This window comes from Colius striatus, chromosome 1, assembly GCF_028858725.1.
Source record: "Colius striatus isolate bColStr4 chromosome 1, bColStr4.1.hap1, whole genome shotgun sequence".
NCBI lineage: Eukaryota > Metazoa > Chordata > Aves > Coliiformes > Coliidae > Colius > Colius striatus.
This window is the reverse complement of record NC_084759.1, coordinates 25,760,455-25,832,543: the sequence shown is the minus strand read 5'-3', so window position 1 is coordinate 25,832,543 and position 72,089 is coordinate 25,760,455. Positions and strand designations below refer to the sequence as shown.

General features: G+C 37.8%; 1 protein-coding gene across 1 annotated transcript; it reads right to left on the bottom strand.

Annotated features, from left to right (window-relative positions):
• Positions 1 to 15,342: 15,342 nt before the first annotated feature.
• On the bottom strand, positions 15,343 to 27,356 carry UFM1 (ubiquitin fold modifier 1). The gene is made up of 6 exons (XM_062020451.1): positions 27,266 to 27,356; positions 27,134 to 27,190; positions 26,672 to 26,729; positions 21,368 to 21,407; positions 20,930 to 20,962; positions 15,343 to 16,694 (listed from the first exon to the last, which is right to left on the bottom strand). Coding segments are annotated over exons 1-6 (282 nt in total). The 5' UTR covers positions 27,268 to 27,356; the 3' UTR covers positions 15,343 to 16,602.
• Between the last annotated feature and the right edge of the window lie 44,733 nt (positions 27,357 to 72,089).

The window sequence follows — 72,089 nt, the reverse complement described above, 5'->3', positions numbered from 1 at the left end:
TTGGAAGGGACCTTTAGAGATCATCTAGTCCACCCCCCCCCTGCAGAAACAGGTCCACCTAGATCAGGTCGCACAGGAATGTGTCTTGGCAGGTCTTGAAGACCTCCAAGGAAGGAGATTCTACAATCTCCCTGGGCATCCTGTGCCAGGGCTCTGTGACTCTCACAGTGCAATAGTTTTTTCTCATGTTTAAATGCAACTTTTTGTGTTCCAGTTTCATCCCATTACATAAATTAAAAAAATCACCCCCAAAATATAACTAGAACCCCTCAACATAGCAGAATCCAAGAAAATCATGATACTTAAGATAGGTTTTAAAGTCTGTAAACCAGCACTTCCCTCAGAAGTGTCTTCAAACAGCTGGTTTGTGATTTCCAAATGCTTTACCAAAAATGTGAGCTGGTAAGAGAGAGAAGGTTTCAGCAGCTTGCAGTGCTTATGTTATCTGTACAGTATCTTGAAACATATTCAGACCTTTCCAACTGTTCTTGTGACAAGACACATCAAGCCAAGGCATAGACAATACTTAGCAGAATCCCATGGACCTAAAATGTATATACAAGTACTTATAAATCTTAGCACAGGACACTGGATCAAAAAAACCTTTTCTGTATCAGCCCCTCAGATTATGGAGGGGAAGACATCTACCTAGTGATGCTAGGAGTGGAGACCAGTGCCTGTTTACACCTCAGTTTCTGTTCTCCCCAGCTGCAGACATCTTCCTCTCCTGCATTGCCATTTAAAATATGAAAGCACCCATTCTTCATGGTGCCGAAGACCATGAGAGTTCTTTCTTAGCTAATAGTTGAAATGGTGTATATTTTTAGCTAAAATGATCAATGTCTTGAAGAGAGGTGCATGGGCATACTGGGAAGGTTTAGCCAGCAGGAGGCTGCAGAGAATCCTTTGTAGGAGGTGGCCACAAGCAGCCCTTAGTTGATCAGTCACCTCTAGCCAGCTCTGACACTGCTGTGAGGAACCCTTCATGACCTAGAACTGCAGCTGTTGAAGGACCACAAGGTGTCTCTGAGCAAACATGGTAAGCAAAGAAAGGGCATCAGCTGCTGGGAGAAGCAGAAATAGAGGGGACATATGAGAAGCATGGAGGAGATGTGGAAAGACATTCTTGGGAATATGACTGAAAGCATGCTCTTGGAAAGAGACACTCTATGCCAGAGGAAGTATGGGAGTCCCTCCACTCTGAGGGGATGGTAGTTGTGGCAAAACATGTCAAGGCAAGAACACACCTGAGAGGATGCAGCTCTTGGGAAACCCACACAAAGGTGGCACCGCCCCAAAGAGTGCAGTATATGGAAGGACCCATGCCAGAGCAGAAGAAAACAAGTGAGGTACAGCAGCAGGATACTGCCCTGCATGTGATCCCAGCCTTCTGTGCTGCCTGGCGTGACAAAGAAGGAAGGGATTGAGAGTGTCCGGGTGAAATGTGCAGCAAAAATAAGGACAACTGAGGCTAGAATAAGGAGGCAGAAGAAGAGTTGCAAGCAATTCTGGCCAGCAGCAAGTAGAGAAAACCTAAGGACAGTAAAGGAAGAAAAGTAATAGGTTGTGGGTGTGTTGTTGTTTGTTTGCCTGTTTTATAAATCCATACTCTTTGTTGAATGCATGATAAACTTGTAAATACATTTTTGTTTGAACGAAATGGGTGTAGTAACCAAAAAAAAAAAAAAAAAAATTAATTTAGTCAAAAAGGATGGGATTCACATTGCCCAAAGTGCAGACACTTGTACCTGAGCTAGTCATTCAGGCCTGCTTTTGGAGAAGAATCACTCCTGTTCCTCAGGAGTAGGAACCTGAGGAAAAGGTTCCTAAACCTCTGCCATCCTGAATGAAATTCTATCACAGAACACTTGCTTTTTCCTTTCTTGCTCAATTTTTTTCTAGATTCCACTATATATCTGAGTCAGACTGATCTGTTTAGGGCAATTCCTCATAGGGGAATGATAGTGGGAAGTCTCATGGCCTACATGAATGTGTCAAGTAACCTAGTAAATGTGACAGAAATAGTTTGCCATCTATCTCACGGGCTATCATATAGCAGAGCTGAGACCTGATGCTAACCTCTTACCTATAGCAATGATGCTAACCTCTTACCTATAGATGCTGAACAGATCTCACTTCATAGTTTTAAGAAAATGTTTTTTCATGTTTCATGCTTCTGCCAGCAAGGATCCACAGCGAGCCCTCTGCTTTTACCAACTTCAGGAATTAATTCCTGTAAACAGAACTAAATTATTTTTGATTTCTAGATAGAAATCAAATTTCCCAGGCAGCTATAACTAATAATACTGTATTAGAAAGTTTTGCCTGGTCCATACAAATGCACATTTTGCACTTCTTGCTAAGTCTGTCTTGCTTTGAACTGTTATTTTACATAGTGCCAAATTGTAAAATTTATGTTTTTAAGAGACAAATGAAGCAGCAGAGGTATACTGAGTTTGTAGCCATTTAAGGCATTTTCCTTCACAGAGGGCTACAGAATGAAGCATTCGTTTAAACTCTCACCTGCCCTCTGCTACATCCAGAGCCATACTCAGAAACCAGGCTTAATAAATCAATGAAGTTTGATTAATTAGATTCTTCTGTCTTGCTTTTCCTTAGGAATGTAGTGAATGCTCTTTTATTCCCTTCTGAAGTCATAGATCTGTATAAATAAATCCTAACAATCCTAGAAGAATTAAATAAATTATTTTACAACTACTTTCCATCTTACAATAACATGCCATACTTTCTACTGGTGAAGATACACCAGTTTTTGACATTCTGTGGGTTAATTCCCACAGAATTAAGATTTTAAGAAAAAAGTATTTCCTTTTGACCAACTTAAGTGTTTTTTTCTGATGGAAAAACCTCCATGATTAAATTGGAGTCTGCTCCCATATCGTACCTTAAAAATGTCAGAGCTGACAGGCAGTGATTGCTGAGGAATTAAAAACTGAACATTTCTGTAGCCTTGTTTACTGATGTATATATTGCACCAGAAAGGCAACTTATATTGGCTTCATACATACACTGTTCTGTTTGGTTTCTCACCGTATATAAATTAGTAATATGTTGCATCATATAAATTACATATAAATTACATCCATGCTTCCATTATTGCAATCTCTTCTGCTTAGTATTATTACCTACTGTCTACAATTATGTCTCCTGATATAAGCCCCGAGGGCTTTCACTACTGGCAACAGACACTTCACCAAAATAATCTAGCTGTCATTTCTAGAACAAAAGTATATAGCTGTAGCTTAGTTCAGTCCTTGAAGGAAAACATGCCAAGAAAGAACAGAGGAAATCTTCCAGTGCTATATCATCTTTGGAGTTAGAGACCCTTTATATCACATTTATGTCATTTTCTGGAGAAGCACATCTTCTCTTGGGGTTGGGGAAAGTTTTACAGTTTACAGTCCTTCCTCTGTGATGTGCAGGAGGGACCTACATTGAGAATATTAGAAATGAATGAATAGTTGGAAGAGAACTAGCTCCAATGTCTGCCTTCTCTCTCTTGCCTTATCCCACCTTGTGCACATTGGTTTATACATGAGATAAGTGCAGGTATTCTAAGTGTGGCAAATGGAAAGGAACCATAATTAAAGAGAAGTCTGCTGTATTAATTCACTTCCCTGTAAGTTGGATCAAAATATTAAGTTATCATTTCTTAGTGGCAGACAGTTTAATTGCTAGGGAGTTTTCTGCAACAAATCAGTCACTCTCGGTTTCAGCTAGTCGGCCACAAACTAAAAGTTAAAACTGTCACAGGTTGCTTTCCACAATCCACTAAGAACTGGAATGCTGCTATTCAACAAACTACACAGCTTTGCAAAGTGTTTTGTTTAACAGTAATGGGAGCATGCTGAAAAGTGGATCAAACAGTAAGAATCCAGCAATTTGCATGGGGTGTACGTACTCTCCAACAATACAACCACTGTATTAGCTTCCACAGCTTTGAAGGGAAGGCAGAATTGCACTATATTTTAGAGGGGATGGCGCCAGTCTACCAGATTCTGCTCCCCTTACCCAAGATGAGTGGAATTTTACTCAGCAATTAGTTGATGGAGATGCTAATTAACAGGAGGAAAGGCAGTGCATGGGGCTGGGGGCACAGTAGCAAGAATGTCAGGAGTTCATGCACACACGTTCAGAGATAACAGTATCCTATTTCAAGACATGCAGACACTTGGAAGATGAGCCTCCTTGTATTTTCACCTCTTCATTTTTCCTAGATCAGGTCATTTTAGCTAGCTCATGTCTCATTTACAATCAGTCAAAACCATTCATGTGAGCCTCTCTCATCCTTGGAAGAGGGCAGTGCTGTGTATCTCGCAAGAGAAACCCCTTAGTGCTTGAGAAGAGCTTTTTTCACAGCCTACATTGACGAAAAAATCTTCCAACCAATAGAATTATTATATTGTCTTGCTGCACTTAGACTTATTTTTAAAATACCTGAAATGATTTCTCATGGTCTGTTTTGTCTTCCTCATCATTCTACATGAGAGTTGGCTGTATAGACTATCAGCCATTGTAGTTAGCAATGAAGTAATAGCGTACGCTGGATTTGTAGGATCATGGGTTTACAGTGTGTCTTAGGAACATCCCGGGGGGGAAAAAAGAGGAAAAAAGACCCCAGATAATCAGACAAAAATATTAAAACAAAGAACAAAAAGAAAACTTCCAAGGAAAAATATGGCACAAAAGCAGTTTATGGCTTGCTCAAAGTAGTTAAAAAGTCGGTTCAAGAATTAGATTCTTGAATCACTTGGAAAAAAAAAAAAAAAAAAAAAGAGTACTTTTGCTTCCTGTCCCTGTCAGCTGTGTGCAGCACTCCCAGTCTATACTATATAAATGGAGTCTGATCCAAAGCTCACCCAGCTCAACAAAAGAGTCTGTCTTTGGAGTTTTATAAGCAATAAAAAGATGTGGCTGAATCTGTATCTGTTTTTCAGAGAAATAAAATATGCTTCATTGTAGATCTGAAAAGAACCATTGTTTAGAAGAATTTGCATTTTCTTAACCTCTGGTGTAAATCAAGCAGTGGCTAATTGATGAACCTGAAACAATAGGATTCACAAAAATGCAAGCCGTAAACCATCCTGCAATGAGATGGAAAGCTCACTTTGGGTTTATCTGTTTGTCAGATGCTCAAAGGGAAGCTCTTCTACTTCAAACTACTTTCCTACCTCACACAACTGTCTTTCAGTTCTGAATCTTCTGAGTAACACAAACTTAGTTCTACTGGAGTGATGGGGAGAGTATGAGGAAGCAGCAAGGATTAAAGGAAAAACATAAAGCTAATTTCATGATTGAGTTATCCAGACTGATATATTCTGTCTCAAGAATATTGGAGCCTGTGTTCAGTGTGCCAGATTTTCTTTTCTTGTTTTTGAATCTGTATTTGGTGTAGAGTTTTCCAGGTATATAAACCAACAATCCTACACCTCCTTACACACCCCATTACCCTGGGGCCAGAAAGAGGAAAAAAATACAGTCAAGGCATCAGCTAGACTGGAGATTAAGAAAGCAAAACAGTCAGGAGGGTTGATCAGCAATTCAAAACAAGACAGCAATAGAACATTTTAGTTGTGCTACATTAAACAGAAATGAAGGCTGTGGAAAAGTCTCAGGAAAAGATGGAACAAGGCTGAAGCTAATGACAGACAATCTGAATTGGATGAAAAGGAAGAAAGAAGGAAATTCTAAGAAAAGTAGAGAGGCGGACAATTCTGGGGAAAAAATGAAAAAAAGACTGAATTGCGAAAATGTCAGCATTAACTAAAGTGAGAACAGCACACCATTGGAGAAAGATTTACATCTTTCAATGTATGATGCAAGAAATTAATCAAATTGACAAAACTATTTGTGAGATTAAAAATTCATTTATTGCCTGAATACCTCTGACAGGAATTTAATTAAAGCAGGCTCTACAGAGGTTTTTCAGCTTACTTTTAAACAGCTTTTTAAGCTGCCTAAGTCTGTGACTAATAATATTGTGGGCAGTTAGGAAGCTAATAAAACTGATGATCTGCAGAAAACAGGAAGCATCATGTCCCACACCTGCACTGTTCATTAAATGCTTTAAAGACATTCTTGTTTTCTGTAAAAGCCTCCCTGACTGGAATCCACCTTACCTGTGCTGCCAGTCCACTTAGTCTAAATTTATTGACTAGGCTTCTCCCATACTCTGTAGAAATAGGTGTCTGCAGTCATTGGTCCCATCAGCTGTTCTAAATATACACTGGGTAAAAGAGGAAGAAGAAGTAGGCTTATTTTTCACAAATTAAAATGGAATTTGGGAAAAAAAAGCTTTCTAAATATAAGTATAGCAGAGCATCGGACCAGAAAAACTCCAGAAATCGCAGCACCCTTTTTACCAGTACTTTAAAACAAGAACATGTTCACAGAAATACTTACTAGTATTCTTGCCTTACTCTTGAACTACTGCAAAGCAGTAGTTAAATCAGATCAATCTTATTCAGCCTTTTTTAACTTCAGACCCTAACAGTTTTCCAGAACAGCTGTATATCCCTTCGGAAATTCCACCTATGTTGAATGTATATAATTCATGCAAGTGTGTTGACACAGTTGGAAGAATTACTGTTTTTAAAAAGCTACAATACCTTACACTTACAGTCTTCAGCATTAAATCAGTGGTGACGACACTGGTTTTGGCAAACTGATGTGAAGCAGAGTCAGTGCATGTCAGTTGTATATCTTCCCCATGCATCTTTCAACAGTATTTAATTTTTAAATATTACAAGTTCACATTAACCTGAGTAGATGATCACACACATTATTGATGCCTTAAACTACTTATTTGTCATCTCATAGAAACATAGAATGGTAGGAGTTGGAAGGGATCTTTAGAGATTATCTAGTCAAACTGGGGTTTTTTTGACAGAATTGATGTTTCAGTTCGCCATCACTGTAATGGAAGCAATCATTTATCTTAACTTAGTTTTTACACTGGAACATGAATTGCAGTACAATGCAGAAGACTTAGTATGCAGTGATACACCTCACCCCTATCAGGCAAGTATTACTAAATCTAATACTTGAGCAGTAATAAGCAGAAAGTTATTTTGCATTTATCATCATAAAATGTCAACTCATCTTCAGACAAAAGCTGTCAAGGGTTTCATTAAAATTTTTTCTACTGACTAGACAAGTCCTGAACAAAAATATCTTAAAAAATATCTTAGAATCATAAATCATAGAATGGTAGGGGTTGGAAGGGAACTTTAGAGATCATCTAGTCCAACCCCCCTGCAGAAGCAGGTTCACCTAGATAAGGTTGCATAGGAACATGTCCAGGTGGGTCTTCAAGACCTCCAAGGAAGGAGACTCCACAACCCCTCTGGGCAGCCTGTGCCAGGGCTCCATCATCCTCAAAGTAAAATGTTTTTTTCTTATATTTGAATGGAACTTTTTGTGTTCCAGCTTCATTCCATTACCCCTTGTCCTGTTGCTAGATACCATAGATAAGAGATATCCCAACCTCCTGACACCCATCATTTATATACTTATAAATATTAATGAGATTCTTCCTCAGTCTCCTCTTCTCTAGACTAAACAGCCCCAGTTTCCACAGCTTTTCCTTGTAAGGAAGATAACTTGATTTTGTGTTCACCACAAATGCTGTTACAGCATATCTTTGCCATTCTAACTTTAGGTCATCAAGCAATGCAAGCATATCACAACAGTAACATAATAAAGCTTTGTTTTCCAGGTGATCTCACTGTCCAAAATAAAAATAAAATTTACAGGTAAGGTACAATATGAAAAGAATAAATGCATGCTTTTATTTGATAGCTGTCACTTTCAGAATAAAGTGGAAAAATTACAGATTTTCTTCTTATTTTGTTTCAGATAGATAAAAATAACTGATAAAGTTATATACTATTTTTAGAGTAGGGCCTAAGACACTTCACGTATTTGCTATGTTTCCATAGCTGTGAGGGCTTACCAGTGTAAATTGCATTACTGTAACAATTTAGAAAGAAAATTGCCTACGGTACTTTGATGACAAAAGACATGATGTCTCCTGCGGAAGCATCACTGGTATCAGACAGATGACTGCGCAGAATGGTCGGAACTTAAAGAAAGTAAGAGTGTTAAAGAGATGCCTGGACAGCAATCCCATCTTCTATTCATATTTGAAAGTGTTTAGAATCAGGGCAATGGAATAACCACAGGGTAGTGGTCACCAATGAAAGTTCAGAGAGAAATGCAACAAAGAAATGGGATGTGAAGTCTCATCAGTCCCTGCAACACTGAAGTGTTTTCATTTTTAAATTATTGAGAATTTTTTTAATCTTTCATAAACTTTTTCTGTGTCTGCAAATTTTTCTGGCATTCCAAGTTCCTCTGGTATTCCAGTAGAATTTTCAGAGAAGAAATGAAAAAATTTCATAGGCTAATTCACAACAACACATGGTTAAGATTGCTTTCCTCTGCCATTTGCAGATGTTCAGATATGGTGCTAAACATTGAAGATCAATGGAAAATCTCCATCCTGTTTCTATGGCCAAAAGATTACAAGTGAAAATGAAATGGGTGAACTTCAAATCAGCTTTTAAGCAACAGATTCTTGGGCCTGAGGCACTGACTGTCCTGCAATCCCTCTCTGGAACATATCTGTCTTGGAGAGAGCTGGAGTTGTCCAAAACAGAGCCATGAAATAAGAATAATCAGTACCTGGGCTCACTCTGGGCACCCTTAGTTTGTGCTACAGATGTATTCATTGGGAGCAGTATTTAGTCAAGAAGTGAGAATTAAATGCATCTGACATAAATAATTAGACCATTTTGACTTCATTGTCGCCCATAGTGGGTAACACTGACTACTGTATAGTTGGCAAGACATGCTGTGCCCTTGTTCATATACTAAAAATCAGTTCTGCACGGGTGGTCCTTATTGAGTGCTTGTATGATTTTTCACTATTCATGCCAGGGGTAAAGACGCCTAGCTGCTGTTCTTGTTAGCCAGTATTATTTGTATCCTGCTCAAGAGCCCATAGCAATAGAACAGAACCCTGTCACAAGTTAATGGGTCTCTACTGCTAAAGCACTATTGCTAACTAGAAATGTCAATGTAAAAATGAATTGAAAGATGTTAATTTTTCAAGCAACATGGACTTTCTGACAGCATTTTATTACAGTAATGCAACTTACATTCCCTCCCCCACTCATGGGAGGAAAATGTGGTTTAAAAACTATTGCAATAAACATTAGCTGATTAGCTACATGCAACACTGTATTTTTGTTTTCAGTTTAAACAGTAAAAGTTAATTTACAAAATGGCTGAAATTAGTGTCATAATGAATACATTTATATTTAAACTATCAGACTCCATACTTCTCATGCCACTGTCACAGCATCACAGCTTCTACACAACAGTAGAGGATACTAAGATTTTGACCTTTCTCTCTGGACAATCTTGTATTGCCAGTCCAGCAGTAGGTCAGACTGAAAGCCTTTATAGGTATTCTGAGAAAGTACAAGTGTGTGAAGGGCAAAAAGTAGGAAAAACAGTGGCTCTGCTATGTCTCCACTATCTGGGAAGATATCCAAGGCAAAAGAAAATGAAGCTCTTTGGGAGACAGTGATTAAGGAGAGAAATTCGCCAGCAACTAGCTGTGGTTGGAAAGGACCTCTGGGGCTTACCTGGTTCAAGTCCCGCTCAGACCTGGGCCTGCATCAGTTACATCACTTCTCAGGGCCTTGTTTAATCATCTGTTGAGGATCACCAAAGATGGAGACTCCACAGCCTGGCAGCCAGTTTCATTTCAGCAGCATTTTTCCTGCTATGGTTCTATGCCATGCCTATTAGACCAGCAGGCCACATTTCCCAGATTTTATCAACTAAAGTGTTGATAACTTAGTAGCAGGCAACATCTAAATCAGTCTCAGCAGGCTCCACAGAGAAGAACTTTACTTTTCTTGAAATCATTAGCCTGAGCAGGTTGGTCAGTTCAGTGCTGACTGCTTCTGCTGAAATTGTAGTAGCTGTAAGAAATGTATGTTTAGAAGAAGCGTAAATATGCTTAGAATAACCATGTGGCAGTAACAGTAACCTCAGCAGTTAGGTAAAAGCAATGGATTAGGGGCAAGAAATTACCACATATGTGACAGAGCTTTGGAATAGCTCTTCTGCCTAGCTCTATACACACAAGAAAAACAGAAATAGAAAACTAAATTAGCAGTGGACACACTTGGCTGGCTACAAGAACCATTTCAGCTACTCTTGCACAGCAACCCGCTGAGGGTTATTTCATTAGTCTTTGCAGTTTTCTAAGTTTGAAGCATTCTCCCTATTCATTCCTCAAGACAGGCTGCTTTTTATTCATTGGCTTGTACTAATTGGCTAATAAACAATAATATTTTGAAGCAGCCTTTTAAACTATTTTTTTTTTTGCCAGGGCATAAATCAAGTCTACAGTACCAGAAGGTATGACAACTGCTTAATGACTATGCCTTTGATCTCCTTTTGGTAAAGTGAGCAGGAAATAGGTACTGCAATTCCATTTACCATACCACAGTTTCTTTTCCAGAAAAATAGAGGCAAATTACTGGGGAAAACTATGAACAACTCTGTATGCAATAATTTGAATTCAAAATAACTAACATTTCCTCCTTTCTTGACTCCCATAAATAGATCTCAAGTCATAAAAGTACCCAGGAAACCTAAATGTTTAAAGCAGCACTCCTAAAGAACTGATACAATGGCTGAAACCAGTAGGTAATTCTAACAGCTATTTCAAGAAAGTAAGCTGGTCAGCATGGTGCCTGTGAGTATCCTAAGAGCCTGATCATACCACTTTTACCTGTGTGAGAAGTCCCTCCATACAAATAGTATTTCTAAAACAACTTGTACAGGAGCAAGATGCACGGCAGGGCACTTCTGATCAGACTTGAATTGGCTCTGCCTTGAACAAAAAGCAGGCGAACAACTTTGTTGCCCAGAGAGGATCATAAACTCCATATATAGAATCATAGAATCATAGAATGGTAGGGGCTGGAAGGGACCTTTAGAGATCATCTAGTCCAACCCCTCTGCAGAAGCAGGGTCACCTAGATCAGGTCGCATAGGAACATGTTCAGGTGGGTCTTGAAGACCTCCAAGGAAGGAGAGTCCACAACCCCTCTGGGCAGCCTGTGCCAGGGCTCCCTCACCCTCACAGTAAAATATGTATAGAATTATTCCTTCTTTGTAGTTTTCTCATATTTAAAGGAGGTTGCCATTATTAATGGCATTCATCAGCTACAGCTTAGCACTCCATACATCACTGCACCTCATTTACTCTGGTCAGCTGGTAAAGCTTCACCAAAGTCCTGCTTCCTCAGGGAAGGAATTAGAGAGCTGCAGAAGTCAATTACTTACATACACACACATATTTAAGGTCTGCATATAAACCCAGCTTGGTGCAGAAGGATTTCTAGTTCTGTACTCTACGAAGGTCACAGCAGTTAAGGTGGGTCCATAGTAAAAACTAACAGCACTTTGGCAAAGCTAATCTGCAACCTAAAGCATTATGAACTACTTCAGAAAAAAAACACATGAAAAGCAAACTGATGTTTTGTAAAGCATCGATATCATGAATCAGTATTAATGTTAAGCGAACAAGAATCATAGAATCATAGAATGGTAGGAGTTGGAAGGGACCTTCAGAGATCATCTAGTCCAATCCCCTGCAGAAGCAGGTTCACCTAGATCAGGTCACACAGAATGTCTATTAGATGTGGACGATATGTTTCTGATAGATATTTCCCTCACATTTAACATCTTAGAAACAGCCCACAGCTTGTTAGTTGAATTTCTAAAATGTTTGTGATAGCAAACACAATAGTCCACATCTACTAAAATCTTGTGGGTTTTGCTATGAGAAGACAGTGTGAGTCAAACTGCAAAATGACCACAGAGATAACAGAAATCATTTTGGTTGGAAAAGACCTTTAAGATACAGTCCAACCACTAATCTCACAAGTCCACCACTAAATTTTTTCACCCAGGGCTTTCATCTACATGTCTTTTAAATCCCTCCAGGGATGGTGACTCCACCTGTTCCCTGAGTAGCCTGTTCCAATGCTTGAAAATCCTTTCCATGAAGTTTTTCCTAATATCTAATCCAATTCTAACCTGGCACAAAATGAGGCCGTTTCCTCTTGACCTATTACTTGGGAGAAGAGACCAACTCCCATCTCACTACAACCTCCTTTCAGGTAAGGTCTCCCCCCAGCCTCCTCCAGACTAAACAACCCCAGCTCCCTCAGCTGCTCCTCATACAACTTGTGCTCCAGACCTTTCACCAGCTTCGTTGCCAGTCTCTGGACACGCTCCAGCACTTCAATGTCTTTCTTGTACTGAGGGGCCCAGAACTGATTGCAGTACTCAAGGTGCGGCCTTGCCAGCACAAAGGACAAAGACAATAACTTCCCTCATCCTGCTGTCCACACAATTTCTGATACAAGTCAGGATGCCCTTGGCCTTCTTGGCTACCTGTGCATATACACACATACCCCTCTCCTTTTCTCTTACCTTTTTTTAGCTTTTTTTTAAGCCTTTCATCAGACACTAATGAATCTTCATGACAACCAAGTCTTCAGAAGAGAAGGATGTCGTACTTTTCAGCTGGCAGTGAGACAGAATTCCATAGCAACAAATTCTGAACTCTGTTCAATTCCCAGACTGTCCCAGACTTATTTCTTCTTGAATCTCATGAGCAGTAAAAAGGACAGTGGATAACGATATTCTCACTCCCACTACATGAAGATTACTTTCAAGATCTATAAATAGAACTTGATTGTAGGACAAACTTTATCTATTGTTCAAAATCAAAGAGCAATTTTCTCCATTAGAATGATTAAAAGCCTCTAAAGTTGGTATAGTCCTTACATGTGACATCTGGTAATTCTCATCAGTGAAAGACACCAACAGTTCCCACTCATAGCCTCAGGATTTTCATAATGGTTATCAACAGGAACACCTGTACCTGGTCCTGCTGTTAGTATGCAATCCAAATACTTAAAAATTTGCTTTCCAGGAACACTTAAGCTCTTCAGGGAAATAAAGGAGACCAATTCTATATTCTTGAAAAAAAAGGTAGTAGTAGAATCTTTTGTTTTCTTCTTCAGTACACAAATTTTCACTGGTTGTAGACAGGACTAATTTTTACCTGAGAAAAATTAAACTCATTATACTACATAAAAAATGAGATTTGTTTTCATGCAAACAAATTCTTATAAACTTGTTTTTGAATGAGTACCTTGGAGCTTCGTATCATGTGCTACACACCAAGATGAAACAATGGCAAGTGGTACAGAGCTACAACCTATCCAGAAAGTATTCAACAAAGGTTAATGTTAGCTCCTGCAGGCTAACGCCTCAATGGCTTTCTCTAGTCCATGGAGAATGGCTCCTCCAGAAGGTGACTGAGAACTGAAGATTCATTTAGCTACTCTGCATCTCTCTCTGGAGGACTCTCCCTTCCATTAATTTCAGAAACAGCCTGCAGAGATTAGCCTCAAAAAGATCATGCTAGATTTTGTGAATATTGCCTGGGATTTACCTTCCACAGTGGGAACTGTGGATGACACTCACTACTGAGATATACAGTTGGTATACTATATTTATAGTGTATTTAAATCTGAACACTATGTATTGCACACAGACTGAATTTTACCCAGTTGGCACTTCCACACTCCTGCTGAGAGCAGTGAAACAGCACAAGGCTACTCACATGACTGCAGGTCCCAGTTTTCCCCACTGCCCCATTCAAGTACTCTGACAGCAAATCACATGCTGCCACACAAAGCATTGCACCTTCAGAATCCATCAACATTCTGCAGTCATGCTGGCACCAGCTTCTCTCGCTCCAACTGCTCACTGTATCACTGGAGCAGCAGTGAGAAATGGGTTTTCACCATCAGCCCAAGTACAAAGAAGAAAAAAAACTTCTGAGACTCACTGTCAACAATGTTTACAGTTATTATTTAGTAGCAACAAGAGGAATCTGGTCCTTTAATCTCAAACACAGAATAAAACTGGATTTTTGTTTGGGACTTCTGTTTGTTTTGTGACCTGGGAACACAAGGAAGAAAGCTGTACCACTGACAGAACTATTACCAGGGCTATTTCCTAATTCTTCCAAGTTCTTCTGTTCTTCATCAGATCGCTGTGCTTCTGTCCCTGAAACATTTCTGTACCTTCAAATTCTACCAAATAATGCATATGAGAAAAACAAAGACTTCTATAACATATTATGAAACAAAAGAATTATGATAGCTCTTAAAAAAAAGTTTTGGTGTGACTTTTCACATTTATGATTCTGCCAACATTTCTCTTAACAGTGTATTTTTGTAACATAAACCAGCCATCCTTTTAAAAATTTAAAATACAAAGACTCTTTAAATTGACTTCAGGAAAGTTCACCACAAACAAGGGGAGTCTTTCATTTAACACCAGTCAAGTTATAACCAGAGTCAAAGACTATACAAACTCCAGATAAAGCTGATTTTCAAAGTATAACTTAAAGTACACTTCGACAAACCAGTAAAGCACTCTGAGTACAGCACTTTCCAGTCTTAGGACTATTTTAAAGCCCTAGGAAATTTGGTTCTAAACTTGTATTTTTCCTTTGCATCCATGTCAAACATGATAGATATAACAAAATGAACTTGATAATCAACTTGCAAACACCTACTAAATGCATTTTACCACTGAAATCAAGCCTCTACCAAACAGAAAAGTTACATTTAGATTTTAGAGACCATTTTGAGACAAAGGTGTAACAAACACAAAGTACTACAAAGACCAGTTACTCCACATAAATAATTCCTCTGCATGTTACATAAACTACTTGCAATGCAGTGTGTATGTCAAACAAACACTTTCTGCTTTTTCTTAAGTAATGCTGTAAGAAATGTCAGCCACCATATGAAATTATTTTTATTTAGTCTCCCTTTCAACAAACACCAGAGCATCTCAGGTTCAAAATGCATTTAATCGTGATGGTCCTTTGGCTATATTGTACATTTGGACTTGGAAAAACCCTCAAATCCTGTTATATTACAGTATCAGGTGTTTTTTCAGGTATTCAGTCAAGAGACTGCAGATAAAAATTACAAGCAACTAATTGGTTCGTTCTAATTATATTGCAGCATTAGATTAATAGAAACCATGCACTTAGATCTTTAAGGGCAGTGTTCAATAGAGTTCTGCATAGTAAGAATCTTTTGGCTTGAAATGAACCTGAAAGTATGTTGAATAGAAGGTTAAAAGGCACAATTTTTAATTATTGTCAAATCTAATTAAGAATATGAGAGAGGAATAAAGTTTGCACTTTTTTCATACAATTGTTTATTAAAATAAAGGAATACTCAGAATTTTACAATTCATTTAGAGTTGGAAAATGTTCAGAGTCAAATATCACTTTCAGAAGAGTATCCCTCTATATACTCACTATACACCCATGCAGAGGGGCATTTTGTACTGATACATTATCTGAACATCTTTGTAGAGCACAATTATTGCACAGGACATTTGTATTTGTGACAATATTCATCTAACCAAGCACTACATTGCCCATTCTTCTTCCTGTTAAACTCTGTAGGACAGAAAAAAGAAATGCTACAGGGTAAGATTTTGCCAAACGTACTAAATCACAAAGGAGATAACCAGTTCAAGAGAAGCAGCAATTTTTCTAATTAAGACACACAACTGATTGTTTGTCCCTGGCAATTTATAAACAAGATGCATATAATCTGAACACGTTTCAGTAAATTCTATGCTGTTTCCCATGTAAGACACAGTAACAAAAAAAGACTTTTAGAAAGAACCAGTATGAGTTTACTGGAAAAGGAATGACATTATTTGACCAGTATCTACACATCCCCAAATTATGCTGCAGTCCTGCTCAACTGCTGGCACTTCATGTGAGAATATGTTTCATAAAACCTCTAAAACTGCATTTAATTCAACTTCACAGTGTATCAAATGAAGTTTTAACGTGTAGAAACCTCTGTTTTCTCCTTTATCCAAAATGTTTGCAGCAGTTAAATCTTACAATTACCTTGGAATATTTGGCAGCTATTTACTTCTTTGAGTAATAAACCCCTGAAACTTCCCTGCTATATGACTTAATGCTTGAACCATGTGAAAACCGTTCCTTTAAACATGGGAGTAAGTTTAGGAAGGGAAAAGAAAAAAGTCTTAGCACTGAGTAGAAATAATTTTTGTGTAGCAAAATGATAACATAGTTTCTCCATTCCACAGAGAAGGCTCAACAATATCCAATATTTTAAATATCTATTGGTGGTGGCTGTGTTATTTACCCTTGGGGTGTCAGTAACACCTAATACAGAGAAGTCCATCTTTCTGTCAGGAACACAACATGCAATCAGCCCATTCTTCTACCAGTCAGGGAAGAAGCAGTCCATGAGTTAATATACTTTAGTGAGGAAATTAAACCTTCTCTTGTTTCAAAAAAATCAAATCTTGGGAAGTCAATTTGCTAGCTTTCAAAGAAAAAGCCAACTCATTAGTTGCATTTTAGAGTTCCAAAATAAATAGACCTTCGCTGCATGGCAATGTCATTTATTCCAAAGCTTTCAGGAGATGTGAAGAACTTCCAACTCGATCTCTGGGAATAATCCGTAGATCTGAACCATGCTTTAGAAATACATTTCCTGAACAAACAAACAAAACAGAATGTGTTACCAACCAACCAAATAAAATGTTACCTAAACAAGCATACACATTTAAAGGTTAATCATGTCAGGTCAGTGTTTAACATCTTTGTAGTAATTCTTCTAGTATACCTGAAATATGTTTTGTTAATGATTCATTAACGATTTTGTTAACAAATTTCATCTTATCCCTCTTACTCCAAAGAGGTCCTATTTTTAAATAAAAATACCAGATCAAAAGTTATTTAATAAAATTTGCAAGCTATAGCTTTTCAAGTTTTGCAGTTCAATATGTTGATGTCTGACTTCATTGACACACCATAATAATTTCAAGACCAGGAAATTCAGTTTTCCTTCTCCATAATAATTATTTTTTTTATCTTGAGGTCATTCATGCATATATTCATTTTTCATTCTCCCCTTGGTTCAGTACTTATCTGCTTCTAACTTCAGAGCATCAACTCTGTTATTCTTTTAGAAATGCTCCCCACATATCCAAGCATAACTCAGTTTCATTTTAGCATTAAAAAATCTTGAACTTTGTAGCTATTACTTTATAGTATTAATCACGATAATCTTCTCAGTAAGATAATTAGAAGTTTCTAATGCTTAGACATCTAGAGTATCTTCTACATGGCTTCAGGACTGACAATCAGGTTGATATTTTCTTCTCTTAAATGTAATATTTGAAAATGAAACCACATTGCTAAGTGATACATATTTATTTACTGTAAGAGAACTTTTTTTTTACTTCATACTGCCACACCACAAAACATACACAATTCTGCAGTATTGGATTTTAATCATATCGACCTATCTTATTCATCTTTGTGCTGACTGTAAAAACAGAATAACTGCATTTGTCTTCCAGTCTCCCCATTCAGGCATGTAGAGTGCTCCCATAAAAAAAAAAAAAAAATATATATTTACTATTTGTTCAAGTTATTAGCACATGGAAACAAAGCACCCCTTGTCCAAACTTTCCTTTTCCAGCACATAGAACAGGGTTGAAACTGTTCTACTTGTTCAACATAGCTAATATTAGAAAGTCACTTCAAAAGAATGTGTTATCAGAAGACGTTCCGATTTTAACAACCTGCCAAGATCACACACTAAAGAGATTTCTAAAACTCACTGAACACGTATCTGTCATACCAGCAAACCAGAGAACTAGGCTTACTAACCTAGATGTGTTGCCACTACCGGCAACATCACTAGGTCGCCTGCACAGATCACTCAGCCCACCCTCGCTGAGGGGACAAGATCACTACATACACAGTATGGATGATGCTTTATTCCAACTAATTGTTTACACCATGTGCTTTTATCTGCTAACACAAGTATCTCCTTTCACTCCCCCCCCCGCCGTGCCCACCTCTTCTGGACCCTCCACCTCTTGTGTTACAACCCGAGATCTTCTGGACACCTACAACAAGATGAAGAGTATTTGTATGGCAATGGCCGTCACAAAACTCTAAGATTTTAAACCAGGCCTCAGCTGTCCTCACCTTCCAGTCTGTTTCCATCACTATTATGATAGAGGTTTTATTAAAGTTATGACTTACTATTCCCTAAACTACTGAGGATTTAAAATTGATATCAATACAGGAATTAAGTGCTAAGCCTGGCTTTTTCAGCTTTCATTCTCCTGTTCCATGGAATCACGGAAGGAGAATGAAAGTCATACTCGGGGAGCATTTCTATTTAGAAAGGTGAGGAAATAGTGGAACAGTACAAAACCTCTGAAATCCCCAAGGATTACTAAGATTTTATTCCTATATCATCTTATTTTGGTAAGTTTTTGAAGACTAAAGTAACTGTCCAAGCTTTAATATATGAAAAAAAAAAGAGATGAAAAATGAAGGAAAATGTACATCTTGCTCTATAAATTTTTAGTGATATAATTTGATAAGGCTGAACATAAGATTATATCTAAATTATGTATGTTTACTTGTAAACTGAGGAGGGATTTGGATCTAGGTCTTATATTTGGTGTAGGTAGTTGTTTTTTAAAGGGTGGGTAGTAGTGTTTTTTGGGTTGTTTGTTGGGTTTTTTTTCCCACAGTTTGAGGACAAGATCCCACAGCACTGTCATTTGCTGATAAGATTAACAATAATGAAAACATTTTACATCTCACTGCTTTTCATCTATCTGATCCCTGATTATGAGATGGTGTCTTATACTGCTACCAAGTAATTCCTCAAAACTTATAAAATTTTAGGAGAGGTAAAGCAAAACAACTGGAGATGTGAATTCAATATGCACAGAGGCAAGCATGATGAACCACATGGATGTTTTAACTCAGGAGTCAAATAGTCTTAAATAAATTTACTTCGCAAGATTAAGCTACAACTAATTCAAAATACATGATATAAAACGGAAGTACACTTCTGAAGAGAAACAATGTAAATATACCTGAAGCCACTGACTTTACCTGTTTTGCCTAAGTATTCTTGAGCGGTCATGTGAAAATGTGGCTTTACATGCGGGTGAAGATCTAGTAGCTAAAGAAAACTAGTAGTCTTATGATCTGTTTTGAATACACTTAATCATGGGATCACAACCAGGACAGCATCAATTGAGGAGACTGCCTGAGGCAGTACAGCTGTCAAACGATAATCCAGGTGTCCTGAGGTGAGCCCAGGAAGCACAGAAACCTCCAGCAGAGAAGAAAGCCAAACACTCACTTGATCTTCATTTTCAGATGCTATTGAAGGCACCACAGACCTCAGAAATGGGTCACTACACTCAATTGGTGCCTTTTACTACTTCAAGAAAACGTCAAGCAATTGCTCTTCTAACCATCACACACTATTACATGTTCTTCAAGGATGTACTTTACACTATTTTACATAGCTAAGTATGCCGATAATACCTTCTCTCTTTAGAACTGAAAAAAAAGGTGAGATCTGGCATGTTTCAAGCAAAAAACAAAGAAGCAGTAAGTCTCCATCAACTGTTCATCATGTTTGCAGGCTGCAGTAAAATTTTCACAGGATGACTGGGTTCCACAAGCACCAAAGCCATTTTTATTATTTCTTAGTAGAATTTAAGACCATTTCTTCCCTTGTTTCAAATGTGTCAAGATTACATTATTTTAATAATTTATGAATAAATTAAAAATTATAGCTTCTCAGTATATAGATGCCTGCTTCAAGAGAGTACAATTAAACATCTGTATCATGTTTCTATATATTTCAAGAGGTGATGGGAAAAAGTTTTACACTTTCCTGCGACAGAGATAAATTCTTGCAAACCTCCAGAGCTGAAATCAAGAGATTTCTCAAGTGGAATCCTTTTATGAGTACAAGACGGCTATCGATAAGAATCATAGAAACATAGAAAGGTAGGGGTTGGAAGGGACCTTTAGTGGTCATCCAGTCCAACTTCCCTGCAGAAGCAGGTCAACCTAGATCAGGTCACATAGGAACACGTCCAGGTGGGTCTTGAAGACCTCCAAGGAAGGAGACTCCACAACCCCTCTGGGCAGCCTGTTCCACTGCTCTGTCACACTCACAGTAAATGATATGTTTAAATGGATTTTTTTTCGTGTTCCAATTTCATCCCATTACCCCTTGTCCTGTTGCTAGACACCATAGAAAAAAGGGATGCCCCAATCTCCTGACATCCACCATTTAGATATTTGTAAATGTTAATAAGATCTCCCCTCAGTCTCCTCCAGACTAAACAGCCCCAGTTCCTGCAGCCTTTCCTTGTATGAAAGATGTTCCAGTCCCCTGGTCATCTTGGTGGCCCTGCACTGGACCCTCTCCAGAAGTTCTCTGTCCCTCTTGAGATTCACTCTTCTTGAAAATATGTTTTTCAAAGCACCTACAGTTCCTGCTCTAAAATGGAATATTATATTTTAAACATGTCTCATGAGAACTGCTGCTAAAACAGCAAATGCTACCAAACTAAGTATTGGGCAGGGAAGGAATATAGATATTACTTGTTATTTCAGTAGAATGTAATACACTATTGCTTTTCTAAATTGCACACTAAATAGCTAAGCTCTGAAGATCAGAAGTGTCTCATTTTTTTAACAGACCTAAATAAACAAGTGTTAAACAATAATTCTCCGGATTTAACCTTTTACACACTACCTCGATTTAGTTTCCAACTACTATATAATGCTTCTCCCATTTAAGAAACCAAACCATAAATCAACTCCAAATACTATAAATAAAGGAAAAATATCAGTGTTTTAATATTGGACTTATAAACAATAACTTACCTGCTGTCTGAGCAGGGTTTATTCCTATACCATCTAGAAAAAAAAATAAAAAGAGAAGATTAAACAGACATATTACAATTTACTCCGCTAAACTTGAGGCTCAAAAACCCATAACATACGAATAAGATGTAACTATTATATCAGGCCTTCATGCAGCTATTTCCTATTACCAAAAATAAGTCATACCACAGGATCTAACAGGAAAACTTTGTCACAGAAAATCCAAGCTATGTAACTGGGCAAAACCAAACTAATAACATCAGTGGCTTAATACCGTCATCCCATGAATAAGCAATTTAAATAATGCTACAGTACTATTAAATTCAGTTTGCTGTCTGTAGAGGCTGTGAAAGAAAAGGCACTTTAGCTTTTATCCATATTGCTTCACTGAAACTACAATACAAAACTATGAAAAACAGATATAAAATATATTCTTACCATTTGTTATAATGGCACTTGTTGCTGCAGGAACTTTGAACTAAAGGAAATAAAAGTAGGATAAAATGAGACATAGTTAAAGCAGAAAATATTTGGGAAATATTTAAAGCAATTAAAATTTTAGCTCGTTTACGTACAAAAAGATTATGAGAAATGATTCTCAGATGTACAGATAGAGCAAAATAAAGGTTTCAAGTCAAAGTTAATTAGACACATCAATATAGGATGCAAAATTTGCATCACTAAACAACTAATTAAATTACTATTACTAATTATATAAAAGAAATCAAACATCTGCAAATTTAAGAACTATTAGTTCTTATTATACTAAATAAAGAAATACCTTAAACATGTACAGAAATTTACTTTCAAGAAGCATATGTAACAGGAAAGCTTCTAAAAAGCACATCTAATGGGAGTTAAGCAAGAATTAGTTTGAGCTAATCATGGTTAATTTTGAACAATTTCCTAGCTTTCTCTCTGGCTCTTTTGAGAGCTCTCCAACTGTGCTGCTCCAAGAGAAGAGTTCACTCTAGGATTTGCTTACAAAAGGAAGAACTAACACTGTGTCAGATCTGTCTTCTTCCTCAGATTTCTGACACCAGCCTAAGGAGACTTTGGACCCTCAATCACCTCTCCATCTTTCCATAGCACAATATGAGAAGCCCTACTCAGGGCAGGCCTTCATTGCACACAGGATTTAAACTATTTCAGAAGCCAAAAACAATTGTTTATCAGGACCAGAGGGAGCCAGGCAGGGCCAGATTAAAATTCTGCAGTATATCTCTGTGGTTGGACCACTGAGGACAGGAAGGCTAGAATGGGTACAAGTCAAGCAGTGCTACTTGGTAGTTCTGAGGACCAAAGGTTGATCCTTGGGCTTTTGTTACCAAAAAAAAGCAATTACTAAGGTAAAAGACTGGTGTCTCTGTAATGAGCAAGTACCAGTGAAACCTCCTCACAAAGCACTTCATCCTCTTCTCCAGATTGCACACTGAAAAGGGCAGCTAACTCTGAATGCTACTACTGATTGCCTCCCTGGAAGAACTGCAAAAGATAAGTTAAATAGCAGTGTCAGTGTAGAAAGGCCACAAGACAAGTAACAATTTCTCTTTGGAGCAAGATTTGAGTAATGAAGTTGGTAAAACAGAAGCAACATATTTAACTGTAAGAATGTAAAAAAACCCAAATATGCCATCTCGTAACAGCTAATGTATACACATCACATGCTGCAGAAAGAAAACTTTCATCCTCAAGTTCACCAGCTCTGGGATTCTTGACTTCGCTGTTTAAAGGAGAAATCTTTTAACAGGCTTGGGTCTGGTGTTTCAGGGTTTTGTTGCAGGTAATAGGAGAAAATTAATTTATAGGTTTTAAACAGTGGGATTAGTGTCAATGATATTAAGTCCTGTCTCCAATTCAAAAAGTAAACAAAATAAAACATTGAAAAAACTAAACAAGCAGGAAATAGATTTAACTTGGATTTTAGCAAGCAGATTTCCATTGTTACTTGGTGATACTCCAGATCTTTCATCCTAAATCACAAGAAAAAAATCAAAACCTGTAACTACTATAGTATTACATGCCTATTCTCATTTCCTCTCTGTCTCTTCCCACAAACAAAAATGTATGAAAGGGTCATTCACAGGAAGCCGGACACCTCTACTCATTGTGTGTCATTTTGCTTTTCAGTAGGAGGATTTATCTGATGCCAATACACTAGGTTCATATAAGAACTGTGTGGTAACCAGTGAGTGAAGCACTAGTTAAGATTCTCTTATTGCCTTATTTTATGTTGTGTCAAAAGAGAAAAAACCACTTTGTTACGTTAGCCCAAAATACTGTGCCAAACAGCTGTATACTCAGCACATGAAAATCATCACATACAGAAGGGGAAACTACTGTTGGAAATAATGACACATAATTTGGTGCAATATGCTTCATTACTTAAATAAAAAACTCTTTCCTGTGGCTGCTAAGCATATGTTTCCCATGCTAAAAATATATAAACTTTCTGTGATAGAGTCAAACAGATACCCGAGCAGCGAAGTTCTGTATACAGCAGATAATCCCCAGCTTGCTTTGAAATCAAACTGGGTAACATACAGCCCCAAACTCAAACAGTTTAAAGAAAAAGATTGTTTGCATAAAAACAATCTATAAGGAAAAGATGACAATCATAACCAACAGTTATATCCCTTTCTTGCTTTTTACAAGAATGACAAAAATCCTCCGCATTAATAAGCTCATCTCTTTTTTGCACAGTGAAGAGCAAACAAGGTGCATTAAAACATAGTATTTTAGCACCAAAATATCAAGACTAACATTAGAATAACAAAAGAACAGTTTCAAAAATATACATGTTTATGAAATAATAAAATTTAACTTTATTTAATGGAAATGGATAACTATTTTAGTAATAATTCCACTAATGTAAAAGATTACTTTTTTAAAGTACTGTACAAATGTAAACCTGAGATAAGTACTGAGTAGCTCTAAGAGATGAAGGAAAAAACCCACTAGATAACCACACATTTGTAAATTAGAACACTGTCACAATAAATTGTGGCAACTGTGGAATGAACTATAAAGAGACGAAAAATTAAGACAGTGCTTCCAGTATCCTACATTTCAATTTTCTTTTTTTTTTTTATATACAGTCTGTAAGACAAACAGAAACTAAAAATCTAAGGAAAGATTTAAATTTTCATTACCCAAATTACCGCTGCCAAATGTATGTATTGGGAAAGGCTGAGGCTTCTAGGAATGACAGAGACTTCTGAGATCTCCCCATTTAATGATCAGGGTCTTTTTTCACTTCCAGGTCTGTCAATCATGAATTGTATACAACAAACTTTCACATGTTATGTGATGTGCTAGAAATGACACTTTGTTTTGTGCAATGAAAATAATTGAGACAATTTGACTTGGAAAAAAAGTAACATTTGTCAAAGCACTGTGACTGAAACTTGATAAATAAGATGACCATCCTACATCATGGCCACAGTTCTACCAATCCAAGGAAATTCTGGTTATGATTTGGCCAAACTTTAAGACTGTGAGAAATGACTCAACTTATTACAGCTAAACAGTCAAAACTTAAATCCTTCTGTGCCCCAAGAGCTTTAATTGCTAAACCAATAATGCACTCCCTGTGGAGACCAAAATCCAGGGCTACGGTTTTATCTCTTCCTTAGATGTTTCATATAAGGTACTGTGAAACTGATAATCTGACTGACAACACACAGCATGAGTTTAAAGTTATGCAATTCAAGGAATAAAACACATGTATGTAAGACACTTCATTATTTTCAATGCCTGTTCACAAAGTATCAAAGGAGTTTCATTCCTTGGGAAGAGTCTTAACAGTCTTTTTTGCTTTCTGTTTACAAAGCATTTAGTTCTATTTGGTCTCCTAGAGATAAAAAAACCCCTCAGTGCTGATCCAGAGTGCTTCAATGTCAAACAGCAGAACTCCTGCAGATGCTCAAAATACTCATATCAACAAAAATAACAGTTTATCAAGTAAGTTGTTAAGTAATTAGTTCTTTTCTTCATGCATTTCACAGAGGACCCTATCACTAACTCACACTGTGGTTCCACAAGCAGGTAAAATTAACAGGTTTGATGACACCCCTCTCTCCAGCATAAGCCCTTGGTGTCTTCAGCTACTCAATCCCACTCCAATTTTCCTAGTCCCTCACATTAGTACTATTAGACTTTTCACAGATATGTGTCTCTGAATGGGTTGTGTAGGTACAGCTGCATTAATTCATATTTAAAATAATTCAGAATAAAACATAGTGAAAAAAACCCATTAAGTGGGCAAATATCTTTAGCAGCATTCATTATTCCGTCCATTGCTCTGTTCAAGTTACAGCAATCCACAACTTCCCTCCCACAAGCTGTGTTTCCGCTGACAACTTGTATCACATGGTGATGTAACACTAACAACACAAGCAGAGTCAATGCAGAGAGTCCATTACCCTTCCTAATTATTTACCACAAATCCAGTCTCTGAACAAATGGAATTTTCAATAACCCCACATCTTCCAAAGTTTTCAAAAGAAAACAGAAGGGGAATTGCAAGAATAGACTCTCAGCTGAATCTGTTTGCTGATTAGATGAAAAAAAGTCATCGTGCTTTAGAGCACTTTATTTTACTGTTTACGTCCAGATGATCATCTCTTAACCTTTGTACACTTAATCGGAAACAAACAAAATGCATCTCTTCAAATACATTATATAGGCAATTTAGGCACCTACTAGTTTTGGAATCCATGGATTCTACCCAGAAGCCAAAGAACACATTATCCAGTCTTAGTCACTTAAGTCTGTTTTCTGAATCTAGTCCAGATGTCATAGAATCATAGAATGGTAGGGGTTAGAAGGGACCTTTAGAGATCATCTAGTCCAACCTCCTTGCAGAACCAGGTCCACCTAGATAAGGTCCCATAGGAACATGTCCAAGTGGGTCTTGAAGACCTCCAAGGAAGGAGAATCCACAACCCTTCTGGGCAGCTCTGTCACTCTCACAGTGAAATAGTTTTTTCTTATGTTTAAGTGGAACTTTTTGTGTTTTTTCCCATTACCCCTTGTCCTATTGCTAGATACAATGGAAAAATGGGATGTCCCAACCTCCTGACATCCACCATTTAGATATTTGTAGATATTAATAAGAACTCCCCTCAGTCTCCTTTCTCCAGACTAAACAGCCCCAGTTCCGGCAGCCTTTCCTCGTAAGAAAGATGTTCCATACACCTGATCATCTCGGTGGCCCTATGCTGGACTCTGTCCAGAAGTTCTCTGTCCCTCTTGAGCTGAGGAGCCCAGAAATGTCTAATGTCAATACTTTCTATAATAAAAAAATCATATGTCTTCCAAAGACAGTGATTACTATAATTGAACGCAAGAGAAGTTTAAGAATTTCCTGAATAATATTTCCAAATAATTTTCTGGATATTCTTCATAAGAAACTTAAACACATTACATATTCAACAGCAGTATCTTTTAATTATGTATGTTGTCAGAGTTTTTATGTTACAGACATAAAATGATTTAACTTAGTTGTAAAAAAGAACAGGAAGTGCATCAATAGCTGCTGCTGCTGTGTAAACTGTGCAACAATTGCTAAATTCAGGATGCTGAAAATTTTGGCAGGCCCCTACTGAGTAAAACCTGTATACATGTGTATCTAAAGAAACCCATTCTTTGGAATGAATTAACCATATTTTACCACAAAAAAGCTTTTGCTTTCAGGAACGTTCAGAAAGTTGAAAACCAACATCGTAACTTTATACTTACTTCTTCTGCAGCAAACTTCAAGACAGCTGTGAAAGGTGTACTTTCAGGCACACTTAACCTGAAATTACAATGTAATGTAAGTACACAACTGGTAAAACAAAGTGAAAAACAACTTTATTTGCTGTTTAACTACTAATTAAAACTTCACTTTTAGTAGCCTTAATACTCTTGCCAAAGGTGTGCAAGTACTACTTAAGGTTTTGACCAAAGCCTTTTAAAGTCTTTTTAAAGACAGGCATGGCAGCAGAACCAAAGGAAGGGGAGCTCTGACAGCTGAGTTAACAACAGGAAGCCGCCTTTCGTTTCACATGGAGGGAGAAAAATGCCCTTTCCATTGGTGGGAGAGCCCTGCCAGGATAACCGCGACAAGGCAGGCGGCTTGGGAGCGCACAGCTCGGCCGCTCTTCGCGGCCCCTTCGCGCCAGGTAGCACCGGCCCGGCCCGACAGAGCACAACACTCACACTTTGTAGGGCAGCCGCGGGTCCGAGGTGAGCGTCACTTTAAAGGTGACTTTCGACCTAGGGAGAAAGCACTGGGTTAGGGCTGAGGGAGGAGGGGGCAGCGGGCAGGGGCCGCAGGGCCGCTCAACTCACATGGTGCTCCCCCAGCGCTGCCGCCTCTCCCCACCGACACGTCAACCGCCGCCCGGTGCCCGAGGGGGCCTTCGCTCTCCCTTCCGTCTTGTGGGCTGCCCGCAGCGCGCCTGACCAAGAAGGAGAACCTAAAACGTCCTACCGGTCGCTACAGGAGAGGGAATGGGGGTGTTCTGCCTCAAGTCCAGACTGCCACTGGGAAGGCGGAGGCTGAGGGATGAGTGAGACGCAGTGGAGAAGGACGGTGAGGATTTCTAACGAGGCAGTGGCTCTGGCGGTTCCGCGGGTAAAGCGGGACCCAGGACCTGGACCCCTCGCGTTTCCGTAGGCGTCGGGGGGTGACGTGCCGGCAGCGCCGGGCGGGAAGTGGAGGGAGTAGGGCCGGCACCGGGGGCTCGGCGGGCGGCGTGCTCCGGGCCGGGCCCGGCTGCGGGATCTGGCCACCGGTGGCCTGCGCGCCGCGCTCTGGGTCAGGGCGCGGGTCGGAGGTGTGGGGCCGTTAAACAACGATGAATCCCTCTTGTTCTGGAGAAATGCCAACGAAGGGCTGCTAGCGCACATGTACGCTTGTCTATAACTGTGCTCTGTGTGTATATTTTATATATATGTGTGTGTATATATATAGAGAGAGATATAGATATATGCGCGAACGCCTGTGTGTAATGTGGGTAGCTGGGGGCATTTAATTTTGGTTACCTGAAGGTTTTGGTCCAAACTATTCCGCAGGTGTTTGCTGAAGTTACATAGGGGAAGATGGATGCAAATACACACCGGTTCCCACTCTTAAAACTCAAAGACGTTCATGTCTGCCTTGTAGTGGAGAAGGTAGAGTTGGAATGTTGTTTGTATAGTGTTGGGCTCTTTTATGACAGAAAACCATCAGTTTCCGGTTTTTGTTCTGTGACTTCTAACAAGCTAATTCCTTTTAAAGGCTAAATAAGGTTGTGTGGGAATGCTTTTTGTCTTTAATGCATATTCATACAGATGACCGAGTTTCCAACTTGGGGTATGCCAGTATCACCACTGTAGAAAATATTTTGCCAGACTGCTTTCGTATTTTCTCCAGACTTACCATCCACAGGAAGGATAGGTTTCACTGTGAATTTGACAATGACATTCTCAAATTAGTTGTAGCTTAATCTTGTAAATGTATTTAGGACTATTTGACTCCTGAGTTAAAACATCCGTACGGTAGTTCATTATGCTTACAGCTGTGCATATTGAATTCACATCTCCAGCTGAATTGCTTTACCTTTCTTAAGTACGTGACAGACTGGCCATGGCAAAGCACTTCGTTGTGTTCACTTTAATTGGGATCTCCTTAGGGCTGAAGCATAAGAAATCCCACACAAAAGATAATTTAGATATTGGAGTATTGGAGTTACTGAGTTCTTACCTAAATGCCCAGCAGTGAAATTCAGCTTTTTACCTCTTGTGTTGATCTTATTTTAACATACACAAAGCTGAGAAAAAAAAAATAGAAGAAATTCACTGTCAGCTTGTACAACAGCATTAATATTTCCTTGTGTCTCCTGCATTTACCTTTTGTTCCTGTGTCTGTCTGTCACAACTTTATCATGTTGGTGGCTCATGCTCCTTTTGTAATCTGTTAGTGATTTCATGGCTTTTTATCCCCTTGCTTCTAAGAGATCACAGCTTAAGTTAGAAATAATTAACAGTCATCTCTGAGCATGTAACCTTGCATTTTGTGTGGCTAAATATCATACCGTAATTTTTTCTTGCTCTCTTCAAAAACATCTTTGTATGATATTATGTCTTTGATTTATACAGCTCTGTGTCATCTGCAGCTTTCAGTAATGCATTATTGCTTTCTGTGCCAAGGTCATTATTGTGGATGTAAAATAAAAGATTGATCCTTTTAGAGCTTCGTTTCTTGCCTTTAGTGACTTCCACTCTGAGGAAATAAGTGTACCCTAATCTTCCTGCAATTGAAACTGGACTGCTTTTAGTACCCAAATTTTCTTGGTTATATCTATTTTGAGCATTTGACTGCTGGCAACAATCTAAATCCAGGCCTGAGTAGTCCTCTGTACTAGCCATATGGTTTTGTCCTCTGCCAGACAGTGGAACTAACACTTGTGAGCAGGTAGAGAACCAGTTCAGGGAACTGATACGGTAAAACCCCCAAATTGCGTTTTGAGTGCTTTTCATCTGGCCACCTTTCTGAACTAGCATGAGCAAGCATGGTTGGTTGGCAGTGATAACTGCACTGTGCCTTACATCAGCTTAAGATACTGTTGAAGCTGTATCCTCAGCAGGCATCAAGAGTGTGATGGTGTCCTTATTTATGGTAATGTCAGGCTGTGGTAGGTTGACACTGGATGCCAGGTGCCTGGCAAAGCTGCTCATATCACTTCCTTTCTCAGCAGAAGAGGGAGGAGCAGATACAATGAAAGGCTTACGAATCAAGGTAAAAAAACAGAGAGATCATTCAATTGCTGTCAAAGGCAAAACAAACTCAATGAGTGATGATTAAAACAAAATAAAAAAGAAGTTTTCACCCCTCCCTTATTCCTGGGCTTAACTCTGCTTCTAATTTATCTACTCTGCCCCTCACCCCGCCGCAGCACCAGTGTGGGACGGAGAAACTGGAAGAGTAGTCAGTTTGTCAAAGGTTGTCTGTCTCTGCTTCTCCTTCCTTCTCAGGTGAAGGACTCCTCACATTCTTCTGGTGTGCCAGTGTGGGTTCCTCCCACAGGAGACAGTCCTCCACAAACTGATTCAGTGGGGTACCCCACGGGTCACAGGTCCTGACAACAAACCTGCTCCAGCCTGGGTTCCTCTCTCCACAGGTTCTGCCAGGAACTTGCTCTATCGTAGGCTTCCCACAAGGTCACAGCCTCCAGGCATCTACCTGCTCTGGTATGGGATCCTTCCAGGGCCGCAGGTGGATCTTGGCTCCCCCATGGCCTCCATGCCTTCAGGGGCAGGGCCTCACCATAGGCTGCAGGGAAACCTAGGAGAGTTAATGGGACTTTGTGTCCTATCTGCAAATAAACCGGGCATGGATTACCCAGAATCACAGAATGCTAGGGATTGGAAGGGACCTCTAGACATCATGCAGTCCAAGCCCCCTGCTAAAACAGGTTCACGTAGATGAAGTCACACAGGAACTCGTCCAGGCGGGTTTTGAATACGTCCAGAGAAGGAGATTCCACACCCTCCCTGGGCAGCCTGTGCCAGGGCTCCCTCATCCTCACAGCAAAGAAGTTTTTCCTTAAGTGGAACTTTTTGTGTTCCAGCTTTTGTCCATTACCCCTTGTCCTATTACTGGACACTACAGAAAAAAGTGTCACCCCATCCTCTTGACAGACACCTTTTAAATACTTTTAAGTATTAATGATGTCCCACCTCAGTCTCCTTCAGGCTGCACAGCTGAAGGTCCCACAGCCTTTTGTCATATGAAAGATGCTCCAGTCCTCTGATAGTCTTGGTGGCCCTGCGCTGGACTCTCTCCAGAAGTTCCCTGTCCCTCTTGAGCTGGGGAGCCCAGAAGTGGACACAGGAATCCAGATGAGGCCTCACCAGGGCAGAGTCGAGGGGGAGCAAAACCTCCCTCGACTTGCTGGCCACACTCTTCTTGATGCATCCCAGGATGCCATTGGCCTTCTTGGCCACGAGGACACATTACTGGCTCATGGTTTATTGTCAACCAGGATTCCTAGGTCTCTCTCTGCAGAGCTGCTCTCCAGCAGGTAAGTCCCCAGCTGTACTGGTGCAGGTGATTGTATCTCACTAATGAGTTTATATACATCAATAGGTTTATATACAAAAACACTCACCAAAACTCAATCCAGAAAAAATGGTCCATTCCTAATGAAATCTGCTCTACTTTCCCTGCAAGTGAAACCAAGTAAAAAATGGAGTTCTTTATTCAATTATTTTCCCCTACAGCTCTTACTTACCTATTCCCATTGTGAGGTAGCAATGAAGCATAGCTTTGGCTTTTCTAGCTTTGCAGATGTCAAATGGAATGACAATTTCTGCGATTAAAACAATTGGAATCTCTACCAATTTTCAGATACATTAGTACAAGAGAAAACTTTCAAGGTGGGAAAGCTTAAAAAAAACCAAAAAACCCCCAGAAAATAATAAAAAAATCTCCTTATATGTTCTTCAGATGTGACTGGATTACAATACCTCTAACAAAACATCAGAGAGATCCTTCTAGTTTTAAGTAGCATTGCAAGAGATAAAAGTATCACAATACATAGGAGCTACTTATCCCACGTGCTTGTATTTCATACTTAGCCACCTATCTGGACCTAGTTTCATTGTTTTAAGAGGGGAAATAAAGAGAACAATATGAGAGAAAGTGGAATTTAAAAAGTAGGGGAAAAAACCCCAAAACAAACCCTTACCAAGATCAGTTTTTAACTGACTGAGCAAGATGATCACTTTCTATAGCAAAGGGTAAAATTGTTCTAGAAGATACATCTGTTTCTTGAAATGAGGTGGAACATGTGAAATTCCAATGGGAGGTGGAGGGAAGTGTTTGTTTCTTATGTCCTATACAGAGACATTTTCTTACTAGACACTTGTGGCCTGAATACAATTTCCTAATAAACTTTTTCAGAGTTGCCGTAATTAATTATCATAATTATTTTACTTACATGCAACATGGGAAAAAAACCCTCTTTAATAGTATTTTCCACCCACTTTCTACTCACAACATAGACTACAATGTGCTGGAGAACTGTATTTAAAGCAATATTATTTAGCCTGTTCTTTTCTTCCTGCTGTGTTTCCTATTCTCTGTTATTGTAGTTGCTGTTAGACACAATATATTGATGAACATTTAATTAGATCAACTCCATGCCACAGAACTGGGAATCACTATTCCCTCCTCATCCAGCAACAAGTAATGGTGACCACAGCTCATTGTCTGGCCATCAAAATTAATTTGCAGTGATTGTCTTTTTGAAAGATTTCATGTTTGCTTCTGAAGCATACTTTGTGTCTTTAAAATCTTTTAACCTTTTTATGTATTTCTATTGTTCATGAGTCTATGTGCCATTCAAAGAAAACCAGTTTTTATGCTACAAAGTAAATGCCCATGCACAGGGATTAATCCTAAGGACTGCATGGAAATATCAAATCTGAAATTTTCAGAAATCTTCCATTTGCAAAACATGCTTTTAGTCCTGTCATTTGAGGACTGAATAAGGAACATTTAACTTCCAAGAATCTTTGCTGAAAAAGAACTGAATTAAACTGTTTTGCAGGTACCCAGAAATTTGCATCTTGGCACTCAGCAAACTTTTCTTCTATGCCTGTAACCAATGAATTAGACCAATAAGCATTGCCAAGTAAATGTGTAATAGGAGGGAGGCAAAGGAAACAGAGTGTTTCTCCAACCAGCCCTTTCCACGGGGAGCACACTGGTAACAGTCTGATTCCTTCTGCTCTTAGTGAGGCTATGGTTTCAGCAGATGGACTCAGCAGTGCTGACCCCCATGAAAAAGGAGAGGTCCTGTTTTTTTTTCCCCCTCTTCTGCTTCATTCTGTTCCTGGTCTCCTGCCCACTTCCTGCTCCCTATCCTGGGTTTCTTGCTTAGTGGATCCACCTGTGAGTTAATTCAAATCATCAGAAGATACGGCTGTTTCACTGTTGACTCAGAGTCTTGAGTCAGCTCAGGGAAAGATCTGAGCTGAGACAGAAGAGGAAGACAAGGGGTTCTTTGCTTTTGTCACCAGGAAAACAGGGGATAAGGCTTCCTCTTGATACCATTTTCCACAGTCATAGGACTGGTGTCTTCCTCCCTTAGGTACATCTTAACTCTCCTTTGGCTCAGCATGGTGGTTTGTATCTTGAGTCTCCTCCTGGTCCAGGTGAAGTTCAGTGGTAGCCTTGTGTCTCCTTCCAATGGGCAGCAGCACCATCTCAACTGCACAGTCCTGCGATGTTGGCAGGAGTCAGCTGCCTTTTAGATGGAGGCTGCTCCTGCTTGCTCTGGTGAAATCTTTCTTTGGGAAAATCAGCCCTCCAGAATAGAAGCAGTAGCACTGCATAATCTCTAGGATGTTTTTGTTGCAGAAATCTGACTATGTGCACATTTCTTTGCCAAAGTTTCTGTACTCCAAGGCTATGAGCTGCAGCATTAGGTTAGGTTGATACATCAGTTGGAGTTACGTTTCCCTGATTTTTTACTACCCAACAACTACAGTTTCTATGTTTTAACATTTCAAAAAACTCCAAAAAAACCCAGAAGTAACGATGTAACATGCAACATAATTTTAGCCTGTTTAAACTAGCCTGTTGGTACCTACCAGTGGGAAAACTGCTTTGAACAGAGAGTTTCCACCTTCATGAGACTGCAGCTCATGTGAGACAAAACCAGTTTTCTGTGTTACTAAATAATGTAGGCATGCACAGGATTTTTAAAAAGCATTGTTAAGCCAAAGATAGAGGAAGATTATAACACTTTAGGAATGCAATGCAAAGTTAATTGTCAGTCAAAGTTACACACTGATCTTCCTTTAACAAAATAATAATTAAAACCTATTACACTTCTCTGGTGTCACAAACATTTTACAAAAGTATCCTGTCAAAATGAGAAGATTGCATACAAATGTCATATTAGTCACATAAAAATCATAATGCTAGGTCTGTAGAATTCAGAAGTTTTGCTTTATGTATGCTTTAGATATAACAGAGAACCGTCTACCAAGCTAAGAATTAGTCTTCTGAAGTCTTCAGGAGAGCTCCCATCCTTCTGGTGAAGAAAGGAAGACATTTTTTGGGAGATACAGATATAAAGAAAACATGTCCAGATGTACACATTTAAACTTTTCCATAATTGTTAATGATATCAAAATACTTTTTGCTTGTAAAAGCAGCAAACATGTTATTAGAGGGGTTTATAGACTATTTTATTAACTATGTTTTGCTGAATTGTGAAAAGATGATATTTTCTCAGCTAGACACCAGTCTAAGAAAAAACGTGCACCTTTATTACCTGCCTGCTGCACGCAATGAATTCTGTGATCTGAGCATGCTGTTCTGAGAAGGCATAATATATATTTTCATCTAATTATGCAGATTCTTTTATCCAGTAAGCTTTCCTGTGTATTGATTTCCTTACACCCATCATCAGACTGTGCAGTTCTATCTTTTATTTTTGCTACCATTATGTACTGCAGTGGGTTAGCTTGCTGTTTGAGATAAAACCCTTTTGCCTACAAGGTGATTCAGAGAATCGGTCAATATACACAGAGGCACTGCAGACTGCTATAGTGAAGTGGAAGAGTGTATAGAGGCATAAATTCAGGCAGAGAGTGGTTTTAGTGTAGCATCTTTTTCTTCCCTAGAGCATAAATACAAATCCAACTGAGGTGCTTTTGCAATACTAACCAGGGTAGCTTATGTTCTGCTTCACATCTTAAGCAGGTTGTGCTTTATGTGCAAAATTAGATTGTAGGTAAGTCCATGAAAAGTCAGTGAGAGATCAAAATTTCATCTTTCATTTGCAGCCATGATAAAAAACCCCAGTCCTGATTCAGCTCCTGCTGCAATGTAATTATTCATAGAGTCTCTAGCCTGTTAGATTTTTTAAATGAAGGATACTTTTTAAAAAACTTTAAAGAAATCAGGATATTCTAGTGGCTTCACAGTTAACATTTAACTAAAAAAACCTGCACAGATTCTTGCTGAAATGAAACAAGAAATTAAGCCAAATTATGTTTCCATTTTTGAATGTAAAGTCTGGCAAAGAGAAGGAGGCTAAAAAAGAAATTAATTTCAGGTCCAGGAAGTTGTGATTCTGACAGGCTTAGTACAAGATGTCAACTGTAATATCCTCACAGTTGTCTAAACAAGGTCACCTTGTACATATTTTCTTTATTTGGGGATTTGTTATGAAGATACTTTTCTTAGTTTTCCTCTTCTTTTTTTTGTTCTCTTTGATGGCAAGCCCAGAAAGAGTTTATATAGTCTTCAAGTATTACTGCAAGGGAACAGTTTTAGCTGACATAGAGGTGAGGTTAAACAGATCACTAGTCAAGTGTTTGAAGGGATTAGCAGAGAGATTTACTGCGAAGGCAGAAGGTGGTGCATCTCTGGAAATTAAAGAAATGAAAACCTACATTGTGTTGGCAAAGTCTGGACTTTTAAATTGCTAAAGCTTTATTTGGCAAAAGAACAAACATGACATTTCATTTTCTTTATCTAGAACTGGCCTTCTTAACCTGCTGTAGTTCAGGACACCAGCTTTCAAATCTTGACTCTTTTTCAGGCTTTGCCTTCTACTTTCTTTGGGTACAAAGCCAAGGATTTCTCTGTGTGTCGTCTTCCTGTGGGCTTCTTAATGGATCAGAGGTTTAGACTGGGATGTTCTGACCTGGGAAATATGCCTCCTCGTTTGATGCTTGCTGTAGCACAAGACTGAAGATTTGTCTGAACATTTAAGGTACTTTTGTGTTAAATTTGTGAAAAACTTTTGGTTTCTGGACCATTACCCATAAAGCAAAATTAATTTTAGTAAGTGCAAAATTATACTGGCACAAGGGGTTTTTAAGCATTAAAGTGTAGCACCGTTAGAAAAAAATCAAGAAAGAAGCGGAGAATAGAAAATGGTCCTTAAACGGCAGATGAAGACTTGAGCTGTGTTGTGCCAAATGAATTTCTGAGTACCATATAATTCCTTTCAGTAACTTTTTGTTTGCTTTCCATTGTAAGTTGTTAGTGTTTTTTTGGTTTTGATGTTTTGGTTTTTTTTTAAATAGCATATTATCTCAGTAGGATATCTTTATGCCAGCTCCTAAATGACACTGATTAGCAAGTCTTAATAAAATATATGAATACCTTTAGGTCTTCTGCTTGTAATAAGGTTTAAGTATAGATCCGTCACCACCCATGGAAGGTGTAGGGTTCAGATGACCAAATATTTGTGCCAGCTTTGTAAATTTATATTCCTATTGTAGTTCCCTTGGGCTCCCTTTGTATTCAAAGCAAAGAAGGTACTTCTCATTCACAGTTTGTACTATTCTGAAGTACATACCTGAAAAGATGAACTATTCCCTAAAAGTGCCTGTTTCTTGCCAGATCAACAGTAGGATAGGAATAGGCTGAGTAGCTCTCACTGGTATCTACTTTATACAGACTCACAGAATGATCAGGGTTGGAAGGGACCTCTAGAGATCATCCAGTCCAACACCCTGCTAAAGCAGGTTCACCTAAATCAGGTCACACAGGAATGCCTCCAGGCAGGTTTGAAAACCTGCAGAGAAGGAAACTCCACACCCTCACTGGGCAGCCTGGGCCAGTGCTCCCTCACCCTCACAGGGAAGAATTTTTTTCCTTTTTGTATCCATTACCCTTTGTCCTGTAGAAACAACAGGGTTTGGTGAGGTGATTCCTACCCCATGTTCGTGCCCCTGTGCTGTTTTGATGCTTCATAATCCAAAGCCTCTGTCCCACTGTTACTCTTGTATAACTTTAGGCATTCACCCAGTTGAACTCAACTTGATTTTATGCAGTTCTCTTGTTAGAGTATGGTAATTTCAGGTTATAACCCCCCCCCCCCACCCCCAAATGGATAAATTTCTCTTTTCAGCTGTTATGACTTGCTTCTGCAGAGGGGTTGGTCCTTTCCAACCCCTACCATTCTGTGATTCTATGCTGATTTTTGTATGTTCAAAAAGAAATTCTTTATAGGACCTTATCACCATACAGCATTCTTGAAGTTAAACTACTACAAAGCATAACAGATTGTGTCAATCTTTAATTTTTTAAAAAAATCTTAGTTAACAATCATGCCAGACATGAAAGTAAAATCAAATTAAGATCTAGAAGACAGTGTAAATAGGATTTCAGTGGATGAATACGATACTGGTTACTATTCTCACACAAGAGCAAAAGAATAAAGACATTTTATACTTCAGGAGCAGTGTCAGTTGAGGCTAATGTGATGTCTTCACAGAAGAGGGCATCTTTCTTCTATCAGAAGCTTGCATATTTAAACTCTTAACATTTTCCTGCTATGAAAAGAAGAAAAACACTCGTTTTAGTGATGATTTAAATATTCATTTAGATTTCTGTCCTTCATTTAGATGTCTGTCCTGCAATCCTTGTCACTCGTACTGGGATCAGTTGTCTCACTCTATGGAGTCAGTTAGGGCTATTATACCTCTCACTGTAGCGGATATTTCTCTTTTTCTGAAAGCTCCATTGCACCTATTCTCGTCAGCAGTTACTTTGGGAATGCTCCCAAACAGAAATCAGGATTATGATTATTAGAAGGGCAAAGTGATACACAGAGAATATAGAACAGTAGTAAATGATAGCATAGAATTGAATAAAATATATTAAATGGAAGAAAAGGGGAAAAAAATGGAATAAATTATTTGGAAAGGAGACGTCCCAATATCACTGTTGATTGAGGTGGGAAGAGAACTTTTGTAGGTCATCTGGTCCAAACCCCTGCTCAAGCAAGGCTACTTAAAGCAGGTGGTCCAAGACCATGCACATATGGCTTCTGAGTATCTCCAAGGATGGAGTCTCTACTACCTCCCTGGCAACCTGTGCCAATGCCCAGACATCTTCACAGTGGAAAAGTGTTAGCTGATATTCAAGATGAACCTCCAGTGTTTCAGTTTGTGCTCATTGCTTCTCATTCTAGTTCAACACACTAACTGAAAGGAAATGAGCTGTACAGGAAAGTGATGACTAAAAATAAAAAAGGGAAATTCAAAATAAAATGGAAAAGAATGGGGAAAATTTGTGACTATCACCTGTCTAGTGCTCAGATGAGTGGAACCAAAATGTTGAAACCACAAGGATTACTAACAAAGTAGTCAGATGATTGAAATGACATAAGATGGGAAAATTAAATGAGGAAGTATAACGTTAAACACATTGTTAACTTGCAAAATCTACCCAAAACTCAAATGATGAAGAAAAATAAAAGATATCTGACTTTTACATATTTTCATTCTTGATTACATGTATACTGTCTCTATTTGGACACTATTGTAGTCTGGCAAAAAACTTCTGGCACCCTGCTATTGGGTATTTGTCTTCATCTTCAATATCAAATTAAAATGATTTTATTATGTATATTTTCAGCACTATTTACATTTTCTCTTTGCTTTTTAGTTTTTTTGCTGCTTCCTACCTTATTTGCACTCTGTACATATTTTTCCTGTTATCTCTGCCTTCCCCATGCTGTGCTCCCTGTACTCAATCATGTTGTTTATATTGCACAAATTACGAGTTTTTCATCAGTTCTCACCTTCCATCTGTTTCTTCTTAATATATAAGCCAAGAGTTGGCTGCTGCAAGATTGTTATATAACCTTAAAATTTGTAGTATTGTCTATTACATGAAAATATCCAAAATGTGCTGTCTGTTGTAGATAGTAAGGTTCTGGCTCTGGGTTACTTTTCCATACAGCGTAATTGGTGATAGAGATTCAAAAAACATATTCCAAATCAATCAGTTGTATGGAAGAGCAAATGTAAATGTTGCAGAAAATGGGATTAATGTTCTTCCTCTGTAATATACCACATTCAGCCTTCTGTAAAAACAGCAGATTTCCCAATGCAGACCTACTCTAAAAATTAAAAAATACCACACAGAAAAAAATGGAACAAATACATAATGAAATAGATAATATTAACACATTTCCTTTTTATTATTTATATGATGCACAATGGAACATATTGTTTTTGCAGGAAAGTGAATGTCACATTGCCATTCAAGTTTCTCATTCTGACGTAAAATCCAATCTTAAGACACAAGTTGCAACCGGAATCATAGTCTTACAGAGCTGAGCATTTGGAAGTTGCTAGGTTCCAAAATCATAATAGTGTAAGTAAAATAATGACTAAAGACAGATCTCCCAACAAAGAAATTGAAGTAGTTTATTAGACTTACTACTCCTACTAGATCCATGCTGCAGCTTTTAATCCATACTCTATGTCACAAGCTAATCATCTTTAATAAAGCTATTGTGGAAGAACTTTGGTAAAGGAACACTAGTTCAAGGAAATGCTGTATACTCAAAAGTTCCTGCAACTTGTTATTTTTATAGGAAACTAATGTTTTAGGTGATGTAGAGGATTTATAGAGTTTTCTTGCTTGGATTTGGTTTTTTTTAAACTTTATTTTCTTTTTATGTTTATTTTTAGTTAAAAGTATTCATCTTGAAAATGTCAAAGAGTGTCAAAGAGATGTTAGTTAAGCTTAGGTTTTTCAGGAGTAATCGTAGGCAGTAATTGATGTCCATGCTATATTCTACAGATTCAAATTAGCCAAAAAACCCAGGATCAGCTAAGAGTGCATTTTCAATCTTTTGCCTGTGTTTTCTTGCACAATCTGTGCTGAATTCAAGAAGAAGAGTATGGAAGCTAATGTTCTTCTGAAGTAGAACTTCTCGTGATCATGTTTGTTCTGTGACTTGTCACCACGTACAAAATGCTCCTGGTTGTTACTGATATTTTGTCAGACTGGACTAGTCTTTTTAACTTCAAAGAGATTCCTATTAACTTTGTTTCAAAGTCTATGAAGGTATTATTTATCAAGTGCTTTGTTGGCACTGTGGAAGTGAATTTTCTAAGAAATTAAATTGGCTTGTGTGAATTATTCTGTTAAATCTGCTTGAATGGTTTTCAGAACATAGATCTTGTAGCAAAGAGGTAATCCTGCAATTTTATGGCATGCTGAAGGTTTTTAAGTTGTTACCTACATTATTTACAGAGTAGCCAAGTAGTTCAGGCTGGAAGGCCTCTAGAGATGACCTGCTTTACCTCTCCTCCTCAAAGCAGGGTCATCTAGAGCTGATTGCTGAGGATCTTGTCCAGTTAGGTTTTGAGTATCTCCAATGATGAACACTCCACAGCCCTGTGGGCAACCTATGCCAATGTTTGACTACCTTCACAGTAAAAAAAGCCTTTTTTTGCATGTAAATGGAATTTCTTGTATATCAATTTGTGCCCACTGCATCTTGTCCTGTCACTGGAAACTGCTGAGGAAAACCTGGCTCTATCCCCTTTACTCTTTCTGTCAGGTTTTTATAGACGTTGTTAAGATCCTTCTGATCCTTCTGGAGACTGAACAATCCCAGTTTATATGTCAGATGTGCCAGTCTCTAAATCATCTTAACAGCCTTTCACTCTACTTTCTCCAATGTATCTATATTTTCCTGTGCTGGGGAGCCTAGAACTGGACCCAGACAACAAGATATATCTTAGTGCTGAGCAGGGTCGAAGAAGGATCACCTCCTTTGACCTGTTGACAATGCTTTTAATGAGCCCAGGAGGCCATTGGTCATTTCTGCTACAAGGGCACATTGATGGCTCATGATTAGCTTGTTGTCCACCAGGTCCCCTAGTCCTTTTCTGCAAAACTCTTCCAGCCAGCTACTCCAGCCCTGTACTGGTGCAAGAATTAGTGGGATTAGTTTGTATCCTGGAATGATGCAAAGAAAAATGGATTAAGCGTTTAATTGTGTTGCAAATGTTATGCCTAGAGGAACAAAAACCCCAAAACTTTGAGAGTATTTTTCTGGCTGAAAGCAGCAGTAAAATCTACTTCCTTACTGTTCTTATGCCTGAATAAACCCACATTACCATGCCTTTCTTTGTATGTTGTGTGTTTCAGCTCTAATAATCTCGGTGAACCTGATGTGCACTTGCTTGCCCTAGTGTTAGGGATCCAAAAGCTGCATAGAGTGTTCTGAATGCAGTATGAGGCTAAATACAGCCTACTGACCTTACTTTTTCTAATGCAGCCCAATAGTGCACTCGGCCTTCCTTGCTCAACTTCTCTGCACAACTGGTCTCCCCAACGAGTTATTCCATCCCAGGCGCAGGACTTTTTGTTTTTTTACTTTTGCCCTTGTTGAGCTGTGTCAGCTTCCAATCAGACCATTTCTCCAGTCTTCTGATGTCCTTTTGAATAGCAGCCCTGCCCTCAAGCATACTGATTTGGTGATTTTCCACAGGCTTCCTTGTGATGCATTCTCTTTATTCAGATCTTTAATAAATATACCCTCTCCAGTAGTCACCCTCAAGGAACATGACTATCTGTGGGACTTCACACCATATATCACTGAAGTTTTTTGAAGGGTGATGGAACACAGGATGCCCAGAGGGGTTGTGGGGTCTCCTTCCTTGGAGGTCTTCAAGACCCGCCTGGACATGTTCCTATGCAACCTGATCTAGGTGAACCTGCTTCTGCAGGGGGGTTGGACTAGATGATCTCTAAAGGTCCCTTCCAACCCCTACCATTATATGATTCTATGATATACCACAGCCCTTTAAGTGCAGCAGTCCAGCTGCTAATTTTCTACCTGCATTCTAGTCCACCTATTGAAACCATATCACCACCATCCTGAAAATATACAATAGGAGACCATCCTGAAAACTGTAGTAAAGATGGGGTAAAATGACAACCACTCCTTTTCCCTCAGCTGCATTGCTGATTGTCTCATCATGGAAAGCTATCAAGCTGCTCAAGCAGAGTTTGCCCTTTGTAAATCCATGCCGATTGTTCCCAGTCACCTCCATCCATCATACACCCTAGATGAAAAGTCCAGGAGGGTTTGCTCCATAACCTTTCCAGGGACTGATGTGAGAATTACTGGTTTATGATTCCTCAGAGCCTCCTTCTTACTCTTCCTGAAGATCAGTCTGATGTTTATGTTTTAGCAGTCATCAGGAGCTCTCATGATTGCTGCAGCCTTTCAGAGATCTTAACAGTGTAACCATACAGTGATGCTGACCAGTTCCCTCAGTACCTTCCTTATCTCAGAAGTTGTTTGTTTTAAAACAAATCTTCATCCTAGACACTCTGCATTAGCATACATATTTCTACTTATCTCTCGCTCCCTGTATACATATATATGAAGAAATAGAGAAATACATAGGTTAGCATTTATGTAGAGAAATCCCAAGCCAGCAGTAAGAGAATAAAGATTTTCGAGAAAATCTTAGAAGCTGATAAATCTTAGAGGCCTGAACTTTTTGAAGCCAAAGGGAGTTTTGGAATTTACTTCAGTGGATCCACAATCTCACTCACAGTTTTTATGACTTTATAAGATTTGGAACGCAACCTGCCATTGAGTTAAGTGTAGAAATTTCTTTGAAAGCAGTTCTAAAGCTTTAAAGAAAAAAAAGGAATTGGAATTGTAATTTAAAAAAACACCAAGAGTACTAGAAGTTAGAACATCCACTACTACAAGAGAGTACTAGAGGTTAGAACTACTGTCCGATTCTGTGAAAAAATGCACCACGATCTTCATGAAAATTAATTTCCATTTTTCAAGTGAAAGACCATTATATTGAGTCAGTGTTAACCCATTCATGGGACTCCCATCATACCAGTTCTGTACATAGCAGGCAGGAAGTTAACCAAACAAGATGATGTCTGTGAAAGTGACGTTTCTCTTAGGAGTGGCTTAGTGGTTGCAGGCGTTTTGTTTGGCCAGACTTAACGCAGTCAGAAATGTACAAAGAGTGCATTCAGATGTTAAAATGATATCATAGAATCATAGAATGGTAGGGGTTGGAAGAGACCTTTAGAGATCATCTAGTCCAAACCCCCTGCAGAAGCAGGTTCACCTAGATCAGGTCGCATAGGAACATGTCCAGGCAGGTCTTCAAGACCTTCAAGGAAGGAGACTCCACAATCCCTCTGGGCATCCTGTGCCAGGGCTCCGTCACCCTCACAGTAATATGCACTCATTAAAGAATATAAACACACTTAGGCACTAAACCAGTTGTTTTAAGAAACAAAATCAGTCATTTTAGGGGAGTTTTAAAATGTGAGTCTATGCCGCGATTGAGAGACGGAGACGCAACTTGATGCAAGCAAAGTGTCCACTTTATTGAATACAGGCAACATATTTATATATTCAGAAGGCCGTGTCACATGCTGATTGGAACAATCAACTAATCATCTCATACATATTACAAAAGCTGAGCTCCTGATAGGCTAATAAAGAACATACGACCCTGCCAAGAGGTTATTGTGTTGCAAAACTAGATAAGTTTCAAAGTTTACTTAGCAGGGTCACAAGATCCTGTTCTTTTGTGCTTACTTCTGCATGTTGCAATTCTCCACCACCCTCGGCACTTCTCCATACTGACACAACAAGCCTAACGGCCAAAACCAACTTTATTACTTATATATATCTATATAATTACTAACACCCTATAAGCTCTACTAACCCCTATTCATACATAACCCACAAGTCTACACTCACACTGTCTCATTAGAGACAAAGAGGTTACAGTAAATAGCATCCAGTGTCCAGCACAGGATGTTAGGTAGTCAACTAAGATGTGAATGTCTTCACTGCCTTGGTATAATGAAGATCAGCATGATAGACAAGGGAAGTGGAAGATCAAGTAAATTAGTGAAAAACTTAATCAAGAAAAAGACAATTTTCTCACTGGTCTGTAATGACAGTTGGCAAAGCCAAAGCGAGACACAGGAGAAAAATCATTTGGTTAATACTCGAGCTGGATACTACTATGTTTCTACAAAAAGAAAGAGAAAAAAATATATGAAAATTTAAAAAGTATAAAAACATTTGTCACATTTATTGAACTATATATATGACATGCTTCTACAAACCCTTAGAAAAAGGAGAAGATTAGTTTTGATCCACATGAAAGAGTGAATTCAGCTAAAAAGACAGAGAAATGATTGCGCTTGAACAATTAGGCTCTTCATCCAGTCTGTTTAACAGAAACTGAAAATGAACATATCCTACTTTTAATATTTGCACATTTCTTAGTTGAAGAGAGTTATTTTTGATATTGGCAACAGTGAAGTTTGGATTTGGTTTTTGGTTTTAAACTTCAGTTCTGCAACACATAATTGGAACCAATTTGTTAACATTTGCTTTGCTTGTTCAAATAATGTTTGGTTTACCCCATATTAATGCTTGCCCAATCAACCCAGGGGTTTTTTTTCACCCTGTACCTCAATATCATAAAAGCTAATAGCAATAGTGTGACTTTCTAATCAACTTTGCCTTAGGAAGTAATAGGAACTAGTCAAGGAGAGCAAGGCAAAGACCTTTTAGTGTGGAGTGTTATGGCATGTACCATCTTTATGCCGTCTCATGTGAGCATGGACTTCCTTCTTGTGGATCTCAAGTCTGTCTGATAAGTCAGTCTGAAACTCTTGCTGAAGATCCTACTTGGAAAGCCAGATTTCTTAGCTATGAGGTACCCTATGGAAGTGACTCCAGACCTTTTCCAGTGTCTCAAAGAATTCCTCAGAATGGTCCAGTATATACACTTCTTTCTCACTGTCAAAAGGCTGTGAAAACCACTGTAGCATCTAATTTTGTTCTGCTGTCCTTTGTTCATTTAATTAGATGATTGCAGGGTGATGGCATTCGGGTAGACAGGATTAATTTTCCTAAAAGTATTTTTACTAGTGCCATTTGAAACACTCATTATTGATCTAAGCCAACTGAATGAGACTGGCATATATCACACACTTTGGAGAGATTTCCACCCATTCTCAGTGAGATACCCAGGATACCCAATGGCATGCAAAATTGCCCTAACTGTCAGCATTATGCATCTGAATCCTGTATCTAATGGTTGGACAGCTGAATCACTCTTGAGGTTCTGGCATAAGGTCTGCCTCTTTGTAGAGTACAACAGCTTAACCACCTAGATTTAGGTGGTCATAACCTCTGACTGAATCCTGCTCTGCTTCCCTGGACTCCCATCAAAGAAATCTCTTCTAAAGTAAGATTCATCTATATTATTTGAAATGTTTGTCTTAAGTTTGTCTTAAATGTTTGTCTTAATGTTTGTCTTTGTTCCATCCTTAAAATGTCTATTTCTTATTATTCACTACTGAGGGATGCAACACACACATTTCTGTGTCTGATTTCTGTGTATTCCACGCCACTTGTGCTTGGTGGCTCAGCAGTGCAGCTTAACAATGCAGATTGGTTTTGGCATAGAAAATATTGAGTCTTGTTGACCAATTCTTCTTGCACGATACTTGCATGATAATTGTCCTCCAAATAATGAAGAAAACAGAGTCAGTCAAAATCCATCTGTACATTTTATAGATTGAAAAGCACGTCAATTATTTTTGGTAATGGTTTGCTTTTATTACTTATCACACTTTAATTATGGCTACTTATATTGCTTTTCCAGTTTCTGTCTCTTCAATCATATTTTGAATGTATTCTTCCAATGGTGTTATTGATCTTGTATAGCATAATAATAAAGTAAATGTGGATGTTCCAGTAAAATAGCCCTTCCCTCTAGCTAGAGAGGACTGAAGAAGAAGCAAAGGAGAATAGAAATTGAGAACTGAAAAGTCCTTGCTCAAATGCCAAACGCTGAGAACCCAAAACTTCACTATAAAGTCTCTAGATCCATAGAACTAGGTAGAAGATACCTGCTTGTAAAAACTAAAACCACCTTAATAATCTTGAAGAGTGTGAGAGGAGACGATGTCCAAACTTTTCTTGCTCTAAGACAATATTAAATACCTAGACTTAAGTACATACTCCAGTTTTATTTAGGATTTGTAAGTTCCTTAATGTGCCGGTGGACTCTCATATATATGTAACTGCTGTAGTTTTTATTCAGTTCAGTAAGCCTACTTTGAAGTAAAAGCTTTATTTTCTTCTTTTTATTAATAAGGCTTTACAATCTCTGGGTTGAAAGCCTGAGGAAGATATGATTTCTCATTAACTTGATTTTATATGAAACCAAATTATATAAATCACCCTGCAGATAGTCTCAGCATGTGGAAAAGTAATTAAACTAGCTATGTACCTTGTGATATGAAGTTTATCCACAAGTTTTGATTTAGGAACTTTGCCAGTTAGTCAAAGCAGCAGAACATCAGAATGAAGCTGAAGAAGAGACACTGTGTAAAGAAACACATTCTACTCTATTAGACATGGAAAACAAGTAAGAGTGAAGACAGAAAACATAGATTTGGTTTTGAGCCTAATTAATTTCCCTAGCCCATTTCCAAAACGAGCCTTCCTGCACTTGCCAGTCTAAGGATTGCTTAACCGATACATATTTAAACACTTGGACTGTTAAGATCAGTTAGCATAACAAGTTATTGACATAATTCTGCTTGAGTGCTGTGTATTTTTTTTTTCTTAAAATTTCTAACCTAAATCAGTATCTTATCTAAATAAAATTAGAACAAAACAGGCTTATCATGCATAATACCTTGTATCTGCTATGGAAGTGGAAAAGGCTCATGCAGAACTTTAACAGAAGAAAATTAGTGGAAAAGTGCAATTAATTCATTAAGAGAATAAGTAAAAGCCCACCACACTGAGTATTTTACAAGTCTAATCAGGATTCTCATTCTAAGCTACAGTGGTGAACATGTAACAAAGGAGCTCTGCTGCTACCTCTTTATTCTGTAGATGGAGTTGGAAAAGTCTCTCCCTCTCCCGAGGCCCTGTTTCACTGGCTGCTTTCCCAAGGACTCACTGACCTTGGCAAGAATGTGATGCAACTTTTCTGTAACTGCAGAGGAATGGGACATCAGGTTGTTGGAGCCACCCACGCACATGGTTTGCTTTACTGTTGACATCTAAAGTAGCTAAGAACCTAACTAAAGATGAAGCCTAAAATTCTGATTTACAATGAGAACTTGAACGGCATACATATAAAATGCGCTAATGCTCTCTGCCTGGAAATCAGCAGCCTACAGTCAATTCTGTCAGGAGTGACAAAGGGATCCTCATCAGAGAAAGATGGATGCTCTAATGGCAATGTAACTGGAAGCATCAGAGGTGCAAATTCCATTTTTTTGCACCAGCAAAGGTAGGCTGAACACAGGTGGGGAAAACATGTTCTTTGGCTGTGACTTTTGCCTGATCATGCTTGCAGAAAAGAGACCCAAAAGAGTGTTTGGTCCAGAGATAGTAACAGCATCTCCTTCTACCAGTTTCCTTGAATTGTTAGATATCTCTGTCTTGAACAAACTGTAGATACTAGGCAATTGATTTTACCTATGTCCCAGGTTTTTGGAAATCTGGGTATGGACAAGCCAGGCAAGAAGCAAGAAAGTATCAAAACTTATTTGTTATAGTATTGTGACCAGACATGCCTCCTCTTTCACTGCACCTTAAATTGTAAGAGAAAAACATTTTGCATATCCATAGAAGCCCTTAGATGGCAAGAACATTTTCCTCAACCATGTTCCCTTGCTTCATTTACAGATGTGTGGCCTCTCTGCCTTGTCTATTCCATTTGCTTTCTCTAAGGCTTCCCACAATCATGGACTGCTTCCTCCATGTCCCATTGCTTGGCTTTGAGAAATCCAATAACAGCTCATATTCTTTCTTTACACATGGAAAGTTAAATAGCTGTGTCTTTTTTTGCATCGACAACTTATTGATCAAAAATATGTCAAAACAGAGAGCAAGATATGACATTTTATTACAACAAGACAAATAATCCTTTTTTTGTGATATTTTGCAGAGCTTGGGAATAGTAATGAAGGATGAAGGTGAAGGATGAAATTGAAACATGGCAGTGGAGTATAACAAATCCACAGGAAGGGCTTCATTTTACTAAAATTAATCGGTTATTTTATGTTTGCAGTCATTCTAAACAAAGTCACCTAAGGAATAATGACACTGACACCACAGCTGCTCCTTGTGAATCTGAAAATGACACTGAGGCAAGACAGATTTGTTCCAAAAGTCAAGAGACTGGCAATCTTGAAAAGAGTTGTTTTGTATGGCCTTTTAAAATTAATGTCTTTTTTAATGGCAGACAAATTTGAAACACTTTTGAATTCAACTTCTTAGTCCAGTTTGACATAGAAAGCATGTGGCCAGATATCAGCTGCTCTGATCTTGAGTGTGATTCTGTGACAATAAGACAAAAGGAGCATTTTTGTGCAGGCATGTGCAGAGGTGGCTGAGGCACAGAACTCTGGATAGTTAAGCATGTCCCTTCTTGAATTTTTTAAAGTAGTACTTGTCCAAATATGTTGTTTTGATGAGGGCCTCCAGGCTCTGTTATAATATATTAAATGTAAGGAAAGACCTTCCCAGCTTTTATCCCATTACCTTATTTTAACCTAGATGCTTTAAGCGTAGATAGTTCTGAGGAAGACTCTGAGTGAGTGGTACAGCATTCTCTGCAGAGCTGTTTTTAAAAAATTGTAAATTGCAGAGACTGCTTGCTCATTTTTATTTTCTCATTCCCACTGACTATGCTGAATTTGTTGGGGTAAATTAAAAGCTTCATTTTTTTGTAATGGCTTATTTTTTCCAAGTTGTTTGTGTGAGAGATACTATGATTTCTTTCAAACCTGGAACAACATGTTTGCTTATATACATTGTTGTGACCATACAAATGCATATTAATTAATTTAACTGTCTTTAAATCCTCTATTGCTATTGAAATATTTGTTGAAATACAAGTGAAGAAAATTCAGAGGTTATTCTAATTAGAAATGTTATTTATTCATCATGTGAAGAGCAATTAACATGGTTAGGAGCTCAGAGTTTCATTATGGTATTCTATTACCACAATGAAATTAAAATGACCTTATTAATTTTGGTGATACCACACCTGAAGTTACATGTAGGATGCTACATTTTGAATCTAGTTGTGCTAGAGAATACATAGTGTACACCAAGCATGCCAAACAATACATAATATCTTTACAGTAACTATGAATGTAGAAAGTGAAACATTTTACTAGACTATATTGTGCTAGTTGCAAGGTTTCACACTGCTATAATGTCTTTGTTTCCTTAAGCTCACAAATATTATCAAATCAGACTGAATATATCCTAAATGATCAGTTATAACACAGATTATTGTTTTATTGCATTTTGGAGATTGTACATTGGCACAGTGTCTCAGCAACAAAATTTCAATTTGTGTTGCAACAACTTTCTTGGAGATATTTCAGTTTCACAAATTGTTTAACGTTAAAAAGCTACATTCCTAATATGAATAAGTGTGAATTCTGTTCTTTACTTATTTTTTTCATTCACTTGTTGGTTTTCTCACTGGAATTCCGTTTTCAAATTGTGTGCTATAACAAAAATTTTGCAATGAAAATTCTTCAATTTAGCATTCCATCTGCCAAAACATCCTCTCAGTTTCACTTATCCACTATCGTGTCTTATATCAAAAAGATACGATATAAATTTAGTAGGTACAAATCCATCTTGAACGTATCAGCTCTGAGATATGATTTCTCTTGTTCTGTTTCTTTCTTTTTTCTGAGTTTTACATTTTGAAATCACAAAGGTTTGAACATTGCCATGAAACACTTCATTTTTTTTCTGGAGGTTCACATGGACACTTTTCATGTCCAGGTATTTAAAAGATTCTTAAAGTCATGAGACAACCGATACTTATTTAATTTGGAAAGGAAGAGTCGTTAAACCGATTTTCTAGAAAGCAAGAAAGGGAAATTTTGGGGTTGTATGTAGTATAGCCAACAGGTTGAAGGGAGTGATCATTCCCCTGTCTTCAAGATGTGTCAGATGGTAATATTTTGCTTTTGGCACTCTAGAACAAGAAAAATGGTGACCACTAGAGCATGTCCAATGGAGACATGTCAAGATACTTGGGGGACTGGAATATGTGTTGTAAGGAAGGCTGCGAGTGCAGCGTTCGTTCGGCCATGAGTTGAGAAGGTTTAAGGGAGACCTAGTGCTTCCTGTGGTATGGTGCAGGGTAAGTGGACCTAGACTTCTCAGAAGAGCGTGACTATAGAGCAGGAAGCAATAGCCAGAAGCTGCAACAAGGGAAATTCTGACCATATATGAGTAAAAAGTATTTACCATGATGATGATTAAACACAGATTATCCAGAGAGACTGAGAAACCTTCATCGTTGGAGGTACTCAAAACTCAATGAGGTAAGACCATGTGCTCTCTGAGCTAGCTGACCCTGCTCTGACCCTGGGCTTTTTATCAGCAGATGGCCTGCAGTGTTCTTTCCAACTCCAGTTCTGTGATTCTGCGGAGGGACTCATGCAAGGCTGAGCTAAATCTATAAGATTTTCATTACTGGTTTATCTGCCCAATTTGTTTCTTCTTGTTTTTGTGTTGTTTTTGTGGTCTAGTCAAAATAACATACCTAAAATTCATACACAACTCTTATGCTTTTTTTCCAGCCTGAAATTCAAGTTTTTGTTTCCATTGTTCCACATCTCCAAGGTATTATTGTGTTTACATCACTGTCTCTGTCAAGAATTAATGTGGTCCAGTTCTCTCTGACCTAATCCCACATAAAGTACAACTGAAAAAACAAAATCTCTCTGTTCGAAGGAACTAAGAGCTCTTTCTTTCTTTTATTTCAGAGAAAGCCTTTGATCTAATGAACTGAATTATTTGAAAAACTGTGTAAGGAAAAACTTCCATGCATGATTGGAATAGTTTTTTTTAATTGCAAATGAGTGAGTCATCATGAAGAAATGGCAATAGAGAGACCCATAGAACCTGCTCTTGCCACTGATATAAACAACAAAAGGGATTAACTGTAGTTATAATAGAATAGGAGTATTTTCTGTATGAGTATCACAATATATGTCTGTGAACTGGAAATAATCCCTTCTAAAAATCAAAATCTAGCAGGTCTTAATAAAATTTAGGATTCATTGTGATAATCATGATGTTGCATAAAGTCATAAGATACCATATAACGTATTATGCGGGAATTACAGCTGAGTGGCAGAAGCAACTGAAAGGCTTGGGGATTAGAGTGAATAAGGACAGAAATAAAATTGCCTGTGGAGCAAAATGGGTTCTTCAGAATCTGTCTGGCTTCCAGGAAACCACTGTAGTGAAGAATATAGACTGACAGAGAAGAGTTGAGTGTGTATGTTTCAGACAGACATATCTTAGCAACCGTATTAGACTGAATCAAAGGAGCAGTGAGTTTTCAATACTTAAAAGACTTTTTTATGACAGAAGATTTGAGTCACTTGTTTCAAAAAGACAGAGCAAAGTAAGTAGTTTGTGACTAATGTTCATCAGTTTTGAACGGTCATGGAGGACTGGTGAAGTACCTTAAGACCAGAGAAAGGCCAGTATCACTCCAGTCTTCAAAAAGGGCAAGAAGGAGGACCTGGGAAACTACAGGATGGTCAGCCTCACCTCTGTCTCTGGAAAGGTGATGGAACAGTTCATCCTTGATGCCATCTCAAAACACATGAAGGAAAAGATGGTTACTAGGGGGATTCAGCATGGATTCATCAAGGGGATATCATGTTTGACCAACCTGATAGCCTTCTATGAGTGCATAACTGGCTGGCTAGATGAGGGGAGAGCAGTGGACGTCAGTCATCTACCTTGACTTCAGCAAAACTGGATCTGGGACTGAAGGGGGACTCCATTAATACTTAAAAATATTTGAAAGGTGTATGTCAAGTGGATGGTATGCCACTTTTTTTCTGTAGTGTCCAGTGACAGGACTAGGGGTAATGGACATAAACTGAAACATAAAATGTTTCACTTAAGGAAAAACTTTTTTCTTCTGAGGATGATGGAGCCCTAGCACAGGCTGCCCAGGGAGAGTGTGGAGTCTCCTTCTTTGGGGTTTTCAAAAGTCGCCTGGACACGTTCCTATATGACCTGATATAGGTGGACCTGCTTGAGCAGGGGAGTTGGACTGGATGATCTCTAGAGGTCCCTTCCAACTTCCTACCATTCTGTGATTCTGTGAAGGGCTGAATCAGTAAGAAAAAAAGTGTTTTGCTAAAATGACATCTTCCAAAACATGCTGCTGAATGTAGGATAGGCAAACCTATTAACAGCTGAGGGAACACATCAAAGGTCCTAATTCATGGGACTGCAAATGTCCTCTCTTGGCTATTAGTCTTGCCATATTGCTAGGACTTGGGAAGACACTTATCTCCTCCTAAGTATGGGGAATATTGCTTGAGTAACAGACATTAGACTTGTCTATCCTAGTGAAAGTCAAAATTTGTGAGCTAGTTTTAAGAATAACAGCACTCAGAATGATTGTTAGAAAATTGCTGTTTATAATGCAATAAAGATTATATATCAGTGTAATCATTTCATATAAGGAATGTTGTTTGATTTTATTTTCTCAAAGATTATTATATTGACAGTATTTTATGTGAAAAAAAAGAGCAGGAGAATGACCAATTATACAGTTTGTGGGGGAAGAGAAAGTAGCCCTAATGTTCAAATGATAGCTGAGATTTCGACAGACCTCCCTGTAGTAGCTCGACATACTGAAAAATCCTACTAGATTCCCTGTAGTACTGCAGATCAGAATCAGAAAGCTCAAATATCTATATCTATATCTATATCTATATCTATATCTATATCTATATCTATATCTATATCTATATCTATATCTATATCTAATCTATATCTAATCCATATCTATATCTATATCATCTATATCTATCTATATATATGTCACCCTAGCACACCAAACTAAGTTACTGAATTTTATTGCAGAGTACTGTATGCTTCCCATAGTCAAACCTTGAAAATAATATCACCAACTCATTTTTTGACCACATTTCAATTATCCTTTTTTTTTAAAGTCCTGTATCAAATCACTGAGAGTATCTTTAGCTTAATTTTTACCTTTCCTGCTGCTATGAAACATGACAGCGGAATTCCAAATAGCAATTAATTACTCAGCATCTAAATTATGTGGAAGTAGAGTGTGTTTTAGTAAGGTAGTGGTCATTTCAATATCTACCCCAGATAGAGATACCCAAACTTAGAACTCTTCAACTGTATTTTATTTATTTGAAAGAGATTTAAACATAAGAAAAAATTATTTTATTGTGAGTGTGATGAAGCCCTGGCACAGGCTTCCCAGGGAGGATGTGGAGTCTCCTTCCTTGGAGGTCTTCAAGACCTGCTTAGACGTGTTCCTGTGTGACCTGGTCTAGGTGGACCTGCTTCTGCAGGGGTGTTGGACTAGATGATCTCTAAAGGTCCAACCCCAACCATTTTTTGATTCTATGATAAGAAGCAGCTAAATAAGACATCATCTACCATTTCATATCTGTCCAGGATTTGCACTCTTGAACCTTATAAAGAAACTGATTCCAGTCTTTTGAAAATTCCCACCTTCTAAATTGCATACCTATCAGGGGATTAGTTGAAACAGTTCAGACATACTGTTGTTCACAAACCCATGATGCCTTTCATAATGAAATGTATCTTCATGCACTTTAGAATGGCTCTTGCAACTCTGATTTTGCAAGAGAAGAATCCTTTAGGAAAAATAATCTGTCAGACCCCAGGAAGGACGTCAGTGTCTGGGTAGCATTAGATTTTGGATGTTTTTCTGTTCAAATAGTTTTGCCTTTCTTGAGATTTGATCACAAGTTCCCACTACATAGTGACCCTTCGAAAAAGCTTGCATTTAGAAAGGAATATGTCCAGGACAAAATCAGCCTCTTTCCTCATTTGGTGTTTCCCTGAGAGAATAAATTACTGAAGAAGGCAAATGCTCACTGTAAAGCTTTTTAGTAATGACCAGTTTTAAGGAAGTTTTAGAAGACAAATACATTGTTTGTCTATATGTTAAAAGGCTTCCCAAGGAGCATTTCTTTAGGCAGGACAACAATTTCGGTTTTCACAAGTAAACACTGTAAATACTGGACACAAAGACACAGAGAATGAGAAATAAATAGGTTGCTATTACTTCAAATTATTAGGCTGAAGATTCCATATCACTTAAAAATCAATAATTTTATTTAATGGGTATAGTACTGAAGATGCATGAAGATTGTTTTATTCCAGTTACTGCATTGCTATATATGTACATTCAAAGTGTCATTCCAGTGTTAATCTTTTTACTTTTCTCCAGACAAATCTTACCAGCCTTTTCAAGTTGTAGTCAAGATAAAATCTTGAGAAGGGATTTCTGAATTTCTTAGACAGCCTATTAAGAATGTATACTCTCTGTAGTTTATAGCTTCAGCTACCTCCTCAAAAAAGACCCCCCAGGAGCATTGGGGCTGAACCTACTTAGAACAACTTACACACTAAAAAAAAAAATCATGTAGGTACTCTGGAAGAAATTATTTCCCTCTGCAATAGATGCAGCAGCTGACCTGAGAAGGGAGGCTCTATGCATTTGTACTAGTGTGTTAGTCCTTCAGAGAAGGATTTATGTGTCTTTGTATTTTGCCAACATTTAAATACTGCCTGTTCTCAGTTTCTTCAGAAATCCTCCTGACTTGTAGGAGCTTTGGCTTTTCCTGCATCTGTTCTAAGAAACATGATCAAACTGAAGAGAGGAAGACTTATTCTTACGCACTTTCAGACTTCTGGGATTGTTTTTCATCTTTCTAACCAAAAAGACCATAAGAAATGGTTCCAAACTCTTTGAGGTTTATGTGTGTTGCCAACTGGGTGATACTGTCTCTCTGGGAAGAAAAGAGCCGTTGGAGGTGGGAGAAGGGCAACCATTGTGTTCAGTAGGTTGGGCTGTTTCACAGCTAGAGCCACAGCTGTTTTCAACAGGAGAAAGCTCTAAATGCATTAGTGAGCCATTTGGTTCAGAGAGAATAAAAGATGTGAAGAAATTGAAATAGAAAAACCACACCCCCTTCTTTCACTTTTGAACACGCTGGATTTTCAGTATAATCCATTAACCTACACAGAGTCTTTCATTAGAGCCCTTGGGAGACTGGAATATTTTTGACAATGTACCGTTATGAAAAATACAAGTAAAAAACCCCTTCCCAGAAATTGAAGGGTTCACAGGGAAATTAAAATCTTTTGTCTGAGCATACCAAGAAGTGTGTGAAATTACCTGCACATTAGATAGGTTGCACTCCATATTTTTGTGAAGAAATAAAAAATCACCCATAATTTGCCATAATTTGTCTACTTAGTACTCAGTACAGAAGGCATACACAGTCTTTTAAAAATGTGCAATTAGGAAAAAAAATACTTATAGGTTGGGTGAAATAATGCAGTTTTAGTTTGGAGAATACTTAAAAAAATAGACAGGATGAAACAGTATTTGAACTAGTAAATTCTTCTGATTTGCCACAGAACTATGCCATTTGTTTCGTTGAAGACATTTGCAGTGTAATGCAAGAACTTGATGGTCATTCTACGTGACATGGTAGCACATTATTTTCCAGTTTCAGCTTGAGTTACTGCTGTCATGCTCTGTATCATTTGCCTTAGCATCTTTTAAGGGATCTTAAAGATGTCCATTTTATTACCTTAGCTACGATCTTCTTAACTCTTGTCTAGGATGACATCAAGGGTGCTTATGATTAGCTGTGTGATAAACAATACCATCACTACTGTACCAAGCAATATTTACACAGTTTTTGAAAGATAAAGTTCTAATGTTTGTAATCAAAACCTCTTTGAAAATGAATAATCTTTCCTATGTTTTTGCTAGACTACTTTGAATGCCACCGTGATCACATAGACACTTGAAAATTAAGAAATGACGTCATATATCTGTACATTAATTTGAGTGAATAAAAAAGCCTAATTACCCAGTTGGAGTTTTTGTGGGGGTTTTTTTGTTTGGTTTTTTTTTTTTTCAGCAAAATACTCTTTTACAGATACCTGTTTGAAGACCACAGTGTTCCCTTGGAGAAGGCATTGCAAATTTTTGGAGAAACAGATACTGTAAAGATTTTCAATTTGATATGTAAAGGTGAGATTTTGCTTATGCTGAAATCATTCCACTTGTGGATGCTTGTGGATTTCTCTTTTGGAGAATGGGTTTTCATAAAATCAATACTTTTAAAATGTAATATTGAGGTCTTGCATTGTTTAACAGGTAATGTATTACCAGCAGATTATATTTCAGGACTAATCAGACACTGTAGAGGAACTAAACAAATGTAATAAAAGACATCTGTGTGACATTGTGACACAGGCATTGCATTTATGGTTTTCAAATACTGTATTTGAAGCTTTATTTTTGCTTGAAAGACACTTCTTAATAGCTAGATGAACAGATTTTCCTCTTTGGCCATTGATTAAGAATTAGACCTTTTAACTGTTCCACATTGTTTTGGCCACATTTAAAGAAATCCATGGTGAAAATAGGCTGGGAGGAAGACTCAGACAGAAGTATGCATTATTTTTTTCCATTCAGTTATTTGTTATAGCTAACAGACGTTATACAAATGTATTACCAACAGCTATACCTTGTTGCAGCAATATTTTATCCTGCTTTTCAGTAGCTATTTTTATAACTTCCAACAGTTCTTTGGAGTTCAGAATTTCTTGTATCAGATGCTAGGTAAAAAAAATTCATTGATTTCCCACAAGGTGGCATGTAAGAATCAGTCTGGCTGTATTTTAATTAATCTAATTCAGTTGATATACACGTAGCATATGTCAAACACATGTGCATACTCAACGAAGAAGGCATATATTCATAGGACAGAGTAGACTGTGATTGGCTATTTAAATACAGTATAGCAAGTGATGTCTTATCACTAGCTAAATTACAGAGCTGACTACTATTGTATAGTTTGTATAATAACTTGTAAAAATTAAATCTAACCTGAGCACATCACAGTTATTTGTATCATGAAATGAGATTAAAAAACTGATTCATAAAATGAGATTCTGTGGAATTTTCCAGTTACTTTAGGAGAAATTATTTATTCATTAGTCATTATTATTTATTCATGCTTACATTTTATGAAAGACAAAGTATCAATATATTTCTTTAATGCAGATGAATAATTTTTATAGCAGGCATTTAGTTATTATTAAAACATCTTCATGCAGTCATTCAATTTGTGAGTTACTGAGCAGTTTCTGTTCAACAGAACTCAGTGGTCAAAACAAGAAATAGTTTTGACCTAAGTTGCCATCAAGCACAAACTAGTTGTGATTTTGCAGATCTGATAGTGTTCAGCTGACAATTTATTTCTTCCAGTGCTGCAGATCTCCACATACTCTAAATTTCCTTGTACTGCAGCAAATCAAAGAAATAAAATTTGCTAGACTAGCACCTTCTAGTTGCTACTATAGCATTTTTTTTCCATCCTATTTAGAAGCTAGTTGGAAAAGAAATCTGAGAAATTCTGTGCTTATAACAGATATTCAGCAAAAGAGACTTTTTGCATCTGAAAGACTGGGTACTGATCAGAAGTGAGCAATCTCCTGCAATTTGAATGGGATTCATCCTGGGCTCTGTCATGATGACCAAGCTAGATATTTGAACCTGCAAAGCTGTTTGCATTATTCCAGGGACATAAAACCAGGTACAAATATGATATTGTTCATTGGTAAGGAGTATTTCATAGATCTCATGTTCAGCTACCTCCAGGAAAACAGGGCTCTGTCACCTGTAACTGTTGCTTGTTATGACAAATGCCATCTCTGAATATCACCCACTTCCTTCCTCTATCCCCTGGCTTTTATTGCTGAGTGTGACATCATATGCTACAGGATATCCCCTGGTTCAGCTAAGACCAGCCACTCCAATGGTGCTCCCCCACAACTTCCCATACACCTCCAAACCCAGCTACCCACAGCATTGCAGGAGAATCAGATAATGTCCCAGCTGCAAGCACTGCTCAGAAACAACTGAAGTGTCTCCCTACCATCAACACTGCCCTCTCACAGATCTAAAACATAGACCCCACCAAGAAATGTAACTCTGTTCCAGCCAAAACCAGAACACAATACAAGCTCTCAAAATGACCATTTGAGAACCATAGACACGCCAAGGTAATTCAACACTGTGTGTTCTTTGACCAATCTCTTCCTAATCTTAGGTAAAACCCAATGTCAGAAGGAAATTAAGGGATTTGAAGGCATATCCTGTATTTCATATGGTTCAGCTTTGATCCCTGAGTCTCAAAGATCTTCTTATTCATCCTAGAATGTTAATGACAAAGAATAACCTTCAGATTTTGGGCCTTTGCTGGGATCCTTAACTTTGCTGGGATCCTGAAGTTTATCTTTCAAGAATAAAAATGTTGTAATATTGCAGTAGACTTGCAGATCAAGAAAATTGGAGGAAAAGATGTGAACCAATCTTGTATCTCTACTGAAAAATGTATGCATTTTTTAACAATTGCAATGCAATTTATTCAGTGCTTTATTAATGTAGTTTATTTAACAATTAATTGCAATCTATACAGTTTGTGCAATAAATTCAGTTACCTTTAGTCCTGTTTGCCTACATTTGAAAACTTACTCTATGTGTTCAAGAATAGAGAACAAGATACAGCTACTAAAGGCAAAAAACATCTTACCCATTCAACTTCATCTTCAGCCTAACTGGTCATCTTGCACTAGCAGTTTCATTGGCAAGTTGTAAAAAACTTCAGTCTCTTTTCACTTTTATGTTATGTTTGGTATTCCAATCAAAACCAAAGAAAACAAGGAAAATTGGCTTGTTCTGCCCCTGTGTTGTTGTTTGCGTGCGATTGAAGCTTAAGGAGATGGCTGAAAGTTTTTTGAAGCCATGTTTGCTACTAAGGAAAACATACTGGGGGACTGTTCTCCAAAGTAGCCTGCAGTCTGGTACAGTTTGGCCCCTCATTTTATCTTTTTGCTAAGATACAATGCAGAAGTTTCGCTCAACAGCCTATTGAGACATTTGAACATCTGAATCTGCAGAGGGAGAACAACTGCGTTTAGAACTTTCCCCTCTCCATCTCTCTCTGGACCCAGAGTGACAGATAACTCATTTTATCCATGTCAATTGAATTAAAAAATGCTTCACTCTATGGAGAATGATCTCATTCTTTCAACTAATATGTACATTTTATGGACATATAAAAAAAGTTTTCATAAATACCATATGAGCCAACTATGGAGATGTTTCTCATTTTTAAGTACAGTAGTCAGTGCAATGAAAAACAAACCGTAGGTATCATGCTTTTGGCAACCAAATTCTGAATTCACAGTCCTTATCATAAGTAATGGGGGTAATTGTCACTGCTACCCTTAGTATCCTTGACCCTGGAGAATGTTAATGCTGAAATGCTGAACTTGATCCTTCATCTGAGATTGATCATCTCTGGAATTGATCATCACTTAAATTAATCCTTCCTCAATTAAAATTCTCAGCTCTATACTTGAGGTCCTAAAGGAAAGTACTTTCCAAGTTTGCTGTTGGCTTTTTCCCTACATTTCAATACCACAAAAACTAACATTGGAAATTCACACATGCTATGATTTCAGGAAACAAACTTTCCAGGCAATGTAGAAGATAGAAGATGATAGAGGGGTAAAGAAGCTATTAAGAACTGTGACTAGTTCAGGCATCTTGCACAGAGTCCTATGTTATCATGCAGTGACAGTGAAGAATATTGTGCATACTACAGCTACTGATCTGCTAGTATTAGTGATCTGGAGACACTTGACTCCTTACTCAAGCAAATCATATTGACAGCTGAAGGACAGCAGAACTTAGCGGCAGAAGGATTTATAATTTTATGCCTGAGATGACTGATGCTTGACGCTTTTCTCTAAAATGGCTTCCTTAAGCTGTGATACAGAATTTGAGCATCAGTTCACTTTTTCTTTCAAAATAACTGCTGCTCTGACCCCTGCAATGTATCCACTTGCACTTCTAGAGGTGAAGAGTTACTGTATTTCATCATCTCACAGAAGACTCCATTTCTTTTTTTTCTTTTTCTTTTTTTAGAGAAACAAGCTACTTCACTAATTTTTAAAAAGTTACATAAAAGCTGTCAGTGGTTGTGGTTTTAACCCTTTATTTCCTCCCTTTCTCTGTGCATGACAGACCAGCAGAGTGGGAAGCAGGGCTGTGGGATACTGCAAAACACGAGCTGGCTGCTTTTAAAGCTTTTTCTCCATAATATGCCAAAAACTACATGTGGTTCCTTGGAATGTTTTTACTACAATAACCATGTACCTTCCTTGAATCAATGGAAGAGTTACTTTCCTGTTACTGTTGCAAAAACATTTGCAGCCCCCAAATAAGTTGACTGGTGGGCAAAGCAGCTCACTACCTTTCTGAAAAAATGTAATTAGCAGTAATTAAGTAATTAAGAAAACAACATGAAGTTCTTAGGCTTCTTGAGTTCATTATCAATTTTATAACTACATCAACACTACCTTTCACTCCAGGTTAAAGATTTCCATCCACTTAATGATTATTCCCAAGTAATTTCAGTGAGAATCACACTACTAAACATGAAAGTGTATAAGTCTAGTCAATGTAATTCCCTCAAAATCTTACAACATTCTTATGGTGCCACCAAAATAGTTGAAATAATATTATCTATTTATGTGCTAAAAAAGAAATCCAGGATTGCAGTTTTATTGACTGTAATTAAAGAGAAGTACGTTGGGCTGAATAAAATTTAAATTACAAATGTTTAGGTGACTAAAACATTTTTCAATGTATAAATTACCTGGCAGTTATACTTCATGAGTTCATAATTTATTTCTGGGCTAAAATCTCAACAACAATCTCTCAACATTATGCTGTAAAAGTCCAATAACAGATGCTTCAAAAGAGATGCTACAGCTTACTGGCCTAGACTGTCTCCTGGACAGATCTTTCTTGTGTATTAGTGTTCTGAAGCTGAACAGCTCCAGTGGACTTTACCTTGCTTAAAATGTACATGCTATGTATGAACCAGGCATCTTTCTTGTCAGAGGAAAAGAAGAATAGGCATTTTCAGGACATGATTCGTCAGATCTTGTTAGTGTGTACCTTAGAACGAGACAAATTCTCTAGAAATGCATGTATTTCCCTACATATAAAAGGTACCTCACTAAGTATTTCAGCTGTGAAGTCCTATATTCTAGATGTGTGTAGGCAGGTGAGATGAATACTTTTTCTGCAATCTATGCAATACAGTGTTGTCTCTGTAAAAGTGCAACAGATACCATCTTGACCTTGGTTTCAATTCTATTGTCCCGAGTCTTTTCCTCATTCTTTCACTACATCTTTGCTTTATCTTATACATACCCTATGGGTCTTGACTGTGGCATTGCTTCCTCCAGGATGCCCAGCTCTTTATCATGGATCATATAGGAACTATAATCCCTTTACAGAGACTGTTGCAGTGTTCTTTTCCCTGTGGCACTTGAAGATGTTCCTCAGTTGAAATGTCACCTCAAGTATGCAGTCATTTGAAAGAAAGTGACATGTAGTAATGTCTTTTCTTTATGAAACTTCCATTTACCGGGCACAGGGAGGCTACTGACTGCACAGGCATCCTCGGACATTGTCTGCAAGCTTTAATCTTAAATTCAGACAAGCCATAAAAATGTACTTACTCCATTAATGAGATGCTGTTTATGATGGTGTAAGCTTTCAAAATGACTCTACAGTCCCTTCGCTGGCCAGCTCGAGGCAAATTCAGTGCCTTGGTTGCTGGTAAGAAGAAACATGAAAGATGACTCTTCATAGCAAATGTTCAGCAACTATAAAAAATCCCCTGAATCATGACAGATGTTTTATGTTAATGCATCATCTTTTAAAATATACCATGAACAATCAGTTATAAGATCCCTTTTACTGAAGGAATGAAACACTATGAGTTCTAAACAGAGATTTGACAAATACGGAACTGGCAATATATTTGGATTTAATAGTTCCAAATCTCAATGTGGTACATGTTGGGAATACATCTCTCACAAGCGAGTTGAATCTTTTGCATCATATGATCTCTTTTTTTTTTTCTTTAAATGAGAAGTAGCCACTTGGTAATATATATTCCCACTGGGTCTCTAAGTACTGAACCAAAGAGTTTCTAGGCTAGATACTCTTGATTGTTTTTTCTAAGCTCGCATATTGTTCCTCACCATTCCTGTTCTTCAGCTGAAAACAGATCAATCGTAAAAGCATAGGTGTGATTTATTTCTCAGTGACAATTACTCTGCATATGCAGGTAAGTTATTTATTCTTGAGCTTACCAATTCTGTATCTTCAGGTATGGGAAATATTCATTAGTGATGAACATACCAATGTAGTAATATTTTTCTTTGATTTAGTGTATTAAAACTAAGCTATTATTTTTCTGTGCAACCCATTTGGAATGGTTCTGATTATCTTTCTATAAAGACAGTCTTGAAAAGCATGTCATAGGAATTCCATCATGACAAAAAAGATATGATCAGTACTGGGTTAGTTACATTTCTTGAAAGCTTTTCCATTCCAGTTTCAATGAGGAATATCATGGCCTTCTACTATCTCACAACACTTACTCAGAAGATGGTTTGTCTTTTTAATGCTTTCTGATGTAGAATTGTGTATTTACGATTACAATCGTAAATTACGATTACAATCGTAAAAAAGTGTTTAAGCTCTAGGAATTATCTGGACTCTCTTGAATACTTGACACATAGTGATACACTTGTTGAAGTGCAGAGACTGTGATCCATTGTTCTTTTCATCTCCCTGGCATTTGTAATTTTCAAATGTTGAATTTCTAATTTGTGAACTTTAGAAAATCCATTTTTTGGAAAATAAACAAAGGACTACTGTGCAAATATGTGCATTTCCAGACTCAGCTACTATCGTTGCCAACAGATAAAGCTGAATTGCCTCCCATAGAAATCAGACCATTGAAACACTAATATATATGAAACACTAATATATATGCAAGCACCTGCATAGGTCATAAGTTCTGAATTCTTATGGTGAAGCTCTGTGGAAAACTTTATCCTTAGATGATACAGCTTTGGGATAATGTCTGACTACCACTAAAAGTCATCAGATTCGTGATGGAGAACCCCAAATCTGGCATAGATATACTGGCATGTTGGGCAGAGTGTGTGTACCTTTTGTAAAGCCCAAGGAATGACAGTAGCAGGATTTTGACTTACAAAGACACTATTTACTCAATCCTATTTTCTGTGAGGACATACCTTACCTCTGTGATCTGTATACTCTCAGATCTCCGTATTCTGAGCTGATTTGTAGTGGTAACTTCTGGGAGTAGTTCAAAACAAGAACCTGTGATGTGTGGAACCAGGACGACCAACATCAGGAGCAAAGCTTTGGGTGTAGAAACTTGCTATAGCAGTAACACCTCTAAAATTCAAAAGCAAAGAGAACCTCGTGCCCTTTAGTAATAGTGTTGATTTGTAAATCAATTACACATTTTTACAGGGCAGTTATAATTTTTCAGGAGATAAGGGCATCAAGAGCAGTTGCTCTTACCCACCAGCTCAACTGTCATGGAGCCAGGGGTAAACACATGATGTGATCACACAGTTAAGCAACAACCAGGGATTTATAGAGGCATGAACTGTGGCAATGGGACACTATCCCTGATTTTTAGCAGCAATCCTTACAGGCTGTGAGGGAGATGTAAGGAGGACAAACTATAAGAATATATTGAAAATTAAGATGTTAATAAGAGAGGCCTCTTGCAACAGGATCAAAAAGTCAGACTGACAGAAAAGTGCTGAAGGTCTGAGGCACTCAGCCCTCTTTATCCATGATACCTCCAGATAAGCTTATCAGGAAAGGCTATTAGTACATTATACTTCAAATTAGCAGTAATTTATGAGTGCAGGAGCATGATTTCACATGTACTTCATCTTTTTGGAGCTGAAAGTTATTCCTTTATTAGTTTTCACCCATATACTTAAGTAGGTCACTAGTCATTATCTATTTATGTTATGTCAGTTCAGAGTAACTACTACATTTCAATGATGGAACTGTAGGCTTCAAATACTCCAGTTAGATATATAAAACTGCTTAATTATTTGGGGAAGTAAATTATCCATGTCTAATTGAAATGCCAAATTGTCTTGGATAAAATGGATCATACTTCTGACTGATCTAATTTCTTTAAATACACTGCTGTTTTTAAAGGTGTAAATCCTATCTTTTTCTGCTGTCTATATGTACATAGACTCAGCTTTTGCTAGGAGACAAGTCTCGTGTTTGGCGACTCAGTGTTGCTCACAAGCCTGTGTTGAAACCTTAATGCTCTCGCTATTGATACTGTTCAAAACTTGATCTCAGGTTCAAATATCCCCTCAGTCAGAGTTTAAAACTTGCAGTCCCTACTGTAAGATGAACTTGATAGATGAGTCTATCTGGGTTTGACATGTAAAGCAAGATCCAGTGCAGTGACCAAAGGCTACTTTGCATCATATACATGTTTTGGGACCCTGAAGGCTGTTTTGACTGTGAATTTTCTCAACTCCTGCTAACATGTTTAAAGGTAATACCTGTTTCTGAGCCTCCTTTGCACTCACCTACTATCTCACAAGCTGTCAAAGGCTTATTTAAGTGTTAAAATATGAATAAAAAATGGAGATGATTGAACATCTGCATGCTGATGGGTAGTTATGAATTAATTCTTTGTTTTGCTTGGCTTGTATGTGTGGCTTTTGCTTTACTTGTTAGACTGTGTTTATCTCAAGCCATGAATTTTCTTACTTCTACTCTTCCAATTCTCTCCCCCCTCTTACTGGTGGAGAGTGAATGAGAGGTTGTGTGGGGCTTAGTTGCTGGCTATGGTTAAACCACAATGCTTGTCTGCAAGCTACTCTATCTGCTGATAGAACTCAATGTAATAAAAGACAGCATTTGTCCCTACAAGACATATACTACTGAAGAGAAGCTCTGGAACATTTTATCTAAGTGTTAACAGGTAGCTCAATATTATCATGATTACCTATGGCTGTAAAGCAGGTGATGAAAATTAATATTTCACTGACCATCCTCAAAGACTCGCTGGAAGGTTTCCTGATTGCTCTTACTCTGCTCTCCCTGCTTTTGATGGGGCTGTCTACATGGTGGACAGAGAGCTACTGGCATGGCAGGTAGCTGAAAAGCATAGATGGGCAACACAATGAACAGCATCTTAACAGTTCTCCTTTCTTTCTGTTAATTAGAAATCAAGCAACATGTTAGTATCAGAGATGAAAACATATACATTAGCAATATCTAAGATTAAGTGAATCACATCCATCTAAAGTGTGGTTGTGTCATCTCTTCACTTTGTCTCATGACAACCTAAAAAAGGACACAGCGTCCCTAAAAGCAAAGGCCAGATCTGGTGGTGTGTTCTACATTATTATGGCAAACAGGATTCACTAGAACAAAACTAGAAGATGCATGTAGTAACCTTAATTTCTTATTCCTTTAAAAGCCTAGTCATGCAACCATTCAACAATTCTTGAACTTGTATCTGCCTTGAACACATTTATTTCGTGTCAGAAGTCTTGGGGACACTGCTGCTAGTTTTGTTGTTCATAATATTACATCTGTAGAGCAACATTTTGTGTTCTTCAGCTTTACAAAACAGGCCAGTAGAAGATGCATTACCTTAGAGTAAGTGACAGGTCTGGATTTCTTCATATTTAAACATGATGAGCTTTTTTTATACTCATGTGAAAAAATATGTAATTTCATTGATGTTTCTACAGTGCCATCAGTTTATTTCAGAAGACTGAGGAAGTTTTTCATCTTGTCTGATAATTAAAAAAGAACTGAACAGTAAAAGAAACAAACAAGAAATAAAATCACCCTCATTTTTTGTACTCTGCTAACATAAGAATTCCCATAAAGAAAATAGATGTATGTGGTGAAAAGAAATAGCAGCATAATTTCTCTACCAGAACATTCAAAATCAATGAACATGGTGTGAAACACAGATCTATATGGCAAATGGAGAGCAGATGAACTTAGAGGAAAGGGAAACTGGGAATAGCTTTGCTGCATCAAATATTATAATGCTAATTTATGCATTTGCTTAGCAATACCATAGTCATCTTCTACGTAATCACTCTGGCTTATTTCCATATGGCTATAATAACTCATGTGATCTTCTGGTAGCTACCAGGTGCAGCCTCAGAATAACACAAAATAAGGTCTGTCTCTTACCTTGAAGGAACAACATGTCAAAGGTGCAACTTCCTCTTGCTAAACACATTATAGAAGATTCATTTTCCTTAATAAGATTTTGAGTGAAGACTAGTAGATATATATAGTGCATTCCACATTTTCAGAATCAAAATGGACTTTTTAGAAAACTTTAGAAAAACTTGGGTCAGCTCTTGCCTTCATGTTATAATGAAATGTCAAAAGTTAACTCATGCAATTGGCTCAGGCAGAGCAGACTATTTTCTGCACCAAAGGCATAAAAATCAGAGTAGGACTAATTTCAGACCTGGCAGCCTTTCTTTCTTCCATTAAAATGAATCAGGTCAATGGGAGAAGTATTTATTGGGGACTTAATTGGACTAAACATGGAATTTCAGTTTTAAAAGTGAAGGAGCCTGTTGATCTGGAACCATTTTGTACTTCACTGAAGATCTTTAATTTACCACTTAGATTATACTGACATTGTAGATTTAACTCTAAACTTGCTCAAGCTTTGCCTAATACTGTCCTTCCTTTGTCCTTCTTTCCTTCCCAGGAACAAAAAGCTGACACAGATTTTGGAGATCTTTAAGTCTAGTTGTTAAGGCAAATACTCTTTAAATCAGGCCTTCTGAGAAAGTACACTGGTAAACATCACTCAGTCTATCTAGTTTTTTAGTATGATTCTCACTGTGTCCTCCAAAGGGATAAATAAGGTTTCATGTGCTTGCTATAGCTATCTGGAAGACAACCTTGCCCATGCCAGTTCTTGCCTGTTTCTGTCCTATCTAGAGTATGCAGGTTAGCCACGAGACAGGAAGGTCATACGAATACATCCAGAGGTCTGTGTTGGGCACTTTAGAGGAGATGCCAATGTTAACTGACAAAATAGGGTCAGATGGATGATATCCGGTTTTACTTCTTTGTAGGTACCACTACAGCTTTAGTTGTTCAACATCAATCCAAATCTTGGAACTTAAATGCCAACACTGTAAGATTTCCTGCTCTGGTGGCATAGTTTCAGTGGTCAAAGAATATAAGGCAGCAATCTTTAAAACATCTCAGTGTAAATAAAATGAATGATGATATGGGAACCTTCCAAGCTAAAATGGAACAAAAGCAGAATAAAAGATCAGACAATCACTATGTTCAAGGAGAAGTGCTCATAACTTTGAGACAGTTAATTTAGCCTTAATTTTGCAAGACATTTTTTTCCCCTTATAGTGGTATACAGGAAAGTTTCTAGAACTCATCCTTTCTCCTGTGGATCATTAGTTACCTTTATTTACATACAGCAAGAATATCGAGCTCCGTGAGAGGTGATCGGGTCAAAAAAAGGACAGGCTTAAGCATTTATCTCACTTACTTTATTAAAATGACTTACTCTTATGAAAGAATCTACAAATTTTGAAAAGAAGGACCATATGTAATACAGGCCTGGGGTGCAAATGGCAAATGCATTGCCTTCATACACTAGTCTTAAGTGTAGTGGCTTTATTTAATTGCACCCTAAGGCTTGCAGATAAAAAAAAAAGCCCTTTAAAATACATTAAAAGTGACACACATACTATATGTAAGATACAAGGCCTATTAGAAACATGAGTATCTATCATAAGAAAGGAAATAAATCTGCTTTGATAGTTTTCAGCATTGTTCAACACTGAATCTTTCAAGGGAACAACACTTGCTGACAACGATTGTACTAAGTAGGTCAACTAAGTAGACCCTGTGTCTCAGAGCAACATCAGTTTTTGCCCTGAAGTACTTAAAAGTTCTTCACAATGTGGAAGAAATAAGAAGATGTAAAGTGAGAAAAAAATATAACAGACAACCTAGAGGCAGCATGACTAAGCCAGAACACTTGAAAAGATTTATTTAGTTGTCTGGTTAAATTGCCAAACCAAAACCTGCACAAGATGGATTGGGGTCATCCTTACTTTTAGGAAGATGCTTTTTTAGTCAGACTTCCTTTTTGGTGCTGAGGGCAAAACCTCTGGGGATTTGTAGTCTGTCCTGGTCTACATTTGGGTGGAACTGTAGTCCAGCAGTAACATTGGATCCCCACTACCAATAACTTTTAATTTTCAAAATCAATGGCAGCCTTCTTTAATTGCTATTTCTTTATTTCTAATTGTTTTTTCAATTAGAAGACTGCAATAACAGGGAAAGAAAGGTTTACAATAAACAATTTCTTCCAGTGTTATGACAAGCCATCTTGGAAAAGAAATACTGAGCTAAGAGAGACAGATGAGATGGCTATAAATGTAAGTCTCCTGACAATGTTCAAACAATAACATGCATGGCATGACAGGTCACAAAAGTATGTTGTGGTAGGCCTATTCCTCATATTTCACAGTGAATTTAATTCCATTATGTGAGGAGCAGCTGATTCCCCAGAAGGCCGTGCTGCCATTCAGTGGGATCTGGCTTCAGAGTTGGGCAGAGCAGAACCTCAAGAGGTTCAACAAGGGCATGTGCAGAGTCCTGCACCTGGGAAGGAACAACCCCATGCACCAGAACAGGCTGGGGATTGACCTGCTGGAGAGCAGCTCTGAGGAGAGAGACCTGGGAATCCAGGTTGAAAATAAACTAACCATGAGCCAGCAATGTGCCCTCATGGCCAAGAAGGCCAATGGCATTCTGAGGTGCAACAAGAAGAGTGCATCCAGCAGGTGGAGGGAGGTTCTGCTTCCCCTGGTGAGGCCTCATCTAGAGTCCTATGTCCAGTTCTGGGCTTCTCAGTCTTCTCCCTCCCACCCCAATAATTGCCTCAGTTAAATTCTCTTTATAAAATCACAAACTAGCTTCAGCAAGCATTATTTTAGAAAGGAAGATTATTCTTAAATACTTTTGGTATTTAAAAGTTTATATCACTAATGTGAATTTAATGTTAAATTAAAAAATATATGTCTATAGAGAAGATTCTATATAAAATATTTATGTTAAGAATTGTCTTACTTTTATGTTCCATCTAATGACTAGAAATTGCCATGCCAAATTTATATCTACCATTTTGAAATTGTCAGATCTATATTAATCTCATTATTTTTTAAATGATTGATTTATTCAAATTACATTGCTGTTTTATTGACATACTTATATATACAACTATTTTTGTAGAGCACGTTTTGTTTTGTCTCTCTATAAACCAAAATAATTTTCTATTAAATACTGCATAACATCAAGAAAATACAAACCAATTCTTTATGTTACAATATCTCTCCACTCCGTGAACTTCTAGTTATACTGATTGTTAATCATTGATTTAATGACAGTATCTCAAAGCAGCATTTGGAATCAAGAGCTCATCAAGGCCTGAAATGAATAAACAAATTAAGAGTGCATTCGTGCTAATCCACATCATTATTGGAAGAACTAGTCCCCAAGGCTGCTTTTAGTTTGAGTGGAGTCTACCTGGAAGACCAAGGATCGACATAGAGTGGGAAACTAGTGTCCAGAAAAGCTTCAGGAATAGTATTTGGTGTTTAACAGAAGTATTTATTTTTATATTCAAGTCTTCATGGAACCATTCTTGCTGGACCTTTAACTTTTATAAATTATAGGATTGTCTCTAGCTAGAAACACATCTCTTGTAGAAGATTCCCTTTCACTTATATATTGTGAGGACTTTTATCTCCTTGATTCTGCAACCCACTACACATTTTTTTCTGATGTACAAGACTTGTATTTTAGGCAGAAATATGCAACAATGATAATAGCATGGGTTATTATTAGAGTGTTAGTTTTTACAGCTCTTCAGCCTTTTTGAGATCTTCTCTCAGTAAAGAACAATTTAGACTAAACCACCACTGAACTGACAATAATTAAACAATAAGGCACACACATTGTATTCCAGAATTCACTTGAGGAGAAAAGTGTACACTAGCAGTTACCAGTCCAGCTCTGTAGATCATGCATAAAACCGTGGCATGACACTTTTTGTAAAGTCACCAATGAAATTAATTACATGCAGTTTGTTTCAAATCACAAAAATAACATTAACTGTCACATTCAGACATTACTACAGCCCTTACTTCATAAAAATCCAGGTTGGCAGCCATTTAGTCTTCTCACATATTTCAATGATTCTGAAAGCATTCTGTCTGAATTGTTTTAGACTGAACTGTACATAAATCTGGACTGTCTCAGCCATATCTGAGAACAGAATTGGTCATTCAGAAATCCTATTGTACAGTCATAACACAGCTAAAATTTTAAGATCTAAAAAACCAGGCAATAACTTTTTAATTCATGGACCCCAAGGATTTTGTTCTCTTTTACAAAATACACATATTATTTTCCAGTATAGTGTAGCATAAAGGATGGAATTCATGCTCATTTCCAGTAACACTGTGGGGAACCATTCCTCTCTCCATGGAATTTCTGTGTTCAAGATTTGGAAGTAAATAGAGAGATTGTGATAAACAGAAGTAAGTAGAAATGAAGACAATGTATGAGTGGTCTGGTCTCAAACTGAACACACATTTCTAAGCCTAAAATAAAATATTAGGGAAGCCTAAGTTAAGTAACAAACCCCAGGGAAATATTTATTAAAGACACTAACATTTTAACCCAAAATATAGGAGATTGTTTTAATCAGTTTTTAGCGCAGTGTTTCCTTAAAAATTTTTCCCTGAAGAAATTAATGCAGAAAGGGATAAAATGGAGGAAAGAGAGAAAATGGGAAATTCCATGAAGAACTTTAGCAACCTTCCATGTTTTAAAAGAAGTGCAAATTGTTAGATGTTAATTTATTTAGATTTCTGTAATAGTGAATTTTCCACTGGTGAACACCAGTCAAGGAGACCTCTTGTCAAATGGTGGCCACCTGGACTGCAAATCAAATATAGAAGTTGAACAGAAGCCTTGGTCTGCAACAACAGATCTTTGGCATTAGACAAGCAATCTTTCCCTTCTAAAATATGATGATGAGGAGGAGGAGGAGGAGGAGAATTATTAGAGAAACATTTGTAGAGTGACATGAAAAAAACCTCTACATTTTGGTGGAGGCCTGCTGAAAGAAACTGGAATCTATGAGTGAAGTATTTACTGTGGCTTTATTCTCACCAAAATGCCTTAAAAACAAAGCTTCATGCACTATTTATGAGCAAAGATAACTGCATCAAAGGCATACCTAACATATCACCAGATATTCCTACAGACTCAAACAAACTACATGACTCAACACTTTGACTATCTGCTAGGTGACGAGAGTGTAATGACATAAAGAAAAATAAGGAAGAGTTTTGATGTATAATCAACCCACCTAATTTCTAATTTAAATTATTAGAGTAGGAGTAGATTCACACTTGGCTCCACTGTTACTCAAAAGTGTGAGATACCTCCGGAACAAAACTCAGCAATTAGATGTGGCTGTGTAGGGAATCTGGAGCAAATATGAGGGAATCTAGAGAAAATTAAAGAGATTCTTGAACACAGAAATAAATGGGAAGAATCCAGACCACAATGTTTTTAAGAAAAACACATAAACCCCATTCATTTCCAAGGGAAATAATAGAAGGCATTTTTATTTCATAAACAGATAAGCTTCTTTGGCTGGAATGATCCCTTCAAACTGCACAGAAATCAATATTTCAGGGGTATCTTTTATATCTTTATTTCAAACACAGTTGTGTATTTTTCTGGTAATTCAAGAGTTTGTGAGAGAAAAACTGGTCATGGTCACTTGCTCCAATACACTACAATTAACATTTTAAGGCCCCTTTACTGAATGCAATTTAAAAGAAATGTCTTTTCTAGCAGTTCTAATAACTTTGTTAAGGAAAGTAAGAGCAAGTGGAAGTCACAATCTGTACTTTTGCCTAGGAGTAATTCTGTGACTTATATGAGCCCATTCATCCATAAAATAAAAGAAAATAACATAAAATTACTTCATAATTTGACATCAATGAGCAATCTCAATGTATATTGAAATTTAGAGAGTTCTTCTGGCTAATGATTTTGGCAAAAAATCTCTTTCACGTTTAAGCTTTCAATAATATAATTGCATGTTATTCCTATAATATCTTTTCCTCCTTTATTGTTTTCTTGTGCAAGAACA

What these genes read in the sequence shown, in the direction of transcription:
- UFM1 (XM_062020451.1), bottom strand. An exon ending in CCGCGGCTGCCCTACAAAGT is followed by an intron (nt 26,730 to 27,133) that starts GTGAGTGTTGTG and finishes TTGTAATTTCAG; the next exon opens with GTTAAGTGTGCCTGAAAGTA. An exon ending in TGAAGTTTGCTGCAGAAGAA is followed by an intron (nt 21,408 to 26,671) that starts GTAAGTATAAAG and finishes TATTTCCTTTAG; the next exon opens with TTCAAAGTTCCTGCAGCAAC.